General features: G+C 35.1%; 4 protein-coding genes and 3 pseudogenes across 5 annotated transcripts; 3 read left to right on the forward strand and 4 right to left on the reverse strand.

Moving 5' to 3' along the window:
• The first annotated feature begins 2,895 nt into the window (after nt 1-2,895).
• On the forward strand, nt 2,896-6,078 carry LOC145562253 (phosphatidylinositol 4-kinase gamma 7-like). Its single transcript, XM_081622469.1, has 2 exons — nt 2,896-3,090; nt 3,455-6,078. Exon 2 carries the CDS (start codon nt 3,718-3,720, stop codon nt 5,641-5,643), a length of 1,926 nt encoding a protein of 641 aa, XP_081478595.1. The 5' UTR covers nt 2,896-3,090; nt 3,455-3,717; the 3' UTR covers nt 5,644-6,078.
• An 8,450-nt stretch (nt 6,079-14,528) lies between these two features.
• On the forward strand, nt 14,529-15,837 carry LOC145564812 (inorganic pyrophosphatase 2-like; annotated as a pseudogene).
• Nucleotides 15,838-18,683: 2,846 nt separating this feature from the next.
• Nucleotides 18,684-21,565, reverse strand: LOC145563579 (uncharacterized). The gene is made up of 5 exons (XM_081624027.1): nt 21,045-21,565; nt 20,052-20,109; nt 19,828-19,911; nt 19,580-19,721; nt 18,684-19,111 (listed from the first exon to the last, which is right to left on the reverse strand). Exons 1-5 carry the CDS (start codon nt 21,442-21,444, stop codon nt 18,833-18,835), a joined length of 963 nt encoding a protein of 320 aa, XP_081480153.1. The 5' UTR covers nt 21,445-21,565; the 3' UTR covers nt 18,684-18,832.
• A 6,731-nt stretch (nt 21,566-28,296) lies between these two features.
• On the forward strand, nt 28,297-36,804 carry LOC145563580 (uncharacterized). 2 transcript variants are annotated; one of them, XM_081624028.1, is made up of 5 exons: nt 28,297-29,006; nt 30,266-32,336; nt 34,559-34,877; nt 35,663-35,812; nt 36,606-36,804. In XM_081624028.1, exons 1-2 carry the CDS (start codon nt 28,577-28,579, stop codon nt 32,245-32,247), a joined length of 2,412 nt encoding a protein of 803 aa, XP_081480154.1. In that variant the 5' UTR covers nt 28,297-28,576; the 3' UTR covers nt 32,248-32,336; nt 34,559-34,877; nt 35,663-35,812; nt 36,606-36,804. The 2 variants fall into 2 exon arrangements, with proteins under 2 accessions (XP_081480154.1, XP_081480155.1); XM_081624029.1 differs by lacking the exon at nt 35,663-35,812.
• An 853-nt stretch (nt 36,805-37,657) lies between these two features.
• On the reverse strand, nt 37,658-39,055 carry LOC145564813 (UDP-glycosyltransferase 89A2-like). The gene has a single exon (XM_081625004.1). It carries the CDS (start codon nt 39,053-39,055, stop codon nt 37,658-37,660), a length of 1,398 nt encoding a protein of 465 aa, XP_081481130.1.
• Nucleotides 39,056-41,222: 2,167 nt separating this feature from the next.
• LOC145563581 (UDP-glycosyltransferase 89A2 pseudogene) lies at nt 41,223-42,985 on the reverse strand (annotated as a pseudogene).
• A 4,243-nt stretch (nt 42,986-47,228) lies between these two features.
• On the reverse strand, nt 47,229-48,983 carry LOC145563582 (UDP-glycosyltransferase 89A2 pseudogene; annotated as a pseudogene).
• Between the last annotated feature and the right edge of the window lie 13,774 nt (nt 48,984-62,757).

The following is a 62,757-nucleotide window of genomic DNA, read 5'->3' on the forward strand; positions in this document are numbered from 1 at the left end:
GCCATAGTTTATTACCATATGGCAACAAGAGAAAAATATTATGCCATCTAGTAACAACTAGTAAGACAATTTGTTTTAAATAGCAACAAATCAAAAACATGTAGCCATTAATTATTAAAAAACTAAATCATAAAATGTCGCTTTTAATTAGGCAATGAAAAAAATTATATTCATTGCTATTTAGCAACGTTTTAAAAATCTGTTGCCAAACTTAGTTGATAAAAAGCTTTTATTTTTATAGTGAGGGGTGGTCGAAAAGGGTAGGAGAAGGGGAGGGGGGTCGATTCCGGTGGAGGGAACGAGGAGGGGGCTGAATTCGGTGGGGTTGGCTTCGGTGGGTGGGGAAAAGGGAGGGGGGTTGGCTTCGTGGATGGGGGAAAGGGAGGGGGTGGGGTTGTCGGCATCGGTCGCCGACAGGGGGGAGGGGAAGGGGTGGCAGTTGAGGGGAGGGGGTGGCAGTGGGGTAGCTGGACGGTGGTTGGACTCCACTGAAGGAAATTGTTACGGCGTAAGGAATCGGGTAGTAATTTCTAACAAACTCTGATTTAGGTAATAGCAAAATAAAAAAAAAAAAAAATTAAAACGATAACGAATGTAAATCGAGACGTTTTTCCTAATAGTAAATATCAAAATTTCCAAAAACATAAAATAAATAAAAAAAGTAGACATCAATCTTAATGATCATGACGAGCACTACACAAATTAGAGGGACCCATTCATGATTCCACTCTTAAGTCCATACTTGAGTATTGACTTCTCTTGAATTACGTTGCACCTTCCCATACTTCATTCCCAGTGCTCACTGCTCAGTCTCACTTTCAATCGAGGGGGTATTTTCGTCAGTCCACAAATATTCTCCCTCCTCCCATCCCTCAAATCAAGGGGCAAAATTTGACCACTAGCACACCTAACTGGCAGAGCCCCTAGAATTCTGCAAGATCATAAATCCTACAAGGTCGGATTTACCCCTTCCCTTATCTTGCCACTGTAAAGTGTAAATTTTGGTCTTGCTGGAAACTTCCCTTCCCAAAAATAGAAAAGATTTCCTCCCATTTTTATTACAAAATCGGAGTATCTCAATCCACTTTTTTCCTTGTTTTGTAAAGGAATAATATAACAAACCACCTTTTTTTGTCTATTACATATCTATATTGACTAGATATACTCGTATGGAAATCTTATATGGACATTGGAAAAGTTTTATTTTTAAATAATGGAAGTCAAATGAGTAAATTGTCGAATAGAGGGAGGTGAGAATTTAAAGGATCTGTTCTTATTTATTGAAATGAGGTGAACTGAACTGTTTATGAGAGAAACAAATTAGAAACTGAACTGAAATTAAGTTGAAAATAACAAGTCCTAAAATAAAATCTTAAAAATACAAGTTCAAATGAATTAAATAAGATTTACATGGATAAAAAAAAACTCGAATATTCAGGATTAAAAATAACATATACTTATATTATTGACAATTGCAAATAAAAACATCTTTTAGGAATAGAGGGACTATAATGTTGAGATATGAATCAACTCACTCTTTTTATATGATCTTCGGATGAAGTATAAGAGAGAGTATGTGCCCCAAATATTGATGAAGAAACAATTAAGACAATGTTCAAAAAATATAAATTCATTTATTTGAACTCATTCATAGTTAAGTAATGAGCTCATATCTTGACATATTAAAATTCATGGGAATTATAAATTTATATATTGCTAAAAATGTCAACCAAACAAGTTTAGGAAAATCTTAAGAATTTCGGTTGGGAAATAAATTTTCATGAAATGTAATATTTTTCTTTTAAGGGATTAAGGGCCTGTTCATATTTACTGAACTGAACTGAACTGAACTGATTGGAGCTGAATTGATGTGAGAGGGAAATTCAGAGCTGAACTGAACTGATTGGAACTGAACTGAACTGATTGGAGCTGAACTGAACTGAACTGAACTGAAATTAAGTAAATATGAACAGGCCCTAAATTTCCATGTTAACCAAACGAGGCCCTAGAGTTTATGTCCAAGAAAAAAGTTGGATATTGGGAAATACGGAGTATATCATGTATGAGCATTGAGTAACAATTGAATAAACCGTTTATCCTTTATAGTTCTAGTCAATATACAAATTTGGTGCTGCCACTTAATACTCTGTAGTTCAAGTCAATGAACAAGTTTAGTGTTGCCACTTAATAAGTTACTTCCTCGTTCTCAAAATAGTGGACACATATTATGTTTTTTCCTCGATTTCTCTAATATCTATATGTCTTAATTTATTATCTTTAGACAATTGTAAGCTTCCATTAGATTTCCCCTCTTGTTAAAGAATGTGTCAAAACTCCAAAATGAACATTGCTTATAAAATGGGGAAAAGGGAATGAATAAAACATTCACAAGCAATAAAAAAAAAACCATAATTCGGAGTACTAACTCACTCCAAAGTTAAAAATAACAGGCAAAAACTCATATTTCCGACTTTGCTGTAATTACCACCATAAAAACAGTAAAAAAAAAAAAAAATCAAATCTAAAATTCCAAAAATACCCTTAGAATTGCTAGAATGACGGTCACCCAACCCACGTACGAACACCACCTCAAAGAAATGACATTCTCTCTCCTCGTCATTGGTCATCCCCATCTTTATATCACGATTATCACCCAAATCTAACGGCACTCATTCCTTATTCTAGACCCTTCTTTTTTTCCATCCTTTTTTTTTTATTTATTTTTCCATCAAAAAAAAAAAAAAAGCTCCGATTAAGATTATTAACTTAAAGATAAAACCTTAAAATCCCTTTTTATTTTATTATTAAGGGTTTTAACCATGGTTGAGTTAAGTCAACTAAACCTCTGAGTTTTAAGCGGTCCAGTGTTAAAAACAACTCCTGCTCTTCATTTTTAGGCGAAGAGAGATAACGCGAAAGAGAGAGAGAAAAAAAAAAAAAAAAAATCGAAGCTCAAATTCATGATTGTTTGATTGATTTAATTCATTCAACTTTCTTGAATTTATAATTCTTTGATTCTTCTTCTTTTTTGGATTGATTGATTAATTTCTTACTTGGAATTAATTTCCCAGATCTCTCTTTTATTATAAGGTCAGTTCTTTTGAATTTTTGCTGCTCCATATTTACTGGGATTTATTAATCTTTCATTTCAAGATTTTGACATTGAAGATTTAATTTTTCAGCTGTGGGTTTTTGCTGTTTTAGTTGATTGATGTAAAAAATCACAGTTTTGAAATGTGTTCAGGATGTAGTAGTAGTCAAAGAATTATATAAATAAGCTTTTGGATTGTTTAGGTCGGGTTCTTATCGTGTTATCGTGTCGTGTTAGGGATTGCCAACTCTGGGATTATTTAGATCTGTTAAATAAAGATTCAAGTTTCATGTATACATTTGTTTATGTATGTGTATATTTTTGGAATTGTATGATTGATTATTGGTATATCTTTGTCTTCAGATAATCAAAGTATTGAGATCTTACTTAGTACGATGGGGATGTGAATGTAGTGATTTAGCTGAAATTGAGCTACTCATTTTAGTGGGTTGTGATAAAAGAGGTGGATTTAGGGTTTTTGGTGGGTGATAAATTAATGATTGTGACCTTATTGTGCACCTTGAGTAGTAGATTCCTGTTGAGGGATATAGAATTAGGTGGTAGCTTGAGAGAGGAGAACGGGCTCTCTTTCGCGGTCACCGTGTTTGAAAGATTTGAGAGGCAATATGTCTAAGGTGGACAGCCCTGTTCAGACCCAGGCCCCTGTTGGGTTGTTTAAGAACCCATTGTCGAGGTCGGGGTCGGGTTCGGGGGAGTTCTATGGGAAAGTGTCTACCACGGGTAGGAGGAGGGTTTTTGTGCAGACGGATACCGGGTGTGTGTTAGGGATGGAGTTGGATCGGAGTGATAATGTTCATACTGTGAAGAGGAGGTTGCAGATTGCACTTAATGTTCCTACTGATGAGAGTTCTTTGACTTATGGGGATATGGTGTTGAAGAATGATCTTGATGCTATTAGGCATGATTCGCCTCTTCTTCTGACGAGGGGGATTATGCATCGGAGCTCTTCCACCCCGTGTTTGTCTCCACGAGGTGGGGATCTCCAGCAGAAGGATAAGAGTGGTCCGGTTGAGCTGCTGGGGAGGTCGGATCTGCATGAGGTTACCAAGAAGATGGTTAAGGAGATTGGCAAGGCGATTAAGAATGGTGTTGATCCAGTGCCTGTGACTGGTGGGCTTGGAGGTGCTTACTACTTTAGGAACATTAGAGGGGAGAGTGTTGCTATTTTGAAGCCTACTGATGAAGAGCCTTTTGCGCCAAACAATCCAAAAGGGTTTGTAGGCAGGGCTCTCGGGCAACCAGGCCTGAAGCGATCTGTCCGGGTTGGGGAGACAGGCATCAGGGAAGTTGCGGCGTATCTTCTTGATGCCCAGAATTTTGCAAGTGTACCTGCCACAGCTTTGGTGAAGATCACTCATTCTATCTTCAATGTCAATGATGGGGTGAATGGTAACAAACCTCACAAGAAGAAACTGGTCAGTAAGATTGCGTCTTGCCAGCAATATATCCCACATGATTTTGATGCCAGTGACCATGGAACCTCAAGCTTTCCCGTCTCATCTGTGCATAGGATTGGGATATTGGACATTAGGATTTTTAACACAGACAGGCATGCTGGCAACCTCCTTGTCAGAAAGCTTGATGGTGTGGGGAGATTTGGTCAAGTCGAGCTCATTCCCATTGACCATGGTCTTTGTCTGCCTGAAACTTTGGAGGATCCATACTTTGAATGGATTCACTGGCCGCAGTCTTCTATCCCATTTTCTGAGGATGAGCTTGCATATATTGAAGGCCTTAATCCTGAAAAAGATTGTGAGATGCTTCGCGCTGAGCTTCCAATGATCCGTGAGGCATGCCTTCGTGTCTTGGTGCTCTGCACCATTTTCCTCAAGGAAGCTGCAGCCTTTGGCCTGTGTCTTGCCGAGATAGGTGAGATGATGAGTAGGGAATTCCGTAGTGGAGAGGAGGAACCTAGTGAGCTTGAGCTTGTGTGCATTGAAGCAAGGAGGCTGGTGGAAGAGAGGGAGTTGTTTGTGCCGGAGTCTGAAGCTGGTGAAGATGACTTTCTGTTTGACATTGATTGTGAGGACCCTGAGTGGGACTGTACTCCAAAGATGGGAAATGGAGAGGATTATTTCATCAGGTCACCAGTATTTGGTGTGAATGGCAGAAACCCTCTCTCGAAGCTGGAGGAAAGTCTTGAGGAGGAAGAGGAAAGTGAGGATGGTGATAACGGTGAGGTGGAGGCAGAGGCGGAGGGAAATGGTTTTGCTGTATTCCCTGGTCCTCAAAAGTTCCCATCTATGTCAATGATATCAATGTCCCTGAAGAATACTTGTTTAGCGGAAAAGAGTCAGAAATTTCCTGGGGCGAAAGCAGAGAATGGCTATTCGTCATCTGGTCACAGGAGTGCAAATGAGCAACTCCCTGCAAGTGCTAGTTTTGTGAAGGTTGCTGACATGAACGAAGAAGAGTGGACACTCTTTCTCGAGAAGTTCCAAGAGCTGCTGCGCCCGGCATTTGCTGAGCGGAAGGCTGTGACCCTCGGGCAGAGGCAGAGACTGAGGCTCGGGACTTCGTGCCAGTTTTGAGATAGAGATACTTACAGCTATATGAGAGGGCTTAGCCAGTTGAGATAATAAGGATTTGTAGGCGTTGCGAGAGTGGAGGAGGAGTGATAGGATTTATTAGGTCAGGGACACTTCCCAGGAAGTAGTGGTGGGTTGTGGCCTTGGGAGGGCAGCAGCAGTTTGGAAGTGCTGTAAATATTCTTTGAAGGCGGCATTGCTTCGGCGAAGTGGCTGTCTTAGTAGGATTTGTTTGTATTTTTTTGTTCTCTTCTTAGAAAGCCTTGAAGCTTTTGGTTTTAGATTTTTCTTTCACTCTTTGTGGGCTTGTTTGATAAATAATTTTGTAGAAAATGAGAAAGTCCGTCAAAAAAAGAACCAAAAAAAAAAAAACAGAAAAAAGAAAAAAAGAAAATAGAAACTAATGTATATACCACTGAGACTGTTGTTTCTTGTGAATTTCCTCCATTCCACTTTATTATCATCTTTGTATCTCTGGAATTTTGTACTTCTTTCTTTAATAACTTGTTGATGTTTCTTTTAGATTCGATCTCGAGTGTTGTTACCTTGCATACTGTTCCAGAGCTAATGTGCTGATGATATGTTACGGTATTCATTATTCAATGGCGACGTTACAGGTACTGATCGGAGGTGATCGTTGTGCAAATTTATTCAATGGCGACGTTACAGGTACTGATCGGAGGTGATCGTTGTGCAAATTTATTTTCTGACCGCCTTCTGTTTCTCTAGCTGATAGAAACTGTGGTAGACTGATAACTGAAGTTTTCTGTATGATTGAAGACTTGAATTCCATTGTTGACAATTTTCTGATCACGGCATGTTGGTTGCCGGTCACTTGAAAATTTGACAGTTACAAGGCTTCTGGTCCTTGATGACTTGAAAATTTGACCATTCAGCTGCTGAGGCAACTTAGAAAGGGTGTTCATCCTACACCCGAGTGTATACTTGCGCATGATACATCTTCTCCCCTCCGTGTGCCACCTACAGGCGGGAAAACGATCATCTGAGGTAGTTTAGCAATACAAAAACATTCCCTTTCATCTAGTGTCATCAAGACCTGGCTGTAACCCACTGTTTTTTTAAAGGGTCACCATCATATATGCAATTACAATTCTATATGTAAGAACTTACTTTTCTGCGGATGTGGATAAATGGCTTTTTCCTTATCCCATCCCTTCGCATTTTATGTCAATAATATTATATTAATTTCGACGAAAACGACGTTTGCCATGTTCATTACATGTCTTTATGTCACGGTGGTTTAGATTTCACCAAAAAGATGAACGTTATAAATTTCATAATTAATAAACAAGGTTGGTATTTGCTGACATTATAAGCAAGAAAATTATATGAAGCTAACAACAAATCCAAATTTGGCCTTTCAGAATTCTTTGGCGCAGCCAATTTAGTGCTATATAGCTATATATTTATAAATTATAACGCCTTTTCTAGTATTATTAGTTTATATGCCCCTTGATTTTGCACAAAATCTGTGGACCAAATAATGAAGGATTGTTCTGTTGAAAGTGTACCATTTCAGGTGGGGTTGTTTATTTTCTTTCTAACTAGGGTATGATGAAATTTCTGTTGATGATGCAAACTTTGTAATCCATTTTATTTTATAATCTAATTTTGGTAGCTCTTATCTTACTATTGATCACATCATTATTGGTTTCTAGGGGCCTGTTCTAATGAATTGTTCATGAGAGAAGAAAATTAGGAACGGAATTGAACTGATTGAAGTTAAACTGAACTGAACTGAAATTAAGCTGAATAGAACAAGCCCTAGCTCATGTTTTTTAGCACTTTATAGTGGTTGATTCAAATATTCAACCAGGGACTCTATAGTCGCGACTTATTGATTTGCTTGTGCTATAGTATATATCCCGAATAAATGTTATTGCTTCGAGATTTTTTTTTTCAATTGTTATTCGTTCGAATACTTGAGATGCAAACTCTTGTGATTAAGGAGTTCATTATCTTCAACACTACTAGCTTTAGATGCTAGATTTTGGATTAGGAAAGGAAGTGTCCAAGAAAAACATGCGTGCATTTTACCTTCCTTTGGTGTCATTTTTTTGGAGTTATCCACATTAGAAAAAAAAAAAAAAAAATCTGGGTGATTTTATTTCAAGGCCCATCATGATCAAATGATATAATTAAGAGTTGATTTTTCAATGGTGGTGACATATTATTGTAGGTTAACTTTTGAATTTTTATTTAGACGAGTCTAAATAATGGACTTTTCAGTAAATCAAACAAAGTCTTATGTGAGTTTTTATCTTATACAAGTACGAAATTAATATTCATTGACAAAGAAGTAACCTTAAATTTATCATGTCATTATTGTCGAAAGTGAATTAAATGAGATTAAGCTCCTTCTTTTCTCTTTCACTAGGGTGGCCTACGCGCGTGAAGAAGTTAGCTCTTGTAGAGAAATTGTATTGACATGTATTTACACATTTGGTTTGGGTGGTAGACCTGCTAGTTTTAATACGTACTATTTGGTTTATGTGCCTATGTGGTGACTTTATAAAAGTATAAAAAAAGTCACCAAAATCTTTTATGACAATTATTTTTTGAAACCCTCAAAATTTGACACTGTTATGTCAAAATTATTATTAAATAATATTTAATTAATTTTCATCCCTTCATACCTTAAATTATTGTTAGTTTAGAACTCTTAATTGATTTGCATGATTCAATAATATTTAGTGTGTTTTTCTTCAAATGAAATTTTTTTGAGCTCTAGTCATACGGATTAATAATATGTGAAAGTTCGTTTTAGCTAAAAACTTAATAATCTAAGGGCTGTTCTAATTACTAAACTGAGTTGAATTGAACTTAACTGAACTGAAATAAAAATAGGCTGAAGAGAACATACCCTAAGTTCTTTATTGTTCTACGACCATCTAATATCTATATCTATATCTAATACTAAATCAATAACTACTTAGTTATATTTTCCTCGTAAATTCTCTCCTTAATTAATACTCCGTACAAGTTTATTTTTTTTTTATTTTTATTTTTTAAAGTTCTTTACACCTCTTGATAACATCTGCTTAAATATCACTATTTAATATAAATCCCATTCAAATTCCATAACGTTATTTATGTGCCATCAAATTATGTACAATTCAAAAGCTAATAAACCTTAACAATAGTGTTGCAATTAAAGGACGACAAGATTGTAAATAAGAAGAGCAACCATGGAGGAGTAAAAATAAACAGTCTCTTGGTAATAAACAGTCTCTTCGTAAATACAAATTTTTTTTTTTTAATAATAATAACATATGAAGATAATTTTTATATTAAAAAAAGGCGTAAATACATTTTTTTTTCTTTTTAAATAATACTAATTACATATGAAATATAATTTTTGTATTAAAAAAAGGCATTATAAGTTTTTTGTTAAAAAAAAAACTTTGAATTAATTAATGATATGTTTAATGAAAAAAATAATCATTAAATATATTAATGAGAGCAAATATATTAATGAGGGTTAAAAAGCAATTATACATTTTTGTACACATTTTTGTACATATTTTTGAGGGTATATTTGGAAGCACACTATTCCTAAGAGTTATCTTCTACTTTTTATAAGGTAAGGGATAAGATGAAAACTTAATAAAAACAAAGACTATGATCAATAAGCAATAAGAGCATCCACAATGACTAGCTACATGCACATGTAGTTTTGGGTTGGCACATTATAAATCTCTAAGCTATATGATTTTAGCGACAAGCTCTTCAATGGTAAGCTGCATTCTTTTATAATAAATAAACCATAAAAAAATAGTAAATAAATAAACAAACAAATACATAAAAATATATGTAAATTGGCTTTGCTATAAGAGGTTGTAGCTCTACAATGGTTAGCATGTAGCTAGTTTTTATTTAAAAATTACTAGCAGGTCCTTATGTAACACCATTGTGGACGCTCTAAGAGTGCATTCTCTTTATTAGTGTGTTGATTTTTGTACCTCATTTTAAAACTTATATAGCTTAGCTAAAATAATCCACACAAATCTAACACACTATGAGTTTGTGAGCATATATGAACTTAATGTAACTTATTTCGTCTAATTTATTTTAATGGAGCATATTTCATCTTATTTCATTCAAAATTTATCTTAATATTTTTGTTTCAAAGTCAAAAGAAGTGTTTAAAATATAAAGAGCTTAAAAAAGTCAAAGAACCAAAACCATTGATAATTAAAGTTTTTCAACTATGTACATGATAATAAATTCTTGTATGAGACAGTCTCATAATAACTTAGTACGAGATTAAAATAACTTCCTACTTTAGAAAATGACTTTATAAGTGAGTCTCGCACAAGAATATTTAAAACAGCCCAACGTAATAGCACTAAGTAAAGGAACTAGTGGAGGGGCAAAAAGTAATCAGTCATGTAATGTTTGTGTAAGTTTATCTTGAACAAGATAAACATGTATATTTGGTGAAGGTCTTGATTTAGGAGGCAGATTCCCATCTACCCATCATCATCAAAGAAGGGTGAAGAAGAAGGTGGTATGAAAGTGCATAATTTGAGAGAGAAAACATGCAAGTAGTATTAAAAATAATTTATTTTTTTTAAAGAAAATATAGCAAGAAGAATTTATTTATTTTGGTAAGATGGACCCTCACCAAGAACGTGGCAACCTAATCTTTGTACATGTTTGTTTTATTGTGTTAATTTGTATGTATATATGCAAGTTGTAGCTAGGAGTAGGGCCGGGGGCCCGGAAGAATTGCACTTTATTGAAAAATTGGGATTCAAGATAAAATGATGGGTTAATTTACAAAGCTAATTACTGGACCATGGTCTTGTCTAATTGTCTAATTGGACACTTTTGATGTTCTCTTTCAAATCAATTCTAAAGTGTGTCAAAAAGCTATCATCTTAGGTTCTTATGATTAGTACAGTGCAATAGTACATAGTATTTTAAAAAAAATACAACTCATTTCTAGGGTTTAGCCGATGTTTAAATAATGACCGTCCATGATGGAATAAAGACGACATACGAAGTATCAATATTTCTCGTGTCTCATAAGATTGTCCCGTAATACTATTGTGAATATAATTTTTTTTTTAACTTGTTCTTTAAGTGGTAAGTTTTTCATCTTAACAATTTATGTGCATGTACGAAAAGTAAAAGATAGAATTTCATATGATTTTAAATGAACCAACTCTTGAATGAAGGAAAAAATTCGAGACAATCTTTGTTTTTTGAAGGAAGGATAGGTTATTATTAAAATTTCGGGACAATCTTTATTAGGCGGAGGGATGACCTTGAAGAGCAAACTAGCGGTCTAATAACATACGGAATTACGGAGTACTTGATTGGGCTGGACAATAGTAGAGGATGAGGTAGACATCCCTGTAGGAGTGGACCAAATATGATTATTTTCATTACTTGAACTAAAATAGTGATCCCATTTGATTCTGTATCAATGGTGACTCACTGGTAAAGTGTCAAATATATGTTGAAGAAATTTGTTAAATTTTTGTATACTACATAAATAAAAAGATAACGCAAACATAATTATCACTGAATGGTATGTGATTTTTAAAAATTTGGAAGAAACATTTGATGCACACCTTCAAAGTCCTAAGGGTTATGACAAGCAAAACCCTATTAAACAAGTATTAAAAAGCTGTTTTACATCAATTATATCATTATTTTTAAGTTATTTTTTGCACATCAAGAATGGACAATAACATCTATCTATTTAATTTTTATTTATATTAATTTTTTTTTTGAATGAGTACATATAACTTTAATTTCATGTGTAAACATCTTTACCTTGTTATCTCTATCAATTCCACATCAAAGAAAGTGTTATATGAGAAATGTACGTTTGAATTAATCCAACAACATTTTATACTATAAGAACATTTTCTTTTCAATATTTTACTAATAGAACAAAATTAAAAATTCAGAATTGATTTATAAATAATGCATAAATCAAACTGTCATAATTTTTATAAAATGGGAGAAACACGTTCCGGACAGCTCAATTCCCTAAACATTTACAAAATTAGTCATTGTTTATTTATTTTTGATATAACTAATTTCCGTTGCATTTTTGTACCCTAAAAAAAACGTTATATATGGCACTCTTTGAGTCTTTGGAGGCCTAATGAGTAATGATTGACTAGTCATACACACATAAGAAAAGTACCATATAAAATGAAAAAGAAAGAGAGTAGAAAAAGTCAGTCTTAAAAATTCTTTTCTTGTCCTTAGTTAGTTAAAAGTAACATCTATTAACATAGTCACACAATCTACTAATGATGTAATTAAGGAATTTAACCTACTTAATTGTCCACCTTTAGAAAGCTTAAAAAAAGGGACCGCAAAGCAAAAGCATGCTAATAAAGTATTATGATGCATGGATGAATTTATTAAAAGATGTACCTACATATAATTCTACAAGGTTACAACTGGATTATAGATGGTTAAGTTAGAAAAAAATCATAAAAAATGGAAAAAATTAGATCAAATAAAGTTTAAGGAAGAGGAGATAGTTTGAGTTAGGACTTGGGATATATATCAATATTCCTTCTTAAAAGTAAAGTGGAAAACATATTAGTTGGTAATTGTCATAGATTCTTTGTTTTTTTTTTTTTTTTTTAGGTGTGCTTAATTATTGAAAGGGAACAAAGTAGAAGTGGATGGTAATAGTAGGAAATGGGATAAGCATATATACAATGATTGATCTAAAGTTGTACTAGGACAAAGTATTTCTTCTGTTCTTAAAGATTTTTCTTAATTAAGCATCAAAAACTAAAGTAGTGGGCCGTCTGGTCAATCCGTTGGGCCGTGAGCATAATGGGAATGGGCTTTAGAAAAAAATTGGGTTTCGTTTTGTGTGACATGTTTGGCTGAAAGATTTAGAAACATATTTGTAGTTAATGAATTATGGAATTTGTCAGTTTAATGATTGTTTTTCATTTAATCATCAAATGAAAAGCAAAAACTAACTTAGATTAGCTGGGTGTACAGTACATCCGGGAGTATATAACAATCTCTCAATGAATTAGGGCTTGTTTGGTCTGATATGATCATATTTTCAGATTTGACCAAACGTTAACCTTAAGTGTACGATAATCTATAAGGAAAAAATATATCAAGTGGGATCTTATATTCGTACTAATGTGTAATTTATTAATGTGTAATTTTCATAATTTTTTAAATTACAAAATTAAAGATATTTAGCGATGAAAAATTGCTCATAGAATGATGATCTGATCTGAACTGAACTTATTTTTTCTAATGTGATCTAATCTGAATTTATTTTTTCTGAAATAAGTAAAACTAAGTTGAATCAAACAAGGCCTTAGTGTGTGTACTAATCCAATTTTGTAATGAGTATAAATTTCAATCAAATGTAGTCGATGTTGCAATTTATCCATGTCAGAGAGTGAGGGATAGCTTATGTGGTTAGAAGTTCTCTCTCGGTTCCAAGAGATTTTGGGATCAATTTTCATCACTCGCGCATGTGGCTCTCTACAGACCCAAAATATAAACCCTTGACTACTCTTAATCATTTATCTCACTCCAGATCATCATAAGATTCATAACTTATGGGGTCGATTCAAATATGGAGTTTTTGTTGACTTTGTTCTACACAAAAGTTTGCTAGTTGGGAAAACATAATGCTATGATTTGTTATTTTCTAGCCCATTAGGCTTAATAATAACTACCCTGTGTGATTTTAAACATTTTGAGTTTTTGACCTCTTTGAGCTACCTCAAACATCATATTGTACTAGATATTTTTGCATTGTTCAGGTCACTTTGATATATTCTTTCGGTTTATATAAAGAAGTACCGTACTTTATTAAAGTTGCTAAATTTGTCTCACTGTGTAGTTTGCTTAGTTTCGTATCAATATCATACATATCAATAATAAAAGGTATTAATGGTTAAAAGCATGCATTCACAAACATAAAATTAGAATTGTTCCTACTAATAAACGAAGGAAGTATTTAATAAAATCTAATCAATGCGAAACTGTTATCAAAATACAGTATGTTACAATATGCCGAGAAGAAAGGAAACACAAGTGGGCTTGGGCTTGGGCTTGGGCTTGAATGGTTCTACAATTTAGTGGATTTACATATATAATTGAACATTTGTACTGCATCAGAATTCCAACATGGCTGGGGTTGTCTAAACTCTAAAATTGATTAAGCATTTATATTTCATCACTAGCTTATTATATACCCATGTCTTCTTGCCTTCTTCAATCAAATCATTAGCAGAATCATCACGATTTTAGTTTCTTGATTTTAAAACAAAGTACGGAGTATTTTGTAAAATCATCACGATTTTGAAAACTAATAACAAAAAATTCAAATCAATTTTTGTAGTTTTCAATTTATTTATTTTTAATTTTCTAAAAAACAAAAAACAAAAACCAACAAGTAATAAATACGATAAAAGTTTTCATTCCCATCCTATACTCTCAATGTATCAAACACCTAATAAGATTCTATTGTCCTTTAATTTTTTTTGATGAGCTATTATCCTTTAATTTATCAAAACTTATAATAGTACATTCATATAATTCTATTCAAATTAGAAAATCTGCCTACAACAAAAAAGCATATTCCCTCAGATTCCCGCACATTTAATTTATTGTTAATCACCTAATTACTTTCCCATAAACCCGTCAAATTTTAGCCCTTGGATTCAATTGTCACACATAATCCAACGATCAAAATCAATCCTCAATATTTATTAAAAGATACTACGGTACATTCCCTTTTAAAACTATAAATACCTCTCCAATTAATTTCTAGGGCATTACACATACACAAAAAACAAATATCAATTCATCAAAGTTTCTGAATTTTTTCTAAGTAATTTTCTTGAGCAATGGAAGGATTAATGGTCGTTTTCGACTTCGATAAAACGATTATCGATTGTGATAGTGATGAATGGGTTGTTAATGAGTTTGGTTTAACATCACTCTTCAATAAACTACTACTCGTAAATACGCCTTGGAACACTATAATGGTTAGTATTTTTTGTTCGGTTCAATTTAAATGTGTTTTCTTGTATTTTCTTGGTTTTGTTACATTGTTTACGCAATTTTGAACGTGTGTTTTTGTTGATAATATAACAGGATACATTAATGAAAGAAATGCATAAACAAGGAGTTACAATTGATGATATTGTACAAGTCTTGAAACGAGTTCCGATTAATCCTCGTGTTGTTCCGCAATCAAATCTGCCCATGCTGCTGGGTATTTGAAACTGTTCTTGTTTATGTCATCCGGAATTATTTCTAATTGAATTAGTGACATGACAACCAAATTTTTAATCGAGTTTTCTAGATATTATTTAGGATACTTAATTGTGACGACTAAATTTTGATCATTGTAGTACATTAACTAGGTCGTCTAGGTATTAATAACAATTCTTGGGATTTTTTTTTTTTTTTTTTTTTTTTTTTTTTTTTTTTTCAGGTGTGATTTGAGGATTGTAAGTGACGCAAATACTTTCTTCATCGAGACCGTACTTGATCATCTAGGAGTAAAGGATTGTTTCTCAGAGATTAACACGAATCCGGGTTATGTTGATCAAGAAGGAAGATTAAGGATATTACCGCTACATGATTTTACTAAATCTCCTCATGGGTGTAACAATCCTTGCCCTCCAAACATGTGCAAGGTAAATATTAATTATTTATTAGTATCCATTATTTAATTTAGCAAACCTTAATATATGAATTCATTATATGTTATGAATGTTCACGTCTAATTTTATGTTATTGTTAAAAAAATTGTAGGGTTTAGTGATCAAAAGGTTACTACGTGAGCAAGAATCCAAGAAAATCATTTACTTAGGAGATGGTCTCGGAGATAATTGCCCTTCTTTGATGCTAAGAGAAAGTGACCATGTTATGCCAAGGAAAAACTTTCCTGTTTATGACTTGATCTCAAGAAACTCAAACCTTATCAAGGCCAAGATCCATGAATGGGAAGACGGCCGTGATCTCGACCGAGTCCTATTGTCTATCATCCAAGGTATCATCTCTAATGGAGATGATAGTAATGTTGCTCAATTTTTAAACCATGAGATTTTGCATATATGTTACTACTTCCCATCAAGCCTTGCCTCAGGCTCGCCGTATTCCTGTTTAGAAATTGGGAAGAATAACTATTTTGTAATTTTTGTTTGATTGATCTTGTATTAGGTTTATGTTGCTCAATTTAAGAATAATTGTATTAGTGATTGAAGATGTCTTTCGATATTGTATACATACATAGGACATGTTCTTGTCTTATTATGGGAGAGTCTACGGTACATGATAAGTACCGCTATATACTATAAATGTTATGTACTGATATATATTACTAAATTATATATATAGATTAAAAAAAAAAAACAATTAACCCCTTTTATTTTATTTTATTTTTCTCACGATTTTTTTTTTGTTTCTATCCTACCCTGATATCTCGTTCTACCTACCTCCCTCGCATTAAAGCTTCAAGCAAATTATAATTTGGGAATAATATTATTCATCAGATTTGAAGATTTTGATTTATTGGTTTTTTCACTATCAATCTCTTCGTTCATCAATCTAAAACGTTACCCTAATATATATTTCTAAGTATAAATTAATTGTTTTTGTTAATTTCAATCTCTCATTCTCATTAATTTAAAACCCTGATTTATATTCAATGGCTACAATTATTTGGTAGCCATTGTAACAGATTTAATATAAACCCAAATAAAATTTCAAAACTGAATAAATATCATTAAAAAAAAATAACTGAATTGATTAGTGCTTTTCATACCTTCGATTTATCATGATTATACATATTTTTTTTGGTTTAATTTTATTCTTTAATAAATTGCTTATGAGCACCTAGATTTGATCCTTAAACCACAAATCAAAACAATAATGTAATTTACCATCTTAGATAGAGTTGAGTCATGTTTTGAAAATGCAAAAATATAAAATATATTTAATTAATAGTGGTACATTGTGGTACTTTACTTTAGTAGTACATAACGGTACACGTTGTTTACTATAGAATTTTCGCTTATTATGCTACAAGTCTAGTTCAAAATAGTTATACATGCCAAATAGTTGGGTAGGGTTTATTAAGGTGTATGTTAGTTAAAAGACCGATATGACATTACTTTTTCTAAACTCATCCAATAACTTGCTTAAGCATGAGGCACACTGACATGTGGACTGTCTAACCGGTGCCTAGCTCTAATTGGCCTAGAGTATATAGAGAGATATTTTGTTTATATCTTGTTACACTAACATACGGCAATATGCTATATGCATATATGCCTAAGATTTAACAATGATTGGCAAACAACTACCAATGATTGGCACAGCGGAACAACGCGTGAGAGAAGAATCTTACGTTAGTCTTATTGGAATTGATCCACTACAATATAATTTGTTTTATAGATATCTTTTAAGAATATTATACATTAGTTTTCCACTCTTTAAAAAAAAGTTGGTTGTTTGCATGCAGCTACTAGACTAAACTTAATTGATTAATGTTGACAATATATTTGTGATATAGTTTATGGATTTTGTTAGTAGACTAGTAGTAATAGTTGTTAGGAGTCGTCCAATGCAAATCCATTAATAATATTAGTTGGTCTTTGAAGTTTGCTAAATTATTCACGACATGCTGCTAGGACTGCAACTGTTGCCTTCTTATTAGTATTATTTATGCACAAACATGGCAACGGTTGACATAAAATTGCCTAAAACAGAAAGAAGTTCATAGAAAGTCGAAAACTGGATAGTAGGATCATATCGTTTTGTTGGGAAAATGGAATGATTTATTAGGAGCATCCTACATGGAATGAAGTTGTAAGCAATAGAGTATATATACTGTTCAAGTAGAATATTAAGCGCTAGCTATGGTGAGACCCATGCTGCATCCACACTTTAAGCCCAATGGACTCTCAATGGGGCAAGATAGAGTATATAAACTGATTTTGAAATTTAACCATCAACTTAAACTTTTGGTTGATTTGGTCCTTTAACAGTAACTACTATGAACACTAGACCTAGTTATTAGGTGGGTCTAGTTAAATAGGGTCACATTTTATAGGGCCAATGCCGGTTGCGAGTTGATAGCGGATCAATAATAATGGGTGATGATCCAACAAACTATTAATTAAAATAATATTGAAGAAACTATCATTATTAAGTATATATATGAATACGGATATTTATGTAATTAATTTTTACCTTACCTATTTTCTTTATCTATTAAGTTGGACAAGCATTTTGGTCTGACCCTACCCAATACGAGCCATGTCCATTATAAGAGTCCTTTAAACTTGGCCCCGACCCTATAATCATTGAGCTACCCTACCCATTAACCAGGTCTATTATACACTAAGAAAATATGTATATAAATAATCAAATAACATTAACACATGTATATCTTCATATTTGTGTTCTGTACTATCAAAATATTGATATTTACACATCAGAACTAAATAATTAAACAGAATATCACATTGGTATGTTTTTTGTCCTTAGATATTTTTCAAAAAAGTATATATTGGATTATGTGAATATTAGCCTATTAAGGTTTCAATTAGGAACAACAAAGAAACTAAAGTACCAAACTTGAATTCAGATAGCTAGTCATTTTCAGATTTACTAAACTAAATTTAGGGACATTGTTTTCTTATTTGATTAAGGTTTTTCTAGATAAAACCAAACTTTAATTATATTCCACACGTAGTGAATGTCAACTAGCTTAGTTGGTTAACTTTTTAAAAGTGATATTTAAGACATAGGATATTGGATCAAATTTCTTCTACATGATATCATTGCCCTTTATGGCTCTCTCAACACTAAAAAAAACTTGTACTCCATAGCTAGGCTATAGGCTAGGGATTCATATCTAAAACTACATCGATCAACACATAACACATAAGTTTATCACACATTTCTATTACCAATTAGAGAAATATATTAAATGTTTATACAATAGAAAGAAAATTGAATTAGTATTTGGAAGTTTACAAAAAAAACACACAGTCCTCCCATTTTTCCATGTAACAGAAATATCTTAATCTCTTTGCTCTCGAAAATTTGTGCATGTATGTAAAATTACAATAAAACTTACATAGTTAAATAAAAATCCCTCTCTTTGAAAATTAATTACATATACAGATATAACTTAAACATGTCTCCAAGGATTTTCAGCAAGGCTAACACACTCATTATACCGAAAACAATCAATCAAATGATCAATGGTCATCCCAGCTGCTTGGATGAAGGACTGAGTGATGACCGGTCCGACTAGCCGGAACCCTCGACGTACGAGATCCTTGCTTATGACCTCAGCTTTTGGAGTCCTTAATGGTACATTTCTTGGATATCTATACTTGTTGATAATAGGCCTATAGTTAAAATATCCCCATATATAACTGCAAAATGATCCATACTCCTTCATTACCTGCATAAATATTCAATTACATATATTGCATGAATTAGAAATTTGCAATTGAATAATTGTTGACAACTTGACATAAACATAAATCACATATTCCTATACCACTTACGTAACCTAGACTTATTAATAGACAAAATTTATGTTAATTAACAAATTAAATAATAATAGTACATCATATATACATGAATCATATTATGAAAATGTTGGTTAGTTTCAAAATTTAAATATACCTCTTAATTGTTCCGGAGATAATGTAACTTGAACATATTTTTTTCCCTAGAAGTCACGAAAAGGTATATGTGCGTGATTATTTTTTTGGGACAGAGGGAGTATATTACTACTATATTAGTATATACATGTATGCTTATTATTTATTTAAGCAATAGGTAGGGTAATGCATAAATTAAAGTGGTAAATCTAGTATTTCAAGATTTTTAATCCATTCCTTGTGCTTTCTTTTGAAGAACTTGCCTTGATTATTCCTTTGGCATTCTCCACAATGCATCTTGCTCTGCACTCAGGTAATCCCAGCTCCTTGTTCGACGATATCTCTATGATTTCGCTCTCCTCCATGTTAGCAACGAAGTTGACATCAAATCCTCCAAACAATTCTCTATTATATGTCATAATCGATACAAGTATAATGGTCAGATTAATTTTCCCAAGTAAATAAAAAGTTTTAAAAAATTTTTTGTAACGAAAAGGAGTGTTTACCGTACCTCAGTTGGCCTCTTTTTTTCAGAATATCAGTCCAATTGTGATCCATCAACATACCAGACATGGAGAGCAGCTCAAACAATTGACTGATGAACAAAATATTAGTGATGTAATTTCTCAAAATTTATATATTTTGAAGTCAAATGATATAAATTTTTCCTAGCTATAATATATATACATACAATAAAATGAAATGTATGTATTCATATATATAGTTGGTACGTACTTGTCATCGTATACGGGTACTCCCCATTGTTCGTCATGGAAGGTTACATACGCGTTATCTGTTTGATCCCCAATAGACAAGAAAAGGAGAACATTGCTTTAGTTATTTCTCTTCTACATAAGATAATCAAGGTATGTGTTTGCAGAACAAATGTTCTCATTATGATGTGATCGACTAGGGTAATTATAATTAGGAACGAATTTAACATTAAGCTGGGCCTCGATCTTCACCTTATTCAAAGGGTTTTACTCTAAACATCTATCTAAGCTAGGGTTAGTTCGGTGTGATGGTATGTTTTGATCTAGTCTAAATTATTATATTATATATAATTTTGTTTGATCTAGTCTTAAATTTTTTGGTCTGGTTTGATTTGATATTAATAGAATAAATAATAATTAATAAGAATATATATAAGGTGAAGAATACAAAGCCTAAATATATAGGCAAACGTACGGACAATTGCTCAAATACTACTATACATAAGGAAACCTAGAGGCTTAAACTTGATTCGCGAACTCACTTAGCTCTAGGCACAAGTCGAGCTCAGGCCTGGTCAAGTTGAAGTAGCTCATCTAGCTCCAGCTCGCTAATTGGATCAATGAATTGTTGTCACAATATATTTGAATTTGGTAATAACATATAAGCAAAGCTAAGCTAGGTGGTTTTCCATCATCATACAAAACAATTCTTAATCAATGATTACAGAAATACTAGACAAGTAGTTGATTATCAACAAATTAAATTCATCCAAAACAATACAATGCTTAAAGTTAATGTGATTGGAGGTCTAAGATAATATTAATCATGTACATATATGAAAAGTGAAAGCATGCATTACTGTAAAAGAAGTTCCAATAGCCAATTTTTAGCAAGAAAAGCACAAAAATTATATTCTAACTACCACTATTTAATTTGTTCAATTAAGTATATATATATATTATATAAATATTTATCACAAGTTGAAATAAGATATAATCTTCGATATGATCTTACCACTATTCTTGGTTATCCAATGGCACCTCTTGACCTCACCATTGTCATCACAAGGCTTCTTAGGACTAGGCAATTGTTCAACCTTAGCCACTTGAACCTCTTTCTTTTCAGGAGAGGTTGTCGAAACCTTTCGAAGTGATTCGAGTGATAACAAGATCTTTTGATCCAAAGGACATGAGTAATCCGTAAGGGAAGAATCCGTCGAGGTTTGAGACAGTGATAATGAGATCGACGACACTGATAATGAAGAGTTGCTCCTATGGATCCCAAGTGGATAGACCTTCTTGAAGTTTTTGAAGAAACTATTGTTATTTTGGTTTGGATTTTCTTTTGCCTTAAACCACCCTATTTTGCTACTCTTCTCTAGAACATTTTTCCTTACATTATTTCCTCGTGACATTTTTTTGTTACTTTATTTTTATTTTTCGCTCAATAATATTATTACAAAATATATAAAACTTAACAAAGAAATAAAGACATTATAGAAAATAAATAAATATAGTTATATAATTTAGATTGGTTGTGAGCTTGTGATATATGAAAATATTTGCTTTTGTAATGAAGGGGGTCTTTATAAGAAAATTTTGCTACAAATTTGGTTGGTGAAGTGTGAGTGTCATTACATAGCCTTAAATTACTAATTTTTTCATCTTGGTTCACAAGCAAATAATCTAACTAGTGGGATGTATTAGTGCTTAATAAATATTTATTTTATATAGAATAGATGCTAATCATGATACTATATAATATATATTTTACTTTTAATTAATTTGGTCCACCCTACCTAATTAGGAAATAAATTATAATAAAATAAAATGATTAAAGGTAGATGCTTAGATCATATATGCACTTATAATGCTATATCAAGGTTTTGACATCTAGCTAGCTACTATCATAATGAATCTAGAACGCATGAAAATTTCTTACATAAGTATTTAGTTTATTATTACTAATCTTGCTTTTTAAATAATTGTATTTAAGCATATGGTATGAAAAGGGTCAATAAATCAAAATAAGGTGGTTGGAACATAGTTGTTATCGTTTTATTAGAATGATAATGACATATTATTATATTTTCAGATATTCTTTATGATCGTTCTTGTGAAACATCCAAATATAGATTCCAATAATGCTTGATTTAGTAACTGGGAGTATTGGTTAGTAGCTCTTTTTCAACTTAATTAATTCGGAGTAGTTTGTTTTAGTATTATAGCTTGTGGTGGCTTTTATTATTTGGATTCACATACACAATGATATGGCAAGAACCCTAGATTGTCTATTTGTTTCCGCTAGTTCAATTTTGAGCATTTCGATGAGAAAATAGGGGACAAATTAAATGAGTTAAGGCCGGTTGGTCGGAAGCTAGTTTGACACTTTAATTTGAAGAAATTTTATCTTACACTTCTGTAGTCAGGTCCCTATATATTGTTTTGGTGTTTCTTCATTCAACCTTCTTTAAGTGGTAAGACCATCTTGAACAATATTTTAGTGGGATTACAAATTCTTATATGTGGTTGGCAATATTGACTGGCTAACGAATCATCATGGATTGCTTTGTCAATGTTATAGGAGTTGTTTGGACAGTGTTACAAGACTTACTCGATTAATGTTATAAGGGTTACTTTTTCTTAGCTTTTACAGGCGACCACAACAGCCGCACACAAAACGCGCTTTAGTGAGAGTTATATAATATCGTAGGCAATACCTAGAGAATGTCCCTTGCAAAACTATAAAGTCTACAATATAATTAACAAATCGATCCAATTAAAAAAATATCATTAACATAATAACATAATTGAAAGTTTGAAGCCTATTTTTCAAAGATCAAGAAAAAAGAGTCAAGTGGTAGATGCCTTTAAAATTTGGCCAACATTCGAAGAAAAAAAATACTTCCTAGAATGTAAGGATGAAGTTAACTAATAATTAATTAACGAGAATATATGCTTTACCGACATAACCAAAGTCTTGACAAGACTTAATTAGTCACTTTACCAACGTTCAACTATATGGGAACGACATTAATCCTTTGATTAAGATTATTAATCGCATAATAATGATTAACAAGTAGTAACGTTATTAACTGTTCCCAATTTTCAGGTCCGATGTTTGCTTCATGGTAAGTTAAACTGTTAGAATGAAAGATTTCATTAATGGGGTCCACTAAAAACTTGGGTATTACTCTTATCTTGGAGATTTGAGGCAAACCTTTTGCCTGAATAAGACAAAGATATCCCATCTTTAAAACATTCTAATTTCCTCACATTTTTTAGGTTTTACTGCCTTTTCATCTTCGACCAACTTAATTAGTTTAAATTTTGTGATTTGTCACAAACTTGTTCTTTTCATGAAGCGTGATACTTGGGATTTAGATCATGGATTATTGCTGCGTAACTTTGAAATTAGTTGTCACATTTTTATACTTTTGAGGTTAAGAAAATGATACGTTTCTACTATTTGGGATAAATGCTACACTTTTCTAAGATTAGAGCAACTCCAATGGTTGCAATTAGCGATTTGCTTGCAATTTTCAAAAGTCCCTACCTATTAACTTGATCATTGGAGCTGAAAAATACAATTAGCTTGGTCAAGCAAATTAGTTGGCTAGCTAATTTGCTTGAGAAAATATTTTCTAAAATTTTAGAAATTAATATATTAATGTAACTAAAATTTTAAAGCTAATTGAGAAAGTTAAACTTATTTAATTAGAAAGTCATTAGCTAACCATTGGGGCACAAAATAGCTACAAATAGAGTTAGCTTAAAATCCTATGCGGCATTCCAAATTTATTTAATAATTAGCTTACAATTAGAGATGCTCGTAAGTTGTAACACTATGAAATCATAAAAGGAAATAAGCTGATGAAGTGGAATGTTGTAAAAAAACATTAAAAAAAATGTATATATGACTTGTTCTCTTTAGCTTATCAAGTAATGACAAAACTTACGACCTTTTTTTTTTAATTTTTTATTTTTATAAAAAAAATAAGGGCATATTAGACCAAAACAAGTTAGATTATACTCCATAAAATTTTAAATTTAGTTTAAAATATCTTTAATTGAGTATGAATACAATTTATTGTAAGAAAATTACATAGTCGAAAAGTACACAATACAACAAATACAACAAGCTAAGATTCTACTTGACTATATTTTCTTCATATATTAGTGCAAAAATACGATCAAAGTTTAATCAATCATTACATTGGACAAGGCCAAGTAAAAACTTATTAAAATCACACCAAAAATATCTTATTTTGGTGAAGAGAACAAGTTCAATACTACATTCATTTTTATTTGATTTTAACATTTATTATTTGCACAAGTAGTTAAAAAAAATTAGTGAGTGGGTGTAAGAAAAAAGTACTTTGTAATTCAGTAGAGGTGATCAACAGTGGTACGGTCCGTAAATAGGACGGGTTTGGGTAAGCTTAAAAACACATTTTTAGTTAAAAATCCAAACTCAACCCAAAAAAAGCCCACTTTCGTCTAACAAGCCCGTTACTTTTTTTGCAGGGTTTGGGCACAAGATATAATGATAAGGCCTGGTCCGGCCCGATTGTTTGATCACCTCTATAAATTTGTAGGAGAGACAATGTTTAAAAGTGGACAAGTGTAATATCTCGTATTTTTATACGTATTTTATTTAAAATAAGTATTTTGAGAAGTATTTAATTGAATTGAAATGTTTTATTTAAAGTATTTTAATTATTCATTTTAATAAGTTTGGAAATATTTTATAAAAGGAAAGTTTATTTAATTAATTATTTTAATTAAGTTGGGTTTAATTTAGGAAAGTTTTATTTTAAGTAAAGTTTTATTAGGGAAGGGATTAAGAAAATTAAAAGAGGAAAGTTTTGGGAGAAGGATTTCTAGAAAAGGGGTATAAATATCCCACATATGAGGCAAATCAACTTTGCCCAGAGTGGAGAAAAACCAAGGTAAACTTCTCTCCCTTTTCTCTTTATTTTTCTTTTCTTTTTCTTTCTCTTTTTCCCTTTCCCCTTTTTTCGGCTCCCCCTTATCGCCGGCCACCACCACCACCGGTGGGCCGCAGGCGCCAGCCACCCTTTCCGAAAAAAAAAATTAAAACTTTATTTTTTTTTTAAAAAAAAAACCTATTTAATCCTAGATCTAAATATAATTATAGGTTTTGTGATTTAATTTTTGATGTTTGATTATGAGTATTATGTTAATTAATTTCAGATTATGTTTTTAATTAAAAAGCCCCAATTTTTGAAACCCTAGGTTCTTGATTTGTAAATTATTGAAAGATTATGATATATAATGGTGTAAACTTTTAATTAAAGTGTTTTAAGGCTAAATTACAGCAAGTTTTCATTAAAATATAGTGCTGGAATTTTTGGTTGTGTATGAAAAATCAAGTTTCTTTAAGGAATTTTAATTACCCATTAATTTTAAAGTATGATGTTTTAAATATAATTTTAGCTTATTTTAAATAAATTATGAGGGGTTTTATAATAGTATATATTGCTGGAAATTTGTGTAGAGTGGATTTTAATGCTCTTCTATGGTTTAAATTGTAGGAGACTTTGAAGTGAGTGATTTTTATTAATTGTGGCAATATTAAGATCGTATACAAGGTACGTTCGCGTACTTAGCATAATTATATTGATGTAGTAGCATGATAAAGGTGTTTAATTGATTTCAAGTAGTATCATGCTAGGTTTGGATTGAAAATTATGGTTTGGATGTTGTTAGTGATTGGATTATGAAGCATGATTTATTTATGATGGATTATTGGATGGAAAATAATAGTTTGGAATATTATTTATGAACCACATATTTATTTATGGCATGTTAGAGAGCATGTTTAATTAAACTGAATGTTTAATTTGGTTTGGAATATTGAAAAGGAATTTTATTATGGTTCATATAATTTTTATTGATGCTTTAAGCATGAGAAAGGAGCTATATAAATGTCTATGTACACGAGGAATAAATTGTATGTTGGTGCCTTAGTGCACTTAAGGTGTTTTTAACACCGAGGGATAGGATTTGTGGCGCTTTATGCGTTTAAGGTGTCTTTGACACTGAGGTAGAATTAAATAGGGTTCAACATTAAATATTATGTGGTCACTAATTATTCAAGAATTAAATTGGTATATTTGATTGTTTGATTAATTATTGTTGATTGAATGATTATGGTTTGAGAGTCATCACCGAGTTTAATAATCTGTAAATAACGTAAAGTGAAAGAGATTACGCACCAAAACTCTTGGAACGTATATACCTTGAGTATGAACATATGGGGGGAGTTATGGGGTTTTATATTTAACCATAACTTCTACTGGAGTACAGGACGCTGTACATTCCTTTTATTATTATTATGCGCAGGAATTCCGCCACTTACGAGTGGTTTTGATGCTGGCACGGTTAGCTTCCGTGTCAGTATCCTCAATTTATTGGGGGAGGTTAATGGGAAACCCGTTCGATGCGTAATCAACGCTAAATAAATTATTTAGTGTCTAGTGAGAACTTTTATTGATTGTTGTAAGTTTGAAAAACAGGTGCAACAAGGTAAGTTGTGTATTGATAGGGAATTGTATGCTAGTGTGTTAATCACGCTTATGTACTCAGCTTTGCTGATTGTGTGTTTGTTGGCCTTGTCTTTATCTTGGCCCTATGATGACCCATTTTTAATGGAGAGTAGTGGAAATAGGTAGAGATAAGCTTTTCAGATGATGAAGCATTTTCATGAATGGGCATGAGTGAAGAGCGAATCATGCTAGTTTCTATAAATATATGATATGTTTATTGCTTTATTTATTTATGACTTGATTATTATGCGTGACTAATGAAAAGAGTTTTGAGTTCAGTTTTGGTTTTAATAAGGGCCTATAATGGTTCTAAGTTGTAGGTAGATTTTATTTTACTTCGTTTGACTTTACTTTCGTTGATTGACTTTTCAAGTTGACTTGTTTTGAATGGTTTGAAATTAGTCTTCCCTTGTGTGTCTTTGTTAGTTGCCTTAGCCGTTTTCACGGTGGCGGTAATGTCTTAGATATTCCTATTTAAGGTTTTAAAAAGGGTAAAACAGGTATCTTAAAAGAAAGGAATTTCTAGGGTGTTACAACAAGTGTAAGAAAAATGTAGATAAATTAAAGCTTGAAAATGTGAAAATGTTATTGGCTAAAAGGAAAATGAACAAGTTAGTTAAAATAGAACTGATTGAAATAATTAAGAAATTCTAAAAACATGCCAAAAAGGAAAGGTGCTATGATCATTTAGTATGGTAATCGAGGTAACAATATTGAAAATATTCAATATTGTAAGAAAAAAAATAAGATAAGGTTAAACATTAAAGGAGCAACTGTATAAGAAAAAAATTAAGTTAAACAATGTGGATGATCAATTCCCAAATAGAAAAAGTTGAAATATTTGTATATCAGTATATGTACCACTATTTTGAAAAATCTAAAATATTATTTTTCTTACTAAGTTCTTGCGTATGGTTGCCAAAAACGACATTCAGTAGGCTAACAGTCTAACACAACCCAACACTAAAAAAATTTGACACCAATCACACCATAGAATGTATCATTATTTTTGTACGGTCATGAACTATAATTTTGCTTGAAGGTTACTCCAACAATAACGTATAACACAACAGTATACCACGAAATGTCACATATTAAAAAAGTAAGACAAATTTAGTGAATATACATGTGAACACATATATATTTGACACGCCCTTATACAATGGACATCACATTTAAAAAAATCGAATGTATAATAAAATATTATACATCTGCTTCAAAGTTACCTTAAAATGTTCAAAAGTTACCTTATAATGGATGAAAGTTAATCATATATAATAAAAGTTTTAACCTTTAAGGATAAAGTTACCCTAAATTCAACAAAAGTTATCCTAAATTCAATAAATGTTTTTGTATACAATGTCTACTTGAGCTTGACCCATGCTTAGAGTCGTCCAAATCAAAGTTGATTAGACTGTAAATCCATAATGTCACGTGTTGACAATTTCCCCGATGTCCTGGAGCGGGTAGTGGAAATCGAACCCGCATCATTAACTTGGAAGGCTAGGGGTTATAGTCGACGTTGATTATGAGGCAACCTCCTTATGCCTATGTATCTTACTTCGTGGTGCAAGTTAGTGTCAGTGCGTATTATTTTCTCTACTTATTTGCTTGTTGCGCATATGGGGGGAAGGCTGACATGGATCGAACATCGAGGATTCAGGCGGGCGATTTGCACTCGTCTCGTAAAATAAGCCGTGTTAACAACCCATGGCACGTAGGCTCGACACTAGGCCGCATACCACCTCACCGGTCACAGCAAAATGAGTGACAACAAACATGGTCGGATCCATAAGTTGGTGTCATCAGTTTTCCCATGTAACTCCAGTACCTTTGAAATTGCCGGGAATTCAACGGCTTCCTTAAACCCTAAACCCCAAATGCCATCTTCCTTCTCTCTCTTCCTCTTTCTCTCTCCTCCGCCACCCTTTCTTCTCCTTTCCGCCATTGATAACCTTCAAGCTCATCAATTTCCATGCTTTATCGTCTCCATCAATGTAGCCTCCGCCGCCTTCTTCCTCGCCGCCTTGTTAAACCCTTCACTTCCACTTCCGCCGCCATAATTTCCGACGAACTTCCCCCCAAAACCCTAACCCAAACCCCCAATAACACAGTCTCTGAAATCCTCTACAATTTACGACGTTTCGGCCTCCATCAATTTGTGTCTGGTGGTTATTTTCATGGCGTTTTTGGTTCCAAGTTGGATTCTGATACTGTTGATCAGATTGTTGATAGATCGAGGATTGAAAACCCGGATTCGGCTATCGGGTTTTATTCCCTTTTGAAGATTGAGTATGGGTTTCGCCATTCGATCAAATGTATGTTTATTGTGGCTCATATTCTTGCTGATATGCGGCAAATTTGGCATTTGCAGGATCTTATTAAGAAGATTATAGAAGATGAAGGTCAGTTGTTTTAATCTAATGAGTAATTGTTTTGGAGCTCTATTTTGTTTGATCAATGAATTTATGTTGGAGAAGTAAAATGATTTACGATTGATGATTTTACAGCTTTTAGCAATTGAATAGCTCATTTTCTTATTCGGATTGAATTTCATGTTGGAACATTGACAGTTTTCCTGTTTTTGTGTCGGTATCACGAGAATTTAAGCATTTGCTTTGCAATTCTATACTTGTCTGTATATAGCTCACATTAATCAGCTTTAAATGAATCCGAATTGTAGTTTGCTCCTATCTGTGTATCTAAAAGTAGAATCAATCTTTTGTAAGCCTTGAGCTACTGCCAGGAAAAAGGCAAATTACAGAGCGCGAGTTATTACTGGTTTTTTGCTTTAGATTAAATAACCATTTTGCATTTGGTTCTCACCAAACTGAATTTAAAGTCGGTCATGATCACTTTCAACAACCGGTGTGGAGTTGCAACTTGCATGAGCATTACAGTTAATTCTGTCACTGTCGGGAGATTTTTGAATGACAATCTATTTAAGTTAAATATTCCGAACTCTTAATGAAAATCTACAAGCGAAGAACGGTTGTTCATTTGTCTAAGGTTGCTCTGAATGTAGGAGTTATGACATAAGTAGGATTATAAGATACACACCCATGGAAATGATGCTCAAAATATGTCACAGTACTCATAGAACTGACCTCTTTGACACCCTCCTTGTAGCTATGTGATATATCTTCTTGCGTAAGGATTGGATAGACTTCCTGTATATACTTTATCTAAATTTCTTGCATTGAATATCTTCTTTAACGTTCGAAAAAGTATTCATGGACTCCTTCCTCAGACAGTCATTCTTCAGAAATCGATTGAACCTGAACCTTTAGGAAACTTCTGTTTTTAAAGTTGCTGGTGGCATCTATCACCCTACTGGAAAAAGCAATCACGGTATTCCTCTGACTGAAAAGGGTTACTGCTGGGTTGCAATTTTGAATTACTAATAATATAATCATCAATTCCCTATAACATTCCTGAGGAAGCAGTCTTTCTATTGAATTCCGTTGGTTGAATTCTTAGAGATAAGATTGCTTGCGTTAAATTTTCTAGACCTTCCAATCTTCCATTAGTAACATCGATATTTGGTTACTATTTACTGATGTAGTGATTATCAGCTTATAGTGTTTTTGTTGTTATTTTCTGCTTAGAGACGTGGGTTATGAATCTTACACTACTGTTTATGGGTTATTTCTGGTGTGATTAGGGTCAGGTTCTGTGCCTTTTCTCTGTGATCTTCTTGATAACAGCTTTAGTGACTGGAATTCGACTTGTCTTGTCTGGGACATGGTGGCCTTTTGTTATTCAAGATGTGATATGGTCCATGACTCCCTTGTTGTTTTAGCAAAGATGAAGATTATGGATTTGCAACCATCAATATACACCTATAATAGCTTGTTGCAAAACATGAAATACACTGATATAATATGGAATGTATACGATGAAATAAAATCCAGAGATATACAGAGCAGATATACAAATCCCATTTTTATAGATGGCCTTTGCAGGCAATCACTGCTTCAAGAAGCAGTAAAATTTTGGCTGGAGGCTGAACGAAAGGATAGTTGGCCGTGCATTGTTTCAATCAATGCCCTTATGTCAGGTTTTTGCAGAATGGGCCTTGTTCATATTGCAAAGTCATTCTTTTGCATGATGCTTAAGTATGGGATTCTCCCTGATACATACAGCTATAATATCCTTATTGACGGATTATGTATGGAAGGATCTATAGAAGAAGCTTTGATGTTTATAGATAATATGGAGAAGAATGGTGTTGATCCTGATATTGTGACATATAATACTATTCTCAAAGGGTTTCATCGACTTGGCTTGGTAAGTGAGGCTGAGCAGATCATTCGGAATATGATGGTCAAGGGTTTGAAGCCAGATAATTTTACATATAAAGTATTGGTATGTGGATATTGCCAGGGTGGCAAATTGGATGAAGCACGTAGACTGCTACATAAGATGGTTTCTCAGGGTATTCCACCAAGCATTATCCCCTATAGTATTGTGCTTGATGGTCTATGTAAGACGGCGCAATTTGACAAGGCAATTAAATTGCTTGAGGAGATGGAAGGCCTAGGGCTAAAACCCGATCTAGTTGTTTACTCTATTCTTATACAAGGCCTTTGCAAGATAGGGGAAGTAGATAGAGCTATACAACTCTGCGGTGAGATGCAGTCGAGAAGTATCTTTCCAAATTTTGTCTCCCATGGAACAATTCTCTCGAACCTATGTGAGAAGGGGTTGATGCCAGAGGCAATAGTGTACTTTGAGACCCTAACAAGATGTGATTTATCTTTCAATGTTGTTTTGTATAATATAATGATTGATGGATTTGTGAAATTTGGTAATATTGGAGATGCTGTACAGTTATATACACAACTGTTGGAAAAGGGTATTGATCCAACGATAATCACATTTAATTCTTTGATTCATGGTTTTTGTAGAAGTGGAAGACTAGTGGAGGCCAGAACATGGTTTGAGGCAATTAAAGTACATGGACTTGTACCAAATTCTATAACCTACACTACTCTAATGGATGGTTACTGTAAAGATGAAGATGTAACTGCCATGCTTGAGCTGCTCCGGAAGATGATGGCAGAATATGTAAACCCAAATCATGTCACTTACACTGTTCTGATTAAAGGTCTCTGCAACCAAAGGAGGTGGCAGGAATCTTTTCAAGTACTAGCAAATATGTACAGCAAGGGTCTAAAACCAGATCAAGTAACTTATAATACCATTATCCAATGTCTTTGCAAAGCTAAGGACTTGAGTACAGCTTTATGGCTACATGATGAGATGATAAGGGAGAATCTTCAGCCTAGTTCTGTCACTTATAATATTCTCTTGAATGGCCTCTGCTTATATGGTGGTTTAAAGGCTGCAGACAATTTAATGTGTTTTCTTCAACATCAGCAACTTAATTTGTCAAAGGTTGCTTACATGACGTTGATAAAAGCACATTGTGTCAAGGGAGATACATCTGCCGCAATAGTAATTTTTCATTGCATGCTGCAACATGGTTATCAAGTCTCCATCAAAGATTATAGTGCTATTATAAATAGGTTGTGCAAAAGGGGATTCTTAACTGAAGCAAAGCTTTTTCTCTGCATAATGTTATATGAGGGACTTTCACCTGATAAGATTCTCTATGGTGTGTTGGATGAGAACTTTCTATAATATGATCTATGAGAAGCAAAGTTTTGTTTGCTCCTTTATCTCAGAATGTTGAGAACTTGAGATGGTGTTGCAATGAGTTTGCATGTCAGGTATGCAGAACTTGCATTTTTAGTTCATGTTTTTATTTCTAGTTTTGGTACATATAGCTTACACTTTGCTTAATGCAACCACTGGCATGATCTTTAAAAATATTTTCTCTCTCAAGTATAGATGGCTAGGTGATATCTTTTACAAGTTGGCTTTTGCATTTGATGTGGAAACTTATATGCTCTGTGACCTTTGATTTATTCATTGGTTCGAATGCTGATTTGCAAACTGCATATATGCTCTGTTTTATAATTTAGAGGGGAAAAAAAAATCTGTTTGCCTCAGTGGCAATGGAAAGCGAATAGTTTAAGTGCTCTATAAACTAAGAGCATTAATAAACTAGCATTTTTAGAGTTTTTTTCATGCTTTCTTTGTAAGGTGTTATTTAACCTTTTAATTATTTGTTTTTCCTAAGAATAATTCTTGTCAACATATCTCATCACTGTTTTTTATTTTTAGCTTGTACCAACCCTTGTATTTTGAAAGTTCTTGTTATGTTATGCACTTCTATACTTTTTCGGGGATGTGGAGAAGCTGTACCATGACATTGACATTGTCATGAGACGCTCCTTGCAAAATTACAAAGTAACAATCATTATAATAATTTTTTGTCACTCAATTTGCTCAATTCTGCTGCTATAGAAAACTTAAGTCATAAAAAATATCATGGTTTTTCTTAATAATTTTTCCCCTTCTTTTCCCCAGTTAAGAATATATGGAGGAAATCTTACCTTTTCTTAACATTGATTTTCTTAATTGTCTGGACATGTTTATTTATTTATTCAGTTTTATTAAGCTAAATCTTAGGGAAATTACTGGTTAGGCTTTTTTATTTTGGGTTGCAAGGAGAATCCGTGGGTGTCAGAGTTCGAAAACAGCTTGGTCTTGTTTGGAATCTAAATTTTCTAGCAATTAAGTACTACACACATTGTAATACTAAGTTTCACTTCCGTTAGCAATTAACAGTTTTGATAAAACAAAGAATTGCTTGGTTCAATTGCAGATGTGGCAGTTAGCTCCTTAAGGGGCAAAGCTGCTGATTTAAAAAGATGCTCACTAGAGCATTACTCTATAAGTTCGCACCATGGGTCTGATTTAAAATATTATCACTCCCTAGAGAATCTGTAATGCAACCTTCATAACTATATAGAATTTGACCCAGTCAAATGCTAATGGGGACTCTGAATGATAAGTGCCTTGAGAATTCTGGATTTGTATCTTATCTAGTTGGGATTAAATTAGATTTTAATTCTTCATTATTATTGAGGCACTTTGAAGAGCATAATTGGCAGATTTCATGAAGGCAGAGGATTATCTTGGACGTCTTTCTGAAATTAGAAGTTTTGATATATGTCAAGCAGATACAACCAATGTTAATATGAACCTACTATGAAATTTTAACTGTTACACAGCCTTGTCCTAGCCTTTGTGTATCATGCATTTGGTGGATGAAGCTTGATATTCCTGGACAACGAACGCATATCATATTCCTGGTCATTCAGGATATAGCATATTAGTTTTGTGTATTGTCTACAAGACGGATGTTATCTTACGGGCTAGGATTTGTTGCCAATGTGATGGGTGTGGATCAAGCAAACATTCTGTATATCCTGAGTATAGCAATAAGTGGTACTGTATTTAACGGTCTAAGTGTCTAACCCCATCAACATCATCTTAAGTGCTTTGAGTGCGCTGATATCTTAAAGATTTGGCCTTGATTCATATATAAACTAGATTAACCCCGTGCAATGCACGGTTTTAAAATAAGAATTGAATTATAGACTTGTAATACGTATTGAAAGAAAATAACTTCCTCATTTTTCCTAACTAATTTCTAATTAAATATGAATATGCAATTCCCGAAAGTGCATAATTTTCATTTTTAATTAAGAAATTTCAATTAAATTATATTATTAACTAAATAGCATAATATGTGTAGAAAACCCAAAATTTAAAATTTGAAAATTCAAATGGAATATATTTTCAAAGCTATGTTAAATAGAGTAGCTTAAAAAGGAAAAAAAATATGACATTATCCTTGCATTTTGGAGGGAAAAAATTAAATAAAAAAGTGACACGTAGACAATGACGACATCAGCGGTTGTTATTTTAGTATATATATAGATTATGTATGCTACTTTTCAGCATATGTATCATCAAGCCTAATCTTGCGAGCTTGTGAAATATAGGAGGCAATCTAATTATTTGTATGGTCATCATGCAGGAGAACTTATGCTTGCAAGACTGATGTGTTGAAGATATGAATATATATATGGCTGCCATGACAAGAGAAAATCTTTAAAGTAGCTGTTGTTGAAACTATACTTCTGGTTTTACTCGGACAATGTCCTTCAGAGAGAGATTACTATCAATAGCTGGACCTGTGCAGTGGTAACTGCATATGTAGGAATTGTGGAATGTGTTTTTATGGTTAGCAAGCTGATATTGGCTATAGTTACAACAACTATGGATGTTCAGTATGAGGCCATTGTGCTGGAATTCTCGGGTGTTCAAGATGTACCTTGGCTATCTTCTAAAATTAGGTAATGAAGTAATTCTAATCATACTTAGATATTGGATTGTCATGTACTTTGTCACTGTCAGTCACTAACTGTTTGACTTTGTTAGTCATGTTGCAAAGTCATCATTGTAGGATCCTTATAATCGGTACTTGATGGAATCTGATATCTAACCAGTGATCAATTACATGAGCTACTATGTAAGATTCTATGGTGACTTCTAAATGTAGAATGATTGCACCAGTCCTGTTATCTGCTTCGGTGTTGTCAGGGTTCATGCATAAGATCACATTAAGGGGTCCTGGTATTTATACTACCATTTTAGGATGTTTCTTGCAACATTTTCTTTTTTGCACATGCTTTCTTTCTATCTCTCTTTTCATTATGGGTCTATGTCTTTCATTTCTCTCTATCTCTCTCCCCATCTTAAAATCCATGCCTACCTCCCTTGTTGCAATGTTAGGAGAACGGAGTAAGAATATAAATAGAGATTATTAATCTGGGTTCTGGCGTGATGTTTGGTTGGACATGAATGGTGTTCTACACAAACCAAATGTTAAGTGTTCTAGATATTTTTTCCTCACATTAGTTTACACTTAATTTTATCTGCTTTCTTCTCACACCCATCTATCCAAGAGAAATTGCCTGGCCTGGCAGGCTTTGTATCTTATTACATTCTTTGTTCTTTCCTGAATGAACGGAGTGTCCCAATTGTGGTAATAATGTAAAATGTTTTTAATCAAAATTTGATCTTATCCCATGTCAAATATGCAAATTCAAGTTCTGAATAACTTAATGGGTTTCCTCAGGAGTAAAATATTGTACTTCTTTGGAGTTAGATGTTTCATTTGCGGAACAATACAGAAGGGCACCTGTAATTATGAGCCTCATGTTACTTCTGCAATCAAGCTCAATGAACTGTGCTCTGATCCAAATTTTCAGAAAGAGTTTATCTGCAGGTTAGTGTGCTCATTCTAAGACGAACGTTGTTGTCCATGTCTTGGCTCTTGATAAATGAGTTGGCTCTAGCGTGTATGACTGACATTTTCTCTTATTTGACTTCCCCTTAACCTTCATTCAAAGCATGTCCATAGTGGCCTAGGCAAACCTTGAAAAATGTTAACGCGACCCTAATATTCAAATTGGCTTCACAATAAATATGCTAAATTTTCCTACTGCTTTGAGGAGCCTGTTTATGAACTTCAATAGTAGTGTAGCTATGCTCTATGGAGCTTGAGTATGTATGTTTCAATTGCATCACGTAGCTTGTTTACTTCAATTTGTTAGTTGGTGTGTCTGGTAAGTGTAGTTTCATTTGATTAAATTGCTTAAGGGAATGACTAATTAAATTCAAACTAATATAATCATAGTAAGCTCTCTATTGTTGTATGTATACTCAACCCCAAGGAAAATTTATTGTGGGAGGAGAAAGGTAAGATGGACTTGTTTAGTAAATGACTTTTAGTGATCATCCTGATAGGATATTTCCTTATATCTTAACAAAAAAATCAATTGGTTAGTGTCTCTTCAATTGGTTCATAAGCTGGTTTTTCATCCAATAATGAAAAATATAGCTGGTCTGTGAGCCTGTAAGGTCCGGTTGGGGTGTCAGATTGTCAGGTAGTTTGGCTTTGAGTTGGATATTAGAAATTGTACTAAAGGTGCCTCTTTTTTATGAAATCATGTACGAATGAACAAGAATCCAAGTTAATGAAGAAACTTGTTTTTGATGCATGATTGTGTAAATTTCAGGTAGTAACTTCTCTGCGGAACAAGCTGTGCCACAAGAACTGAAGTCAAGAGATAGGTAAATATACTGTTATAGGATCTTTATTTTTTCAATGTTGATTTCTGATTTGTGTCTAGGCTTCTAACAATTTCAGATTAACTTTCCATAGATAAAAATATCCAATTTTAGTCGAGCTTATTGGCTATCATTATGTGTATAGGAATATAGGATTCACACGCTATATAAAATTTAAAGATTTATGGATACACTTCTGTTTTTTTTTTTTTTTTTTTTTTTTTTTTACTAACTGCACCTTTGTTGGTGAGAAGTGGAGTAAATTGTGGGGGATATTTTTTTACTAACTGCACCTTTGTTGGTAAGAAGTGGAGTAAATTGTGGGGGATATTAAAAATTTCCATGTGATTACAAAGGGGAGAGAAAGTGGGATTCAATAGATTAAATGTTGATAAAACTGCCAAAAATAAATGTCTATAAACAATAAGTATTGATGTGTGACAGCATACAAAAGTCCAAAAGTGTGAAAACGTACCAAAATTGGAAATGGTGCTATTATTATGCAATGACCAAAAAAGGGAGTATGAAGCATTACATTCACTGTATTATATATCTTGCAACAATCCGCAACTATTAGTGTACATACTGGTCTAAACAAAAATGAAACTCTCATTTGAAGATTAATTGTGGGATAAATTCTTAGAGTTACTCTTCGTTACAACAGTATTAATCTTAGCTGCTTTTATACAAGGTCAATAGGGTTGTCAATCGTCAGTTATCTGCATGTCATTAATAAAACAATAATTTTTAGCATGCCTGAAAACCTCAGCATCACACACGTGACAAATCATAAAAATAAAGTTTCACAAAGATAATCCTGTGTGCTTACATCAACTCTGCAACAGCCTCAAAAGCTTTTATTTTTTATTTTTTTATTCTTCTTAATACTACCTTATCCTTATTATAATAAATTATAAAGGCTTATGACTGCTTGTACTTCAGTTTTGAGAGGCTTATAACTGGTGACTGTTTAATTATTCTTACCATAGCAGCCTCTTTTTTAAGGTTTTGGTACTCCAAGCTGGTTCAGTTCTCTCACCAGCTCATCAAGGCCAACTGCTGAGCTTCCACCTTTTCTCACCGCTTCTAATGCCTTCTCCCTCATTGCCCTAGCCCTTGCCTTCTGTGGTATTTGTTGACCAATTGACTCATATATGATTTGACCCAATGAATCCAAATTAGGCACCATGTGTTCGCCTTCACATAGCCGAATTGCCAACCCTGCATAATCTACTAACTGCTTGGCATTTTGGAACTGGTCGGCTTCCATTGGCCAAGCTAAGATCATCACTCCTGCTATTACACTCTCTAGTACTGAGTTCCACCCACAGTGACTCATGAACCCACCTACTGCTTTATGGTTCAATATCTCCACTTGTGGTGCCCAACCTCTTAGCACCATACCCCGATTAGACACCCGCTCCTCAAACCCATCTGGGACCTTTTGACTTGAAGCAGACTTGACCACCCATATGAACCGGGTCTTGCTTTGCTCTAAACCTAAAGCCAGAGCTCTGATTTGAGGTTCTGTCAGCAGCTTTTGACTTCCAAAACATATATACAGCACACTATCACTAGGGCATGTATCAAGCCAATTGAGTACATCATATCTGGTATTAAAACCCGGGTTAACCCTCTTGGATAAGCCTATTAAGCTTAACGGGCCAACGCTGTATACACGGTCATGACCCAGTTCCTTTTTTATGTGGTTTAAATACTCCCCTTCTAAGTCGTAGAAAGAATTGAAAACATTTCCCCAGCTCTTGGAATTTGCATGCAGGCCTGCCTTAACAATCTCCCAATCGGGATCATCCTCCCTGAACTTTCTAAATATAGATGGTAACTGGTCCAGAGTAAAAGAAGGCGACGAGGGTAGATCTGAAAATTCAAAATTATTGGAAATATTTTGTTTTCCCAAGTCCTGCCATAGATGGGTAAGTATACAGGTCAAAAATGCAGAGGATGTAAAAAATGCAATTCTAGGTATGTTTAGCTGTGTTGCCCAATCTTGGGTGCACCCGAGGAAGAAATCAGAGATTATAGCCTGAGGGGGTGAAGGGTGGGACTGGAACCACTGAATGACCTCTCCTTTTAGCTTGCTAAGTGAAGCAGTGACGGGCGCATTACCAGAATTGCCGATGTCCTTTATATTCTCTACCCCTATAGGAAGTTTAGCGTGAGGAGGAAAGGGTAAGACTAAGGGATCGATGGAAGTTGGGTGGGTTGAGAGTAGTGGGGTTAAGGCAGGGAGGTTTTTTGGGGTGATCAAGACTGTAATTTTAAGTCCTCTGAGAGCTAATTGATGGGTCAGGTCTAGCAGGGTAGGCATGTGGCCTTGAGCTGGGTATGGAAAGACTAAGATATGGGTGGCGGAAGCAGCAGTAATAGTGTCGGCCATTTTTTTGGTTGTATATTACTATATGAGTAGAGGTAGGAAATTAACTACAGGTTTATTGGGAAAGGTTTTTGGATTCTACGTTCTTGGGATACATGACCCCCCCCCCCCCCCCCCCCCCCCCCCCCTCTCTCTCTCCCCCTTTCTTGATTTTGTATTTTAATCAATGAGTTCCATCTTTGTGACAGCAAACCCACCTACAGCTTTGTGATTCAGTATTTCCACTTGTGTAGCCAACCCTCTAATTATCTAACCCTGGTCCAAGATGGCGAGATACACTCCTCGAAAACATTTAGAATGTTGTGGCTGGCTGCTGAGTTTACTACCCATACAAAGTGAGTTATTCCGCGTTTCAAACCTAGTGGTAGAGCCTTAATTTGGGGTTCATTTGGCATATTTGGACTCCCAAAAAATACATACAAAACGCTCCAATCTTGACATTTGTCAAGCCAATTGAATACAATACAATTATCTCTTTACCCCTTAGTGCTGCATATATTATACCTGTTTAAATGTCTATTTCAATTGGATACTATATGTATATAATAGAGATGGTAAGGTAAACCTACTGTAGCTGTATGGAAAATGCTCATTTGGTAGATCCAAGTCTCTGGTCTTTTTAAATTGAAGTTATACATCATAAAAAGACAATGCGGTGTTTTTTATATAATATTTTCTTAATTTTTTTTTTAATTCCTAGTTAAGAGGAGAAGGTTTATTCTATTGTTTTTTTTGGTCATGTATTAAATTAATAATAACTCGAAGCCTATTAATCAATTGAATTTTGATATATATTTTTAAATGTAGTCATTATGTTCACATGGGAAGCCATGTGCCTCACTACCATGTTGAGTAAACTTTATGTTAATTGTACAAATGGAGTAAGATCACATAATATAATCCAGTATCTGCTCAGGCTTTCAATGTTTAGTATTGCTATATTGAATTGCAGGTTCTATTGCATTTAGTAATACTTTTGAAGCATCTATAATATTACATCTCATAAGTGAATGTGTAAGACTTCCCGACTTAACATGTTTAAGAAATGTTTACTTCTTCCTTCCATACGATATACAAGCATGAAAGGTGCTGTTATAGTGTTATGGATACTGCCAACAGAAGATTGAACGCAAATCAAAGATTTCATTTCTTCAGGTGATTCAGCTTGTTTACAAGGTAGATTCCTTTCTGAGATTTTCTACAACCTCTTATGATAAGAGCTATGAGCCTAATAGCCCATGAGTCCATGACAATTGTGAGTTCTTAAATTCTGATTTGTGTCGAGGTTTTTATCAGTTTCAGATTAATTTTCCATAGATAAAAAAAATATCCAATCATAGTCGAGCTTATTGGCTGTTATTATGTGCATAGGAATGTAGGATGTACAGGCTATACAGAATTTCAAGATTTATAGAACTTACTCTTCTGTTTTTCCGCTAATTGCACCTATTGGCTTAAAGTATAAGAAATGGAGTAAAGTATTGGGGATATTATTAATTCTCATGTGATTACAAAGGAGAGAGAGTGGGGTTTTAATATACTTTGCTCCATTCTTTTTAATCTCTAATTATTAATGATGAAAAATTATATGATGTTAATATTATTAAAATATATAGTGAGATGATTCTAACAAAATTCCACGACGATGTTTTATTATAGCTATAAGCCTATAAATCATATAAGTCAGTCAAAGTAAAGTTTGTGAATAGTCTTAGAAGTTAAAGCGTGTTAACTAAAAAACAACGAATATTATTAAATATCTTTAAATCCTCCAAAAAAAAAGTCTATAAGGAATAAAAGCTTGGTGTGCGAACGCATACCAAAAGTGCGAAAAGGTATCAAGATTGAAAATGGTGCAATTATCATGCAGTGGCCAAAAGAGGCACTATGAACTGTAAGCAACAAATTGACATTCACTATAGTATATACTTCTTGAACACATACAATAGTTTGTGTACAAAATGGGCTGAACAAAATTAAAACTCTCATTTGCAGAGTAAATTATGAGAGTGGAACAAAATTTTCAAAGTAATTCTTCATTAGTATAGTATTTGCCTTTGCTGCTTTTATGTAAGGTCATTATAAGGATTGACAATCGTCAGCTATCTGCATGTCATTAATAAAACAATATATTTTAGCACGCCTGAAAACCTCAGCATACACACCTGAATAGATTTACAAATTATATATTAATTTTCACAAAGATAGTCCTGTTTGCTTACATCAACTCTGCAACAGCCGCAAAGGCATTTTTTTTTCTTTTAAAAACTTAGATTCTATAATAAATTATAAAGGCTGTTGACTGCTTATACTTCAGCTTTGAGGGCTCATAACTGATGATAGTGTAATTATTCTTAATAAACTATTAAGGCTTATGACTGCTAATACTTGAGCTTAGAGAGGCTTATAAGTCATAACTGGTGATAGTGTAATTATTCTTACAGAAACTGCCTCATTTTCAAGTCTTTGGTACTCCAAGCTGGTTCAATTCTTTCACTAGCTCATCAAGGCCAACTGCTGAACTTCCGCCATCTTTAACCGCCTCTAATGCCATCTCCCTCATTGCCCTAGCCCTTGCCTTCTGTGGTATATCTTGACTAATCGACTCATATATGATTCCAGCCAATGAATTGGAGTCAGGCACCGTGTGTTCACCTTCACATACTCGAATTGCCAACCCTGCATACTCAACTAATTGCTTGGCATTCTGGAACTGGTCAGCTTCCATTGGCCAAGCTAAAATCATCACTCCTGCTATTACACTCTCTAGTAATGAGTTCCACCCACAGTGACTCATGAACCCACCTACTGCTTTATGATTTAGTATCTCCGGTTGTGGAGCCCATCCTCGTAGCACCATACCTCGATCAGAGACCCACTCCTCAAACCCATCTGGGACCTGTTGACTTGAGACAGACTTGACCACCCATATGAACCGGGTCTTGCTTTGCTCTAAACCTAAAGCCAGAGCTCTGATTTGAGGTTCTGTTAACAGCTTCTGACTTCCAAAACACACATACAGCACAGTATTATCAGGGCATGTATCAAGCCAGTTGAGTACGTCATATCTAGTATCTACACCCGGGCTAACCCTCTTGGATAAGCCTATTAAGCCTAACGGGCCAACGCTGTATACTCGGCCATGACCCAGTTCTCTCTTTATGTGATCCAGATACTCCCCTTCTAAGGCGTAAAAGGAATTGTAAACATATCCCCAGCTGTTGGAATTTGCACACATGCCTTCTTTAACAATCTCCCAGTCAGGTTCACCCTCCTTGAACTTCCTAAATATAGAAGGTAACTGATCATGAATAAAGGAAGGCGACGAGGGCAGATCTGGAAATTCAAAATTGTTTGAATTATTCAGTTTGTCTGATTGCTGCCATAGATGGGTAAATATACAGGTAAAAAATGCAGATACTGAAAAGAATGCAATTCTAGGTATGTTGAGCTGTGTTGCCCAATGTTGGGTGCACCCAAGGAAGAAATCAGAAATTATAGCTTGAGGGGGAGAAGGGTGGGACCGGAACCACTGGATAACTTCCCCATCTAGCTTGCTAAGTGCAGCAATAACGGGCGCATTACCGGAATTTCCAATATCCTTTAGATTTTCTACCCCTAGAGGAACTTTAGGGTGAGGAGGTAAAGGTAAGACTAAGGTTTCAATGGAAGTTGGGTGGGTTGAGAGGAGTGGGGATAAGGCAGGGAGGTTTTTTGGGGTGATCAAGACTGTAATTTTAAGTCCTCTGAGAGCTAATTGATGGGTCAGGTCTAGCAGGGCAGGCATGTGGCCTTGAGCTGGGTATGGAAAGACTAAAATATGGGTGGCGGAAGCGGCAGTGGTAGCAGTGTCGGCCATGTTTTTTGCAGCGTTGTATATGACTATGAGTATAGTTCGATTAAGAAAATTCAACTACATTCTTGTCAAAAAAAAAAAAAAAAAAAAAAAAGAAAATTCAACTACAAGTTTATTGGGAAGGTGTTTGCCTTTGTGGATGATGTGATTTACATGGACCCTTCTTGTTGATTTTTTGAACCACCGCACTTCACTTTATTCATTTTCTTGGCGTTATTATTACACCTTTATTTACAGTAGTCCAATACTAGGTGGAACCTTGTTGGTGTGTTGGCACAACCATGGTGGAGCTTGTGGACATGTTCGAGGGCTCCCGCCTTGTTCTGTTTCCTACAGCCTTTTTTTTATTTAGGGTGTATATGCGGTCATGTTTAGAAAAGCATACTACCTACCGACACAATCAAACTTTGTGCACAAGTTGATGTAGAAGTTTGACCTTATATATATAATTAAACATTAGTAGTAAAAATTAGAACGATTTCTCTAAAAATTGTTCAAATATAAATTTATTCCCTATATGCATCGGTTTAAAAAGTTATTCCTACAATATTGTTCACGTAGGATGGGTTAGAGCTTCATAATTTTTTTTTTCTAGTTAAACAACATAGAACCGCTAACGGTGATAGCGGTTCTATGTTGAAACCAAAAAAAAAAAAAAAAAAAAAAAATGAAGCTCTATTCAATCCTACGTGGACAATATCGTGGGAATAAGTTTTTAAACCGATGCATATATATATATATATATATATATATATATATATATATATATATATATATATATATATATATATATATATATATATATATAAGCTCGATGTTTTAGAGAAAACGATTCATAAAATAAGAAAAAAATCCTTCAACGGGATAAGAAACTTGAGAAGATCAACGAACCTGAGAGAAGGATCCAAAATCTAATCTAAGGAAGCGACTGGAAGGAAAGCAACTAGGTATATATATATATATATATATATACACTCCCTTTTTTAAATACTTGATTCACTTTTTATTTTTGACTGTTTTTAAATATTTGTTCTATTTCCTTAGTTGGAAAGCTTTTACAATATCTAATTTATTTCTCTCAACTGGTGGACCCAACATAAATTATATTTTATATTTTCTCTTCCAATTCTCTACACTACCTTTGCTTTTTACAATTTTTTATTCTTTTACCTATCCCACTATCTCTATATATTATTACTTTCTCTAATTTCTCTTAAAACTCCGTGCATAGAGAAATGGAGCAAGTATTAAAAAACGGATGGAGTATTATGAAATTTTATGTTAATACCTAGTCCCTCCGTTTTTAAATACTACCTCCGTTAACAGTTATTTACAACATTTATCAAAAAAGGGTGTTAACTATTATTTGCAACAAACTTATTTCTTTCCTATTTTAGTAATTTTTTCTGTTAAAATGACCAAAATACCCTCATTTAAAAATTATTAACACATAAAACTTAACATAATTACAAATCATTTTAACCCTAATCTAAATTAATTATCTAAACCTTCCCACCATAATAATCAGATTAATTTCAATTCACCTTCCCATTATCTTTCTCTCTCCTCCTTCATCTTCTTCATCTCTCATCAAAATCCAGATCTGGCTGTTCGTCAATGGTTTGCTTGTATTTGTGGTTGCATTTGATGGTTTAAGGGTGGGTTTGCAGATTTGTGGGGGTAGATCGTGGGTTTCGGTGGTCTTGGTTAATTTTGGTGGTTCGTGGGTTTCGATGGTCTTGGTTGATTTTGGTGGTTCGTGGGTTTCGATGGTTCGTGTGGGGGTGGTTTTGGTGGGTTTCGATGGTTCTTCGTTGATCGTGGATTTCGGTGGGTCTTCATTGATTTTAGTGGTTTGTGGGGGTGGGTCGTGGGTTTCGGTGGTTCTTTGTTGATTTTGGTGGTTTGTGGAGGTGGTTTTGGTGGTTCGGTGGGGGTGGTTTTGGTGGTTTGTTAAAGGGTTTCGGTAGGGGTGGTTTTGGTGGTTCGTCGAAGGGTTTCGGTAGGGGTGGTTTTGGTGGTTCGTCGAAGGGTTTCGGTAGGGGTGGTTTTGGTGGTTCGTTAAAGGGTTTCGGTAGGGGTGGTTTTGGTGGTTCGTCGAAGGGTTTCGGTAGGGGTGGTTTTGGTGGTTCATCGAAGGGTTTCGGTAGGGTGGTTTTGGTGGTTTGTCGAAGGGTTTCAGTAGTTCATTGGTAGTTTGCCTGGGTTCGTAGTTAAATTCCGATGGTTTTGGGTTCTGGGTTTCGATGGCTTTGGTGGTTCCGGTGGTTTTTGGTGGTTCTAGGTTTTTGTGTAATTGTTTTTTTTTTTTTTTTGGTAGTAAGATTAATACTTAAGGGCTTAAGCATATGCCCTTATTTTTCAATAATCACATATAAAAAATTTTGCCTAGGAGTCCGCGCATACGCCCTTTATTGCAAATAAATATTAACGGAGGTAATACTTACTTTATTTCTCTATGCTTGGAGTTTTAAGAGAAACTGAAGGAAGTAATAAAATATGGAGATAATTGGGTAGATTCATAGAAATGAAAGATAGGGCCCAAAAGCAGCGGCGAATAACGTGATGGGGTAACAAAATGTAGCAAAGCAAGCAGTAATGATGGCGGCCTTCTTGATTTCATTCGTATTTTGATCGATAAAGAGTACGCTCACAGAATACTTCAGGGCTGGAGTGAAGAGACACAAATGCACCTTGATAGACAGATTTCTCTGATAAACAAAGATTTTCTATCCATTTTTGGCAGATCGGGGGTGATCTCTGTGGTACCCATTTGAATTTTCCTATGTTTGAATCATTTAATGTGCTTTAATTGTCAACATTTTTATTCCGTCTTGTAAAAAATTTGTGAAAAGTTACTTGTTGAATACGAATAGTTGGTTCGTGGAGGCGGATGCACGATCCACATGGTGCATCCGCTCCAAAATACAAAAACGCGGAAAGAACATTCAGATATATACTAATGAACATGGTCATATTAAAGAACATAGTAGTCATTTATAATGTACATGGACATATACATAAAAGAATATAGTGTTCATTTATAATGTACATCAGTTTTTTATGCAACAATTTTGTATATTTTTTTTTTATAATGAAATAGATAAATAGTACTATAATTATTATTTTTTACCATACATTAATTACAAATCATTTTAATTTTTTTTTTACCAAAATTTCACTTTCTCTCTCCAAACAAAACTTCAAACCAATTTAAATTCCTCAAACCTCAAACAAAATTTCAAGAAATTCGAAATTTTGAGCCCAAAATTGTTCAAGATGACAAATAAAAACCAAAGGTAAGACCAAATTCGACATTTATACTTGTTTATTTGACATTCATACTTGTTTATTTTGAGTTTGAGTGTTTGTTTTTTGTAAATTTGATTGAAAATTGTAATATTTGATTTTATTGAAAATTAATTGCGATTTTGATATAATTTTGTTGTTGCAATGAGAAGTAAAATGAAATTCTTGAAGAAGATCAACCAATTAATATATTTTGGAAGAAGAAAACAAGCAAATAGACAAATTTAGAAAAAGTTGTAGATCCAAATAATACAATGTACATTAAAATACAGTAAAATGTTCTTTTTTCATATACTTATATGATGCAAATAATACAATGTATATAAAACATGTGACCAACATTATAACATATATGTTCATTAGAATATAATACAATGTACATTATAATACAGTAAAATGTACATTTTTCATATACATACATGATCATTTATACCAAATGTACATTTACTATATGAATAATGTTCTTTAATATTATCATGTTCTTTACTAAAATTACAAATGTTCTTTAGATTTACAAAAAAACATATAAAACTGGATGTTCTTTATAAAATAGCTATATGTTCTTTACAAAACAACTATATGTTCTTTACTGAATAACTAAATGTTCATTCCGCCTTTTTTTAAAGAACATTGGATGCACCAAGCATGGTGCATCTGCCTCCATAGAAAAAATTTCAGTTGAATACTATCCATCGTGATTATAATTGAAACCTTGATGACATTTTTATTTTACGTTGGTGAGAATTTGTGATTAAACTTTGAATTTCTTTTTAATATACATTTTTTTTACTAAGACTAAGTAAATATAGGTAAATCATCATTTTAATGACAATTAGACACATTTTGAATTTTATATTATTCATATATACTAATTTTGATTATAATTTTTTACCGACGGTCTCTGAGTCCAAGCAAAACCAGTTTTATTTTGGGGTCTAGAATTTTAAATTTTATTGGCCTTAGACCAGGGAATGAAAATTGATTTGTAAAAAACGTAGTAGGTGTTAGAGACGGGGTTGCTATGGTGGTTCAGTGGCAAGAACGATTAACAAGGGGGGAAATTGGGTATGTATTAATGGAAAAGTTAAAGGGAGATGAGGATGAAGAGGAGAGTTAGTTATTTAACGGATATTTTTAATAAAAACTTTCATTAATGCTATTTATGTAAAAGTAAAATAAAAACAAAGGCAATGATAATCTTTAAAAAAAAAAAAATAGCTCCATTGATATTTAAAAGCAAAATATAAGGCTATTATCGGGAATTTTCCTAAATTAAATACAAGTACAAACTTATATTTGATGTATATTAATTATTGGACTTGATAGGGCGTCATAATATAACGTTCTTGAAAAAAAAAATTGATGTTCATAGATTTCAAGTTTTTAATGCAATATTTTGGCTCAACTCTTTCACCAACTTATTCACATTAGATGATGAGCTGCCACCAAGTTTCACGGCCTCTAATGCCTTATGTCTCATCACCTTAGCATTCTCCTTCTGTGGTATATTCTCGTTGATCGATTTGCTAATGATCCGAGCCAATTCAGCCGACTCAGGCACCGTGTGTACTCCCTCACATACGCGAACAGCCAACTCTGCATACTCTACAAACTGCTTGGCATTGTGGAACTGATCTGCTTCCATCGGCCAAGCTAAAACCATCACTCCTGCTATTACGCTCTCAAGTAACGAGTTCCATCCACAATGACTCGTGAACAAGCTCACTGCCTTGTGGTTTAATATCTCAACTTGTGGTGCCCATCCCTTAATCACTAAACCTTGTTCTTTGACTCGCTCCTCGAACCCTTCTGGGACCAACTGGCTACCTTCTGCCTTGATCACCCACACGAAGCGTGTCTTGCTTTGTTCTAACCCTAATGCAAGAGCCTCCATTTGGGGATTCGATAGTGATTTCTGGCTTCCAAAACAGACGTACAAAACACTCTCATCAGGGCATCTATCAAGCCACTTGAGCACACCATAACCAGCATCAGAATCCGGGTTAACCCTCTTGGGTCCACTTATTGACCTTAATGGACCTACACTGAACACTCGGTCATGACCCAAATCTATTTTCACTTGATCTATATACTCCCCTTCTAAGGAATAGAAAGAATTGAAAACATAACACCAACTTTTAGGATTTGTAAGTAAACTTTCTTTGAAAATCCTCCAATCAGAGTCATCCTCCCTATAGTTTCTAAATAAAGTAGGTTGTTGCTCCTTATGTAAAGAAGGGGATCTAGGAATGTCTTGCATTTGTATAATGTCTAGAGTACGAAACTCGGCCATGTTTGTCATTAGTCGTTAAAAAAAACAAGTAAAGAATGCTCCTGAGGTGAAGAAAGCAATTGTCGGTAAGTTGAGTTTTTCTGCCCAATGTTGGGTGTACCCAAAGAAAAAGTCATATATAATTGCTTGAGGAGGAGAATGGTGGGATTGAAACCATTGTATAACTTCATCTTCTAGTTTGCTTAAAGCTGCAAGAATAGGAGCAACTCCGTCAACTCCTATATCTTTTATATTTTCAACACCTAAAGGGAGTTTGGTGTGAGTAGGAAGGGGTAAGACTAATGTATGAATAGAATTTGGATGAGTTGAGCAAAGTGGGTTTATGATAGGTAGGTTTTTAGGAGTGACTAAAATGGTGATACTTAGTCCTTTGAGTGCTAGTTGATGAATAAAGTCTAGGAAAGGAAGCATGTGGCCTTGCGCTGGGAATGGAAAGGCTAGTACGTGAATATTGTTCGTGGCGGGGGTGGTGGTAGTGGTGGTGGTGGCAACGATGGGGAAAGTGGGAGCTGACATGGTGTTTGGTGGTGGTTGTGTATGGACGTAAATGAATGGTTAAATGGGTGACTAAAACAAGTGAATGTATGGTTTACTTATAATGCAAATGGTGTCCTTAAATTGTCACACCATTATTCTGTTGTGCTTAAATAAATATTGATTTCTTGCACGTTTGTAGAACACAAATAATATACGATATGTGATGGTCCCTATTTTACATTACTAGCATCTTGAATTTTGGCAACCTTGTGTTTAAATGCTTCGTCTTTTAAAGATTACACTTGTTTGATTTTTTTTTAATTTCCAACTAGTCTTAAATTCTTAATGAATAAATATCTTTAATTTCGTACTACATTATTAGAATTTGTAATTATAAGTATACATAGTACTATAAAAGCGAATCTAACTATATTTCACATGACTATTTTTTTTCTTTTTTTTTACCAATAAATTACGGATTAGTGGTGGTGATCAATTTTTCTAAAAGTTGACTCAGAAAATTTAATTGAAACAATCTCAGAAGAATGGAGATTGTATTGTACATTTAGTTATGGAGTTTGTTAGAGTAACTATAATGACAAGCTAATTTGACAATTAGCTTGTCATGCCACATAAGCTTTTAAGTTAATTATCATTTTAGCTACTTTTTGCTCAAATGGCTAGCTATTAGCTTAGTATTAATTGTTGGATAGAAAATACATGGAAATAGCTTAATTGGTGTAATGAGCATTTTTATTTTGGCAAGTTTAATTCCCAAGCAAGTTAGCTTGGCAAATCTAATTTGCTTAGCCAAGCTCATTGAGTTTTCTAGCTCCAATGGTTAAGCTAAAAGCTAGGGAATTAATGAAATTACAAGCAAGTCCCTAGCTACAATCATTGGAGTTGCTCTTATGACTCATGCATGAGTAATAAAGGGTCAGGCTCCACACTGTGTGAAATGTAATTACTGTAGACAGAATGTAGTAATCATCAATTAATTGCCCCAACTCTTAATCAATTTTCAGATTCTCTCATATAATTAGCACATGAGCAATTTATATTCTATATTTGGTTGAGCGTTATTATTTATTTATATTCTATATTTGGTTGAGCGTTATTATCAATATAATCAATCAATATATATTATTAAAACTCATGGCAAGACATGTTATTTTATCATGTTTCACTAATTTTGCCATTTGGCATATGATGTGTCGCCAAATCATATCATACCATTAATGATTGAAAAACTCCATGCATTAACCTTCATGTATTAATGTTTAGTTTAATTGATAAACTATTCATATGCATAACACCCTATCTAAATTTCCCTTGAAATGTAACTCCTTAATAATTTCACAATAATAAGTTTGTAAGAAATCAAACATTACTCCATTTTTATTTTGTGCATTAATTCATAAAATTGTAATTATAAAGTAAAAGACTTATGCAGTAGTATATAATTTGACGTCAAAATTTATAAAGATTTGAATTACCATTTTTTACAACGAATTAATTTTAATCAATCAATCGATCAATCAATCAATCAAAGCCTTAATCCCAAAAGTGGGGTCGGCTAACATGAACCAAATTTGATTATTCCGTGTAGTCATCAACATAAATCTTTCTCCTCCATCCCTTACGATCCAAAACTTCATCCTCACGTAAATCCATGCACTTCATATCCTTCCTCACTCCTTCCAACCAAGTCATCTTTGGTCTCCCTCTTCCTCGTTTAATCCCTCCATGGTCCCACTCTTCCACTCTTCGCACCGGTGCACCCTCGGGTCTCCGTCTTACATGTCCAAACCAACGCAGACGATTTTCCCTTAATTTATCTACAATGCCCGCCACACCTACTTTCTTGCGAATAACCTCATTTCTGATTCTATCTCTTAAAGTGTTTCCACACATCCACCTTAACATGCGCATTTCCGTAACCTCCATCTTTTTAATATGCTCTTTCTTAGAAGCCCAACATTCTGTACCATAGAGCAACACTGGTCTTATGGTAGTCCTGTAGAATTTTCCCTTCAACTTTAAGGGAATGCTGCGGTCGCATAACACTCCCGTGGCCGCTCTCCATTTAAGCCACCCTGACTTAATCCTGTGGGTCACGTCTTGATCAATGTCACCATTCTTCTGGATGATCGACCCTAGGTACTTAAAACATTCACTCATGGTCAAATCCTTTCCATCCAAACTCACCACTTCATTGCTTGTCCCCCTCTGAGTGCCAAAACGACATACCAAATATTCAGTCTTACTCCGACTTAGCTTAAACCCTCTAGATTCCAACCTTTGCCTCCATTGCTCCAACTTGACATTAACCCCATCCTTAGTCTCATCCACCAAAACGATATCATCTGCGAACAACATACACCATGGAACCTCATCTTGAATTGGTCTAGTTAATTCATCTAGAACCGTTGCAAAAAGAAAAGGGCTTAATGCAGACCCTTGATGCAATCCGATTGTAATAGGGAAATCTTTTGTCAACCCTCCGCATGTCCTCACATTTGTTGACACATCCCGATACATATCTTTTGTCAACGAATTAATTTTAATGCAAAAAAAAAAAATTGTTTTTTTATTGTCAAACCAGCTCATACAGACAAAATTCTCAAGCTATTATCTTTATAAAAAATAAATAAATAACCACTTTCCTACAAAATTACTTTGGAATAGGCATACTGCATACAAAGATTTTATGCCCTGTCCTTCAATAGGCATACAACACTTTTTGATGTATCATCTATTTAATCTCTGAATTTGTTCAATAATAACATTTCCATAATATTTAGACCTCCCATCTCTTAGAGGAATTTGTTTTACTTCAAAGGATGAGCCTCATGAGGGAAGGGTTGGATTGGCACTTCACTCGGACAGAGGGAATTACATACCATGTTGATGAATGAAGATGAAAATTATGTTTCTGTTGTGTAGATTTGTGGGAGTAATCTTTACTATCTCATCCCAATACAATCTTCCCTACCATTTTGCTGTCTTTTCATATCAATTTGTTTAAGTGTGCTCATTTACACAATTCATGAAACATACAACCTACAATAGCTTAAGCGGCATCAAATTGCTTGTCACTTAAGCCAACCTTGCGCTCTAGTGTAATCTATATTGCTATATAAACTAACGTCATCGTAAAACTTAAAGCAATGTGAAATAATATCAATAAAAGTAATACTCAATGTATATCTTTACTTACATTATAAATATATATATATATATTTTTTTTATCATTGTTGCACAATTAACACTATATCCTAACAGCCGTCCTCCTGCCCCCTCCTCGTCCTTGATAGATTTTTTTGGTGATGCTGATGGAAGGCAAAACCACCAGATGCCACCGCGCCACCTACGTATGATTCCTTCAGCGACCTTATGAGTTTACATGCCAAGACAAAGATTAAGACTATAATCAGAAACAAAAACATAAAATAGAATTGTATAGATTTTTCAAATAAGCATTTGTGTAACAGTTGCAAGGATTTAATAAGAGTTCGTCCACGTACAACATGTATGTAACCTCTCAAACTCAATTACTCTTTCATATATACTCATAGTTGTCCAACTTTTGTGCTAACTTAAAAATTGTCCCAATAAAAGAAAGGAAAGAAATGAAGAATTATTCGAATTGCCAAGAGAAAATTCACTCGACGTAATAATATGAGTTAATAAGCACAATCTACGTATGTACTCAATTTTTGGAGAGTTAACGGAATTTTTACAAAACTAACAGAAATTGCAATTTTCAATTGGTACCCAATTGCAACTTTTACAACCTAATTGGGTACGTACTCAAATTGCAATTTTTGTCAAATTTGAGTACCTTAGATTGTACTTAACTCGATGTAATATTGTTACAAACAGCTTATTAAGAATGATAACTACAGTGCAGGTCAACAACTAAAAAACCTACTTGTATTAAATATTTTTTTTTTTTGAATTAAAAAAAAGAGAACATGACTTTTTATGTTAATTTGATTTAGTTTATAATATCTATGTTATAAACCATTAACACGACTTACAAAAAAGAAAAAAAAAAAATTGTCGCATTTAATTTGAAGTTGTCCAAAAAAAAAAAAAGGGAATATTGCATTTAGAACAAAACAAAGGAATTATTACCTCTATTAGTTTCATGAGTTTTGCAACTTTGGGTATTATTTGTGAAATACTATAAGATATTCCAAAGTTGTAAAAAAATATGAAACAGAACTAGTGATATCTATGTTATGTACTGAAAACAAAATAAAGAGGTCTTGCAAGAATTAAATAGTTACCAAAGCGTAAGCACCGGAACGGGAAGCAACCACTCCTCTTGTAGCCCCTTCCTTTCTCTCTGCTATACCTCATCGCCTCGGACTCACCGTAACCATCCCCCGTGGAGCCATAATGGTGTGCCTCAGTCGAGCCATAGCTGCCGCCCCCAGTGGAGGATCCAGGAATCGTGCACTGTGGATTTGAAATTTTAGAGATGTTTATTAAGGCCAAGGTCGATATTAAATGCCCGGGTTCAAAAGGCTACTTTGTATTACATATATACTTCCTCCGTCATACTATATAATAAAGTGTGCATTTACTATATTAGCGTACGGAGGGAGTACTTATGTACAAAGTTTTCTTATACTAATGTAAATTAATACTTGTATTCTAGATTTTTCTCCATAAAAGTTAAGCTTTGAATAGTGAGTTGTAAGAAAATGATCGAATTTGCCTATGAAAATTACTGCATCTATATACCCCTATTATGATTAATGTTTGTGATAACAACACACAAAGAAGTATGCATCAATAATGGGAAGTTCCCTGTTTATCATTTTAAGAAACGAAATTTGTTTCTCATGGAGGTATTTTTATGAATAAATGAACAACTTTTGTATATTATTGTAGGCTCCACAATTGAATAAAGTTGAATAAATTTGTTGGTTTATTTACGAATATATCATGTGGAAAACAAAATTGTTTTTCACCATAAAAAACTGGGACATCCTCATAATTTAATAATTATGTACCATATGAAATAACTAATACCAATTGATGATCAATGTGTAATTGTTAGGAATCTAAGATAAGATATATAGACAAGGAAAAAGGAAAAAGATTACTTCGTAATTAAGATGCAAAAAGTCCAAAAAAAAAATGGACGAAATAACTTTTGATTGCATATAGTAGATATTTTAAGTATAATAATGTTGCGTGGATTTATTTTGTTGTTTCATTTGAGAGGGTGACACTATTCACATTCACGTTGTAAGTTTGACTGTATTTACCGATAAAAACATAACTATGTAAACTTAGGCGTAGGATTTACGTACCATCTCACCAGTCCCACCACCTGGGCCTTGGTAGTTTCTTGAGCGACTTGAACCATAGAGGTTAGCCGGGTTCGAACCATAACCGGCACCAAAACCCTCCTCCGCAGCGTAACTTGAGCCATAGCGGTTACCATCCGCCTTATTACCATAACTACCGTTGTTGTCAAAGGCACTACCAGAGCCTTTGTAGCCTGAGCCATAACTACCGTTGTTGTCGTAACCACCCGAGTTTGTACTACTATAGCGGTTAGTCTCAGTTGAACCATAGCCACCACCGGGGCCACCAACCGATGTTCTATAATCTGAGCCATAACCACCACCGCCGCCATATCCGCTATTGAGGTCTGTACCATAGCGGTTGGTATCGGCCGAACCATAGCGACCAGTGTCTGAGCCATACCCACCTCCCTCCTTGGAACTGTAGCCTCTTTCCATTTTTACCTTCTTTTATTTGGAGGGTCGTATAATTGTGGAAAAATGTCAACAGTAAGTTAGAGTGATTGATTATTGTTTGAATTTGGTTAATGAATGATCACTAGTAGAGGAAATGTCTTTTTAATACGTGGAAAAGCACAAGTACTTTTTTATCAATTAATTAATGGTGAGAATTGAACCTCGCAGCTTAAGGATGTAAGGTGACTACTGGTGCCACTGCACCATAAGTCGGCCCTCTAGAAAGTCCCAAGTACGTAGGTCCTCTACGTTTCTTTAATATGAAGTTTATGGTACTTCAATTCAGTTCATATAAGTTTAGTTCATTTCTATACTATATTTAAGTTCGATTTAATTTATAACAGTTTAATTCAATTTAGTTTATTTCAGCTCAATTTAAGTCAACTTTTTGTTTTTTTCTTTTTTTGGAAGGGAAGTCAACTTCAAACCAAAGAAATAGGGCTATGCATAGTAGTTACTACAACTCGACAAGTAGTGGATTACAACACGTATATTGGAGATTATTACGTGCGTTAAAAAAAGATTTTTAAGATGTTCCTAATTTTGTTTTCTCTCCGTCCAACTTAAATTACTAACTATTTTATCTTTTGAGTCAAACTTTGCAAACTTTAAACTTAAATTTTCAGTAATACTTCTTCGTCTTTTTAATTTGTAATAAACTAATATTTCATCTGATTGATTTAAGTTAATAAGTATGGAGTACATCATTAATATTCAAAACTTTTTACCAACAACTAATTATAAAAATCAATAATATAAAATGTACATTAGAGAGCCATATCAGCGCGCCACGTAGGATAATAAATTTTAGTGGTAGCCAATTAAATACGAGATTATTAATTTCTTTTAGAATTAAATAATGTAAGATTTAATTTTTTCAGCGCGCCACGTAGGATAATAAATTTTAGTGGTAGCCAATTAAATACGAGATTATTAATTTCTTTTAGAATTAAATAATTTAATTGACACGTTAGCAAAATTTCCGAATGAGATTATCCGATTTAAATTAATTAAATATAAAATATTATCTTTTAATATCAGAAATTTTATCTAAATATTTAACAATTTTTAGCACATAAATATATATATGTATAAATATTATTTTAAAAAATTCAAACAAACCGTGCATCGCAAATTTTAGTGGTAGCCAATTAAATACGAGATTATTAATTTCTTTTAGAATTAAATAATGTAAGATTTAATTTTTTCAGCACGCCACGTAGGATAATAAATTTTAGTGGTAGCCAATTAAATACGAGATTATTAATTTCTTTTAGCATTAAATAATTTAATTGACACGTTAGCAAAATTTGCGAATGAGATTATCCGATTTAAATTAATTAAATATAAAATATTATCTTTTACTATCAGGAATTTTATCTAAATATTTAACAATTTTTAGCACATAAATATATATATGTATAAATATTATTTTAAAAAATTCAAACAAACCATGTATCGCACGGGTTTCATCTAGTATATACATAAACCATTGTAGAATAAAGAGAGCATAAACATAGTTAGGTAAAATATCGTTAAATTCATGGTAAAAGATGTTAGATATTTATAGTTCCCCATTGAAATGATGTTAGATATTTATCATTCTCCCGTCGTGGTGGGGGTGATTAGGGGTATGAACTCCATTATTATAGTAACTCTTGGAAATGTTGCCGACTTCTTTTTTTGTCATTTACATATCCTACAAAATGGTCGAAATTACACTTTTGCGTCATCGTGTCTTTGTACTTGAAGGCTAACCAAAAGTGTCACTTATTATGATTATTAATGGCATTTCCTTTATATGATGTGCTTTTTGGCAATGTCTCATCTCCTTTTTAGATTACTTTTTCCGTTACTTACGTTTTATACTTGCAACAATTGAATATCTTACAAATAATATCGATTGTTGCAAGTAAAAAGTAATGGAGCCTAGGAGCGGAGCCAAGGGGGGGCTGGGGTGGGCCATGGCCTCCCCCTTGGCTCAAGATAAATATTAAATTTAGCTTATACTTGTTATAAGTGGTAGTGTATAAGAGTTGGTTTTTGCCATGTGATTGTGGGCAAGAGTTCAAACCTAGCAACTAACATTTTGTAACTAATTATTACCTATGTACTACAGCGGTATCATGTGGAATTATAGAAAACCCCAAAATTCAATGGTACATATGAAATTGGCAGTGTTGAGAAAAAAAAAACTGCAATTACTTGGCTGGGAATTTTTTTCTGAATTTTTGGTCGTGTCTTTTAGACAGATAGGGCTAGCAATATAAAAAATTTCAGAAATTTTTTGAGGTGTTTTCATTGGGTTTTGGTCATCGTACTTTTGATCAATTTTTGGACTGGTTTTGTGTGTTTAATCGTTAACTTAAACAAGGTGAATCAAGCTGAATTTGCGACATTGTTGGATGAGCTCAAGAAGATTAATGCTCGTTTGGATAAGTCGGAAGAAGTTACTGCTTTACTCCAGCAAGAACTACATAACCGTGAACCAACTCCGCACACACGCAATCACACAGTTAAGGAGATAAAGCTTGCTAATTTGCCTAGCTTTGATGGTGATGGTTGTTTCGAGTGTTTTTTGGATATCCTCGGATACTGGTCACGCTCTCCTGGCAACGAGACGATCCAACCTGCAAAACAACGAATATTCCGGTTGACGGAATATTTGCCTCCGACGATCAAGTTAGTGATCGGAACGGAAAAGGCTAGAGAGAGAAAGTAGAGAGAAGTTGGAGCTATTTAATGCTCTGTTTTTTGTAATGTCCTAATCCACCCCTCCCATCATAAATGATTGGGGTATTTATAGGGGTGGGACTCGTGCCCCATTCCAGGGTTTGTACCCTAGAATTGCGTGACGTGATTGGCTGCGCAATCAGTGAATGCCACGTGTTACTTTGGAGGCGCCGCTTTGCGGCTTTCATTGATATTTCTCGGGATTTGGGCCCTGACGTTGTTAGGCCTCTTTTGCGTGCTGATAAGAGGGGAACACATGCCCTAAACACGTGGCATCTTCTCGTGACGACACGTGTCTCCCTCTAACTGGGCCACGTGTCGCCACGAGATTAGCCTGAAACTTTGGGCGCTCTTAAGCTGAACGCGTGGCATCTTCCCGTGGTGACACGTGTCACCCTATAACTGGGCCACGTGTCACTACGGGACTGGTCCACGTATATGGGGTATTTTTACCCTCAACATTTGCCCTTCATAGGGGGTGGCTCGTACGCATACAGGCCGACTCCTCTGACCTTAAGTAGCCTTGGGGCGTACAAGTGTATTAGGGTTTTGACAGATTTCTGTCCGCCTGATAATTTAGAGTGAACGCCTATCCATACGAATGGCGCGGACAACAGTAGGCCGTCTCGCTTTTGGGAATTGCGGGCGTCTTGCCATTGCGGACGGAGCTTTAGCTCTATCAGCTTATTTTTGGACGTGCCATTTATTAGGTCGCCTTCTTTTCCGCCTATTCTAACGGCGTTGCTCTTTGCCCCTTCAAATTCCAGGTTAAATTTTCAAATTATAATCGTTCAATTTTTTAGGCGTGAAAGATGAATTTACAGTCCTACCCCCATAAATTTGGCCTATATATACAAGAGGTTTGACCTCATTTTCACACTTTGGAACTTTGCATTTTCTAGAGAGAAGTCAGAGCTTCTAGAGAGAGAAAGTGCCATTTTCTTTGAATCTTCAAGAGCTCCGCTGTGCGTTTGAGTTTTCCGAGCACATTCTTTGAGTTTTCCGGTCAACCTTCAAGACTTTCAAGTTTTCTACACGTACAGAGGTAGGCCGCCTGTTTTCTTTTCCTTGTATTTTTTATTTCTTTATTCTTCATTTAAAATCTGGCTCAACACTCGGCTTCGTCCGTTTCTCCTCATGAGGCCGGTCGTTCGCCTGGGACTGAGGAGTCTAGAGTGGACGGAGACGAGTTGTCTCCTTCATGAAGTGGGTCCATTTCTAGTGCGTACCAACTCACTTCCACCCATTTTTCTCTGTCCCTGCCGTCGAATATGGCAAGGACGATGCAGACGTATGATCGTCATGCGGCCAGAAATCCAGACGATAGTCTGGTGAACCCTAGGCCTCCTTATGACCCTAATAATACTAACTTAGAGACCCCTTCTTCTACTCCTACGACCGCTTCCACGGGCACTCACTGCTCGGCCGTGAAAGTAACTTCCTCTTTCGAGGAGCGCCAAAGAACTCAGGGCGCTTCTACTGCAGGGGGTACGTCCGGGCGTACTCCGGGGTTGAGGTTCCCCCAATATGCCAACCCGGTCATGGATGGGGCCGAGTTGCTACTCTGTGAAGGACCTCCTTCCTCTTCTCGGGCGGACGCTAATCCGTCCGTCCCCACCCCTTAAGAACTCTATCTCCGATATGGCAGGTCGGACAGGCCAAGGACTGGGGTCTTAATTAACGAACCGTCCGACCTGCCTCCTCGCAGAGCTCCTCATAGCGAAAGTCAGGCGGCCGGGGCCAAGGACAAGGGCAAAAGGCCCCTACTTCAAGAGGACACCCCCTCTTCCCTGGGCGGCCGTAGTTCTAGGAGCCGCAGCTCAGCAGAGGCAGCCGATCTGGATAGAGTGCTGTCCTCTGAGTTTGGGAGTGTTCCTCAACAAGAGGAGGATGAGGTCGAGAAAACGACCGAGGGTGAAACGGCGGCCGCTGAGGGCGAAGAGGCGGCCGAGGAGGATGTTGCCAATATCGACAACTTCAAGGATCCGTTTGCCTGCACAGTGGGTAGCACAGCCTTGGGCTACCTGAACTACAAATTTGAGACGTACAAGGCATTCCTCCACCTTAGGGAGGGATTCGAGATTCAGCCTCCACGAAAGTCAAGTGCCTTGGCTGCTTGGGAGGAAGAGAGGCCGCGCCAAAGGTCCTTTAGTGTCTATAGGGCGGCCCTAGATGTCGGACTGCGCTTCCCCCTCCACCCTTTCGTCCGCACCATCCTGGACGAATACGACATAGCCCTCTTCCAGCTGATGCCGAACAGCTGGTTGAACATTTTCGGGTATTTGGTGACGTGCATCTGCAAAGGCTTCAAGCTAGACTTTGCAGTCTTCTGTGAGATGCACTCACTAACCAAGCTGGACGCGGATACGGACGGCTGGTTCATTCTGAGCTCCACCAGAGACTACATGATGGTGGTTGACCGCGTCTAAAAATGGCGCGACTGGAAGCACCGATTCTACCGCATCAAGACCAAAGACGTTGAATTTAACTTGCGGATGAATCAGTTCAATGCTGAACCAATTCAGCTTGGACGCGGGGACCTCAAGCCTGATAAACCACCCGTCCACCCAAGCCAAGAGTACCAGCTTGAATATTTCAAGGTCAAGAGGGTGAAAAGGAACGGCAAGACTGAGCGCGTTCCAAGTAACTGGGTCCCTTTATCCAGCTGGCTTCGGGATCCCACATTTATGTTCGCCTATGGCCTGTACAAGAACTTGCCCCAAAGTGGACGCATGGACACATATTCTTACACATACGTAGGTTATTTGAATTTGAAGGATTTTCTAACACTTTTTCCTTTTCTTTTTCAGCTGAGGCGTACAAGATGCTTGACCTAGAGCAGAAAGGGGATGTAAACATGTCGGAGATTGACTTGGCTCGCTACAAGGCTCGTCAGAAGCTGTATGAGCAATCTAAAGGAGTAAGTATACCCATCTCCATTTCTTCTTTTCGTCCGTGTAGGCATTACGGAAGAGATCTTCTTCCTAACTAGACACGGCCTTCTTCTTTTCGTCCGTGTAGGCATTACAGAAGAGATCTTCTTCCTAACTAGACACGGCCAATAAATTGTATTATCTTGATTTCTTTTCGCTAACTTTTGCCTCTTCAGCTGTCAACTCCGACCCCTAGGTCCAAACGGAAGCAGTCGTCCCCTTCATCCAAGACGGACAAGGATGGTAGGGCGTCCAAGCAAAGGAAGACGATCGCATCCAAGACCACTTCCACTACTGCGGCCAAGACCACGTCGCGGACTGCCTCTAAGCAGTCCAAAGGAGAACAACCCCGGCTGAGTGATAGCGGGGCCTCCAAGTCCATAGATTCGGCCGCCATGCCGGATCATGACAGGTCCGAGAAATCGGACGATAGGGTTAAGTCGACCCCGGCAAAACTGACCGGGCCAGAAGTGACTCTGCCCGTACAAAGAGTCAACGAATCTGATTGGCTCGACGCCTCTCAGTCGGCCGGCGATCAGCCTGGCCGGACGAGGGAGGAGGGTGACGAGCCTGCGCCGCCCCCATCATTCACTTTCAATCTTCCTACCCCTCCAAGCTTCTCTGACGGTCAATCCGAGTAACTTTGAATTCTCTACTCCGCTTTTTTCAAGTCCGATTAAACCTGAGCTAAACTTTTATTTTTTGCGCCCTTACACAGACATTGCAGAGGAGCTGCACATGAAGCTGCCCGACCAATCCCTCACGGGCACGGACAGGAAGGCCATGAGGGAGGCCAAGGCCAGGGCGGTCCCTGCTGAGCAGTGAGACAAGCTGCGGGGGATCCATGAGGGATTCCTTGGCCCAATGATCTACTGCAGTGCCGAGGTAATTTCTCTCTCAAATGCACACTTAGTCAAATTTTCATTCTTATTTTGCTAACATGTTTTCCTTGTACGCAGCTCTTCCTGCGGTTGAATGCCTTCCTTGAATGGAAGGACAAAGAGAATGAGAGGCTGAAGCATGCTTGGGCCCAGATTCAGAAGACCCGGGATGCCATTACTGGGGAACGGCCGTCCAGAGCCGGTATTTTGAAACCCAAATCAACGCGCTGTCTGACAAGGCGGCGCAGCAGGATGAAGATTTGGTGAAGTTGGGCAAGGCCCTTCAGCAAGAGTCCGTGGCCAGAGATGCCATGAGACAGGAGAGGGATTATGCCCTCCTGGACGGCCAGCGCTGGAGGGAAGGATTCGAGGCCTCCGAGAAGCTCAGAAGTGATGTGGCCTTCGCCCAAAAACACTTGAAGGAGGCCTTGGACGAGGCAGACGTTCTCAAGGCCGAGGTGGAAAGTTTAAAGAAGTCCGTTGAGGACTTAACTCTCCAGTTGCAAACACCTCGGGCCCCTAGTGCGGATGAGGTCGTCCGCATTGAACAGAACGCTGAGGACAGGCTGAAGAGCCACTTCTTTGAGGCTTTTGAGCTTATGGTGGACGAGGGCGAGGCGGCCTTTTATCAAGAATGCTTCACCAAACGTCTTAACTTTGTTTGCCTCAGAGAAGAGGCTAAGAAGGCCGGCCAGCCTTCTCCTAAGCTGGACGTCACGCCAACTACCTCAGAAGAGGAGAAACACGATGAAGTGGCGGCCAGTAAAGATGGTGAGGCTGAGAGCAAGGAGACGCCTGCTGAGGACACGTCCCTTGCCGCCATTTAAGAGCCTGGCCTAGGCCAAAGTCCAGCTTCTACCCCAACCGCCCCTTGATTTCAGCTCTTTCTGCCTTGTTTTTGTTAATTTTTATTTTCTTTATCTGCCACCTTTTCGTGCGGTTTAATGTAAAATACTTTGCCGCCCTTTGAGCAGTCTTTTTATTAATCCAAGTTTTTCTATTATGCTTCATACTTTACAAATTTTATACTTTGACATGTTCTTGCTTTTCGTACGCGTACTTTTTACGTTCTTGTACATTCGTGCAATTAGGGGGTATGCCCCTTTATTCGGCGTTCGCCTAGTCCATATTTTAAGTGGTTTGATTGACTTGGTAGAATTTATACCTTGGGGGGTATGACTACTAGCAAGACAATCAAATCATAGTAATGATTGCCCTTGGACTAGGTGGTACGCCGAATCAACACATTATTTGGACGTTCGATTGGCTTTATGCGAGTTTGTCCGTTGAAACTATCGTTCGGACGCGCTCAAAAAATTTCAAGTATGATCTCAACTTAAAATTTTTAAGTGTGACTGGGTTGAAATTCCAAGGTATGCCCTTGCCTCATTAGATGGGTTTCATAGGGTACCTTACCTTTTCCGTCCGCCTCAGTGAGGG

Source organism: Chenopodium album, chromosome 10 (genome assembly GCF_948465745.1).
Source record: "Chenopodium album chromosome 10, dcCheAlbu1.1, whole genome shotgun sequence".
NCBI lineage: Eukaryota > Viridiplantae > Streptophyta > Magnoliopsida > Caryophyllales > Amaranthaceae > Chenopodium > Chenopodium album.

Coding starts and splice junctions, on each gene's coding strand:
- LOC145563579 (XM_081624027.1), bottom strand. CDS start 21,444: ATGTCACGAGGAAATAATGTAAGGAAAAATGTTCTAGAGAAGAGTAGC. Junction 20,110..21,044: donor TTGGATAACCAAGAATAGTG/GTAAGATCATAT, acceptor GGGATCAAACAG/ATAACGCGTATGTAACCTTC. Junction 19,112..19,579: donor ATGCCAAAGGAATAATCAAG/GCAAGTTCTTCA, acceptor ATATTTATGCAG/GTAATGAAGGAGTATGGATC.
- LOC145564813 (XM_081625004.1), bottom strand. CDS start 39,055: ATGGCCGACACTATTACTGCTGCTTCCGCCACCCATATCTTAGTCTTT.
- LOC145563580 (XM_081624028.1), top strand. CDS start 28,577: ATGCTTTATCGTCTCCATCAATGTAGCCTCCGCCGCCTTCTTCCTCGC. Junction 29,007..30,265: donor GAAGATTATAGAAGATGAAG/GTCAGTTGTTTT, acceptor TGGTGTGATTAG/GGTCAGGTTCTGTGCCTTTT.
- LOC145562253 (XM_081622469.1), top strand. CDS start 3,718: ATGTCTAAGGTGGACAGCCCTGTTCAGACCCAGGCCCCTGTTGGGTTG.